Source organism: Carica papaya, chromosome 7 (assembly GCF_054855325.1).
Source record: "Carica papaya isolate Zhongbai chromosome 7, ASM5485532v1, whole genome shotgun sequence".
NCBI classification, from domain to species: Eukaryota; Viridiplantae; Streptophyta; class Magnoliopsida; order Brassicales; family Caricaceae; genus Carica; species Carica papaya.
Genome location: NC_142315.1, coordinates 15,486,997 through 15,546,459, shown reverse-complemented (window position 1 = coordinate 15,546,459; position 59,463 = coordinate 15,486,997). Strand labels below are relative to the sequence as shown.

The window sequence follows — 59,463 nt, the reverse complement described above, 5'->3', positions numbered from 1 at the left end:
CCCTATAATATTTTGCTAGGGAGACCTTTCCTTTGTACGACCAAAATGAAGATAAATGTGCACGATGGTACACTCACAATGAGATTTGATGGAGAAATGACAAAATTTAATGTTCATGATGATATGAAGTATCCTAGTGATATGTTTTGTGTGTATGGTGTTGATACTGTAGATCCTTTAAGTCAAAAATAATTTGATATAAGCCATGATGATAAGCTGAACATTGTGTTTTCTAATGATTTTAATGTGGACAACTTAAAAATTTTAGAAGAGAATCTTGTTGTTAAGAAGAATGCATAAGAATTGTGTTCGAATTAAAGGCACTTAAACGTTAAAGGATTAACGCATCGTGTGTTAAACTTCCTATTTCTAACACAAAACATCTATATTCTATTTTGCAAGCACCAAAACTAGAGCTTAAACTGCCACCTGAACATTTGAAATATGTGTTTTTGGGAGGATAGACGACCCTTTTGGTGATAAGTTTTAATGAGCTAAGCAGGCTATAAGAAGACAAACTGATTTGAGTGCTTAAAAATTAACAATATCTAGCCTAAGACATTAAACAAAGGCGCTTAATGGGAGGTAACCCATCCATGCTTCATTTTTTTCAATTTTTATTATTTGCATTAGTAATTTCAATTTATTTACAACATTTTTCTCAGAGTTAACATGAGTTCTATGGGGATTAGAGTGAAGGGACAGGGAATTCAGGTGCTGGAGTTGAAAAAAGCCAAACTCTGGAACTGCTGAATAAACTTTGCCCAAGGTTTGTGCCAGATCCTTAAGGCATAGCCGTGTGTTACCACCAAAGCATTTCTGTGAGGTAAACATGGCCATGTGCCTGCCAAGTATAGTCGTGTCATTTCTAAAATAAGGAAATTAATAGAATCCCAAGAAAAATATGGTCGTGAGTCATTTCCCACATTGGCCTTGTCCAAGGCTTATATCACCTAGCAACACATTTAGCAGTTCTGGAAATGTGATGTTTCCGAATGCACCCCACCTCCAAGTCAAGTAACTAGGGGAGTTAATATGTCACTTTACATTTATTTTTCATTATTTGCATCACATTGGGGACACTGTGCAGTTAAGTGTGGGGAAGAAGCATTCTACGTTCTGCATTCTGCATCTTAAATAGCTAGTTTTTCTTTTTAGCATATCATCCTAGTTATTTTGACCTTGCCTAATTTTTGCGGCATCACACATGAACCTCCAATAATTTTTTACTTCAACCTTCTCTCTTTTATTTTTAAACAACTCAAATGAGATATTTTAAAAATTAAATTACACTTATAACTATCTTCTAAGAATTATAACTTATTTTTCATCTTTTAGCACTATGAATGGTTATCTTTGATCACATACTGAATATGACTTGTTTGAGAATTGCCTATAAAAAAACTTAATTAATTTTCTCTTATTTTTGGGTGAATAGCAATACTCAGAAAGAACTCCTCTACAACCTGTCCAAAATTGTGTGCTTTAAATGAATAAATCAAATTAACTATTATGTGATGAGTGAGATGGAGTATAAAATGCACTCACTTTCAAAAATAATTGGAGTAAAAGTATGAGATGGAGCGTAAAATACACTCACAATAAAAAAAAAGCACGAATAATAATCTACTCCTCTAGCCAAATGACTACAAGTAGCACTAGTAGCCATTTGAAACTGTGACCAACAGAGTAACCAGGTGCATTCATCATAAATGTTTGCCCTCTCATCAAAAGGTTGGTGACATTTCAAGCAAACAAAGCTGCTCAAGCTTTTCTATTTTTAGCATAAATTACATGAATCCTTATATTTGGACAGGTTTTGTGACTATTCCACTAAGTATTGGTTATTCCCCTTAATGAAATTTTTGTGTGTTAAATTTGAAAATCTCTCTTATGTCGTATTTGGATGTTGTTAAATAGGTTATTCATTAGTGTGGTTCCATGAAACTCAAGCTTAAAAATTACTAGTTGATGGATATTCTTGCAACTTGAGGGTTGAGGTGTAACATTCGGGTTGTGATGAAATGATAGGGAGTAAGTGAGTTGAAGGTGAAGAGATAGGGATGGATGGAGTGTATTGTGTAGTGCTTGAGGGCAAACACAAGTGTGGGGGAGTTTGATAGTGCCTAAAATAGACATCATTATCATCCATTTTTGGGTTGTTAAACTGGATGGTATACTATCTAATCTAAGCTATTTTTTATATTTTGTTAGAGGACAAGATATGAGGATGAAATAAAGAAAAACAACATGAAAATGGGAAGAGTTCATGAGAAGAGTCATTAGCCCAAAAACAAGCCTTGGGCAAGGCTTGGATTCAGCAGTCAATAGTAGGTCCTATCTTAGATAACTTACCCTTAGGCAAGGCTAACGGTCGTGCACAATAGTAGATTTAAATTAAAATGTGGTTTTTAAATATAAAAAAAAGATATTATTCTAGCCAAGATTTGAGGCCACAAATCAACAGAAAAATATTCTTAAAATCTTGGGATAACCTAAAAATCAAGGAAAAAGATCCTAATCAACAAAAAGAAGAAAATCCAAGCTCTTTTTCTATAAAAGGGGTGGTTGCCAAGTAGATCCTTCATCTTTCTTCTTCCTGACACCGCACGCAATAGCTTTTGCTACTTCTGCAATTTTTTCTTCATCTTTCTTCTTTCTTCTACTCTTCAAGAAATCATTTGTGTTAAAAAGTCCACCATGAGTGGCTAATTTATTTTTCTTTTCCTAATTGAGATTTATAAACTCTAGTGATGTATTTGTGAGGTCAAATTGGTTTAATCTATATTTTATTTAAATCTTGATATTTATTTATTTTCTATACCTATACATATTTGTGGTCTCGAACTTGTTTGAACAGGGCTCATTGAATGTTACAATGGCAGTAAGAAACTAGCCAAAACCCTCAAATCCATATTGTTTGAGTGGTTCCGGTACCCATTAGCGATCAGTTCACATAGACGAATCCAGTAACTTGAATCATGTTCTTCTAGTTCTCAAGGTCGTTGGCAAGTTAAATCCTATGGACATTCCCAGGACTGTTTGACATTAAAGAACCACTAATGAACATTTCTTGGTTAGTTTAGAAATAAGAAAGGATTGGTTGTGAGAACATTTCCGATAACTGTAACTAGTGTATTATAGTTTGAATAAAATAAATTCTTGCATCTATGATCAATTACGTTGCTAGAGCTAACTATTTCATCAATTAGAAATTCTTCTTATAATTGTTTTACTTTCTAATTTGTAGCTAAAAGTTTGTTTAATATTATTCTGCTCATTTTTTATTTTATATTTTGCGTATTGGATTCTATAAAAACCCTTTGTTTACTTGTTATTCATTGGTTAAGGAAGAAAATTGAATTCCAATTCCCTGTGGATTCAACCTTTCTTACAACAGTATAATATTATTTTATTGGTTAATTTAGAATTTGTTTTTGGTGGATTCGACACCCATCAAGAAATCCAAATCTTCTATTGGTTTATGATAATTAAAGATATATGTGAGCCAATAATCCATAAAGTTCCACTGCCAATTAGCTACTTTAATTCCCTGTTTAGATTTGTAGCAGCCCTGGAAATTTAAAATGAAAATTATATTATAAATATCAAATGCGGAAGCGAAGTCAAAATTTGAATAACATCCCTTATACTAAAACCAAAAACGTGCTCACAAAATATAAAAGATTAAACTACCTAAAGGAGAAACTTGAAAGTAAAAAAACTACGAATGTGACTAGGGAGTCTTTAGGCGTCCCCTTCGTTGTCCTCCTGCGGAACCGGCTCGGGAACGATGTCCTCTTGATCTGAAATGATTAAATAAGGAATGAGCTACACTAGCCCAGTAAAGACATCACGATATCTCACCGTCACGGAGGTAAAGGTGGGTAGAAAACACAAAAAGACCAATGGAGCATAATTTACAACAAATCCTTTTATTAATAATAAAACCTTTACCATTCACTTACCTCGGTGAAATTCATAAAACAATATCCGAAAGCAATAACATCATCATCATCATGAAAACATATATATGAACTGTATAACATAATACCTATCAAACTTTTCGTAATTCAATCGTTACACAACATATTTTCCTAATTCACCAGCCCACTAGTATCCATGGGGATCCATAGGGGTCCCGCTACCCGTTAATCCTTAACACTTGAAATCCATTCCAGGGTCGTCCCCATACCCCGTCCGGTATGGGCGTCAAACCATAGACCTCATTACCCCGTCCGGTATAAGTTGTATGATTCTTCATTTAAATAACATACCTGATAGATGCAACTTTTTTATTGCTTTGATTAGGGAAAGCTTGAACGAGAAATGAATGATTCTTTACAATATCACTTTATCGTGTTTTTTGATTTTGGCTTTCAAGGTATCTTTTAAGTTATGAAAGAGACATATTGATTCAAGGAAGAAGAATAATTTTTCCTTGCATGGTATGTTGTTCTGACTTTAAAGCTTACTTAAAGGCCTAATATTTAACCTCATAACTCCTAGATAGGAGATTAAAGAGATTTGTTTTAGATATAATATTAAACATGTTCGTTGAGAATTTTGATCAAGTGATCTATAGTTCCATTGGATAAGATTGAGATTTATAAGTTGATTCAAATGAGTGAATCCATGAACTATATCATATTTGGGTTTAAATAACTTTATATAACGACCATTGATCATAATATATACAACTTACTTTTCCATATTTAATCATTCTATAGCATCTTTTATTAACTACCGTTCTTGATGTGAGGTGGGGGATGGATTGTTTTGACTCCCAAAACCTCACTCAATGTGACACTAGAAAGCTTAACCACCTAATTTACCCTCCCTACTCAAATTACACCCAATAAAATGAATGCAAGTATAAGATGATTGGGAAAAATAAAAGAATAAATAAGAACGCCATGACTTACACAATAAGTCACTTTTGATTCCTTGGCACAATAAGACTTCTAAAGCTCCCTAACTTGAAGAATCTTGAAGAATAGTAAAAAAAAAATTAGCAAATGCTAATTTTAAAAAGTAAGCAAAAGTTTAAAATTTTATTCGTCTAAATTTTGAAAGATGTGTTTACAACCTAAGGAGTGAAGCCTTTATATAGACTTTTTCTTCAAATCCAAATTGAAATAGAAAATATAGTGCAACTCTAATTCTTAATAAGACTTAGACTAGGAAACTTAAAATAAATAATTAAAATAATCAAATCTTAATTCAAATAGGATAATTAACTAATTAAAATAACTAAAATTTAACCTCTTCATCTCTCAGTCGATTCTAGTGTCTTCCTCGGTTTATGCCTCTGAGTTGCAGTTTATTTCTTCTTCTTCTTCATTTTTGATGATTTCTTAAGGGGAATTTAAATAGGACTTGCTGGAAAATAGAGGACTTTGAGTTGGAAAGGGGAATAGGAATTCGAGTGGAAGTTGATCACCCTGGTTGCTAGGTGCAGGAGTTTGGACTCCCTTTTCGTATTGAATTCTTTTTTCTCTCTCTTGAATGTTTGTTTTTGCATTAAAGTCTCTTTTTCTAGCTTGGAATCTTTTATGAGAAGGTGGTCTCCATGTTAGTTTTGGAGTGTCAAAAGTGGATGAAAAACTTTCTCCCTTTTGGCGCCTTACTCCTTCAAACACTCTCCTCCTCTTTCTCGGATTCTTTGTTCATCAAATAAATAAATTTTTTATCTAAATAGAATATTATTATTTTATTTGCTAACACATAAAATATAATTAATATTGGAGGAAAATTAAATTTTTTATTTTTGAAATAGAAAATAATATTTATATTTCTTAGTTATTATATTATCAATGTAATAATGTAACATGTGTGGTTATTATAATAATGGAGATTATTGTTGTAGCGCCCGGACCGAGGAGCGAAAAAAAAAAAAAAAGCCACGTCGGCAGCCACGTCAGCAGGCCCGGTCAGCAGTCCCGGCCAACCGGGGCCTGCCACGTGGCAAGACCACGTCGCTCCTGAACGGGCCACGTTGGCGATCCGCGTGGGCGCGATCGGACGGCCCAGATCAATCGCGCGATCGGACGGCCCAGATTTAATCGCACGGACGGCCCAGATTTAATCAAAAACGGACGGCCCAGATTAAAACAAAATGGACGGCTGAGATTAAAGGGCAAGGGGTTATAAATATAACCCCCACACCAGACCACAAACCCTAGCCGCCTGCCGCTCGCCGGAGAAGACGAACCAGAGGCCGACCACCGCCACCCGCCGCCGCACCGGGGAAATTTCCGACCGCCGATCGAGGTAAATTTCATACCCCCGACTCGTTTTTTCATGCTGATTCCTCCTATGGCCAAATCGAAGCCAAAATCCTGGCCAAACGGCCGGAATACGCGGCCGAAGACCAGCGGCGCCGCCGCGCCCCCTCTCGGTTTTTGCCTCCGACGAGGCCCTTCCCGGCCTCCGTTTGATGCAATTTTTATATCACCGTGATCACCATTCTTTTCTCTACAGGTTGACCGGAGCCGAATCACCAAAACACGAACCTCGCCGGAGAGTCGCCGCACCCGAGAGCGCCGCCGCCGGTAAGCTCCGTTTTTCCGTGATTTTTTGGCCCCCCGAGGGCCTTAGGGTTGTTTTCTCACAGGGACCGATGCGAGTGTGGCCGAAAATGGCCGAAAACAGCCAACCCGAGGCGACTCGCCGCCGGCGGCGCCGTCGCCAGAGCACGGCGGAGCCGCCGTGCCGGAGTTGCGATTTGGGCCGAAAGAGGCCCTGGGCCTAATTTGGGTTTTTTTGGAACACGTGCAGGTACCGTTAGTGTGTTTCAGTTCCCCGGGAAAAATTCAGGGAAAATTAGGGACGGCCTGTAGGCGCACTGTGAATCGTATTCGGATCCCGAAAACAAGTAAGGACCCCTCACCCTATTTCCTATCACGGTATTAAAGTTCAAAATGATAAAACGGTATTTCTTGAATTAACACATGTGTGAAATTGCCTATGGTTGCTAATGGAGCCCGAGTCTAGTGTGATTTATGATTTACTGTTATTTGGCATGTTTTACAGCTTTAAATGCATTATGAGGTTTGATGTGTTCATTTTATAGTTTCGAGTGCATATATTACTGTTTTATTTATTTATGGGTTGAAAGACTGAAGAACTGATACTGTATGTTGTTTGCTTGACATGAATTACGATTTGCTTTCTTAAATGTGAATTGATGATGCTTATTGAGGAAAAAAGGAAAATGAAAGATTGTGTAGACTGATAATTGTATGATGGGGTTAGCCTGACTAGATATCCTGGGAGATGGTGGACGGACCGGGTCCGTAGGGAACCCTACCGGGATTGTGGTCTCACATGCCGGACGGGGTATGGAGATTTTATGGTTTTGGCGCCCATACCGGACGGGGTATGGGGACGACCCGTTTCACCCTCATACCGGACGGGGTATTGAGGTTTATGGTTTTGGCGCCCATACCGGACGGGGTATGGGGACGGCCCTGGAAACTGATTATGAATGTTAAAGGTTAACGGGTAGCGGGACCCCTATGGACCCCCATGGATACTAGTAGGCTGGGGAATGAGAAAAGGATATGTTGTATAATGATTGAATTACAAAATGCGTGATAAGTGCTATGTTTTACAGCTTATATTATTCTATGATTGTGATAATGTTATTATTTTCTTATATTGTTTCATGAATTCCACCGAGGTAAGTGGATGGTAAAGGTTTTATCATAAATAAAAATGATTTGTTATAAATCATGCTCCATTGGTCTTTTGTGTTTTTCTACCCACCTTTACCTCCGTGACGGTGAGATATCGTGATGTTCTTACTGGGCTAGTGTAGCTCACTCCTTATTTAACCATTTCAGATCAGGAAAACATGTTTCCCGAACCCGTTCCCCAGGAGGATGACGAAGGGGATGCCTAGAGACTCTGTAGTCATACTCATAGTTTTATTTTCGAGTTTCTCTCTTAGTTAGTTTAATCTTTTATACTTTAAGTACGTTTTTGGTTTTCGTGTAAGGGATGTTAACTGAAATTTTGTCTTCGCTTCCGCATTTGATATATTTAAATACTCATTTCATTTAAAAATTTCCGGGGCTGCTACAATTGTAAAATTCAATTTAGAATTGGATTGATTTATAAAATTATTTTATTAAATAATAATAATAATAATAAAAGGCAACATATTTATATATATGTGATATATATATGTATATACAACTAGGTTATAAATCCTGCCATTAACATATATATATATATATATATTTATATTTATACATATATATGGGATAAATAAATAAATAAATATATTATATATATAATTGGGTGCTGAAGAAAAAGGGGAAGAGTCCAAATTAGTTTGGTCATGACAAAAAGAAGTCCAAAAGGACTTTATAATTTGCGACGTCACCTGTATATCTATGTGATATATATATGGGTATGGGATTGTAAACAAATAAAAAGAGAAGAAAAAACCTCTACCCGTGCACCAAAAGGAAAAAAAGATTGAGGAATTTTTTCTTTCAATTTTGTTAAATTTTTATGAGAAAATTTTAATACAAATATTATTCAATTTATTTACGTATTCCATTATTTAAAGAATTGATTAGCAAAAGTCAATTTTAATATAAATACGCATAAAGTTTTCGTATTTTCTATAGAGGCTCAGAAATAGTTAAATAACTAATATTGAAATTTATTAGTTTGCGAAGCAGTTTTGAATTTCAGGTTACATTTCTTGCATGTCCATTAGGGTTACAGGAATGTCACTTGAAAAACATAAAAGAAAGAAAAATACAAACTAAAAACCTATGCGATCAACTTCTGCTGCATAATTGGAAAAAATGGGAGGCAAAATTTTTCCTAACTTTCTTACTGTTCAGGATCCGGATCTTAGTCGTCTTGATCTGAAATGGTTAATAATAAGGGAGTGAACTACAATAACTCAATAAGAATGTCAATACTTTACTTCCGATATGGAAAAATCAAAAGTTGGTAGAAATCGTAAACAACCAATGGAGCTTAATTTTTAATTTAAATAAATTCATTTAACTCGAAAACATTTATTCCTTACTCACCTTTAAGTTTCTAAATACCATTTATGAAGGAAAGAACCAGGATAGCAATACATATCATATATTCTAAAAGACCAACAATAATCAAACTTTATCTTTTTACTTACTTACCGGTGCTGCTGGGGGTCCATAGGGGGTTCCCACTACACGTGGACCAAGTATTCATTCTATTAATCAACTGGTCATCCCCATACCCAGTCGGGTAATGGGCGCCAAACATACAACCACCTTAATACTCCGTCCAGTATGAGCGTAATCAAAATAATTTTCAACCCTTCTGGTATGGGACTTCTCAGCCCCGTTCGACTGAGGGTAACATCCACGGTAGAGTTTACCCTATGTACTAGGTCTATACACTATTTCCCATGACATCCAATAAGCCCCCTTAATTTAATAACGTTACCTTACACATTGCATGTCCCCATTACCGATTTGCCACCAAATATGTACAACACTCGCATTTTAAAATAACAGGACAATATGATGATTCTTTAATAGGCAATATAAGATAATACTCAATAATTCAAGAAACGTAATTAAAACATTTCTTTTAATCCAATCAATAGATAAGGATGAAAATGGTTAAGCAAACTATTAAATAGACACCTAATTAAATTAATAAATTAAAGAACACGATGTAACAATGAGCAATTGAAGCAGTATAGTAATAAATATACACCACAGATAAACTAGGGATAAATATATACTGACCGGTTACCGACTCCATTGGTGACCTGTTTTTAATTAGTCAAGGGGTTGCCAAAATTTAAAATTTTTCATTTATTATTTATTAAACTTTAACTTAACTGTAACGAGAGAAAGGGTGAGGGATTCTTACCATGGATCAGTGTTTGAAATACCGCCTTTTCCACAGCACTTTTTGGTAGTTCCCGGCTTCCAGATTTCTTGGGTTTTTCTATAAAAACTAAAAAACACATCAAATATAATAGAAATACATAAAATAATGGCCAAAAGGGATTAAAATTCCCCCGGGTGCTGTTTAGGGTTCTGACACGGCAGCACCGCTATGCTCTGGCACCGGCTCCAACGCTTACGGTGGTTCCTCTTCTTGGTCAGGCCGATTTCGGTCGATTCTACACGAAATCCTATGAAATTAGAGGTTAGGTGGCCTTTGTTGGTGGATAAAGGGGAAAAATTCAAACTTATTGGCGGTTTGAGATTTTCGATGCAGCAGCTCCACCATTCCTCCCTCGCGGTCGTGATTTTCCTTCAGTTGCTCTGCACTAGAAACATGTTAGGAAACTAATGGTTGAACAATAGAAGGAAATGGGAAGAGAATTCGGGCTCATCAGAGGAGTTTTCAATTTCGGGTGCGACGGCTCAACCGAGCTCTGCTCTCTATTTTTGGCTTCTCATTTGGTCTTTTGGTGCCGATAAGGGTTTGGGGTGGCTTAAAATCAGAAAACGAAGTGAACAGGAAGAAAAAAACTCACATTCTGACGTCGACAATGGGTTCCGGTATGGCAACAACGGTGGTCGGCTTCTCTTCTGACCACCCTTCTTCTTCTTTTTCGGCAAACTGGTTGCGTCTAGGGTTACAGTTTCAGTGGAAAGGAGTTTAAATACTTCTCTTCCTTCAATCCAGACCATCCGTGTAGGCCCGTATAGCCCAATCTCCACTATCAGATCTGGCTTATTTGGGAAGCGAATAAGAGCCATCTAATCGAATGCACGTGGATTGCGTTGAAGGAAAAATAGATCTGGGTCGTTCGTGCGTGCTAGAGTGAATCCGAACTGTTGGATCTTGTTGGCATGTGGATCACCCACGTGGCCTCCCGCGTAGAACGTATATCCACGTGTCTACCACGCGACGCACGATGATTGGTCATGCTATTGACGTAGCCATCCTACGTGGTTATTTTTTTATTTTTGCACTTTTGCCCCAATTTTTTATTTTTTTTTTCAAATAGGTCCTTCCTTATTTTTAGTTTGGCCCTGACTTTTGATTTTTTTTTAAATACACCTTAAATGTATATTTCTTCAAAAATTCTAAGAAAAATTAAAATTAAAATTTCTAAAATTATTATTAATATAAATTTAATCATCCCGAGACTAAAACCCGAGCTCAGGGTGTTACAACTCTTCCCCCTGTAAGAAAATTTGGTCCTTCAAATTTGTTGCTCTCCCACTAGTCAAACAATTGAGGATATTAGGTCCTGAAGTCTGATTCCAACTCCCAAGTGGTCTCGTCCTGCGAGTGATTTTGTCATAGGACCTTAATGAAGGGAATTTCTTTGTTGTGAAGCACTCTACTCTTCCTGTCCAAAATACCAACCAGTACTTCCTTGTAAGATAAATCTTCCTAAAGTGGAAGTGGTTCGTAAGACAAGACATGTGAGGGGTTTAGTTTATACTTGTGGTGTATTGACACACGAAATACGTTATGGACTATAGATAGTTCTAGAGGTAGTGCTAGTCTATAGACAAATATCCTAACCCTATCCAATATCTCAAATGATCTGATGAACTAGCGGTTCAATTTTCCCCTCTTTCCAAACCTGGTGATACCTTTAAAGGGGGTGACGTTAAGAAACACTCAATCGCCTTTCTTAAATTCTAAATCTCTCATTTGGGTGTCTGCATAACTTTTATGTCTACTCTGAGCCATCTGGATGTTTTTTCTGATTTTAACAATCTTTGTTGTGGTCTCATCTAGAAGATCTAGGCTAATCAATTTCCTGTCACCACCTCTTCCCAACATATCGACAATCTACAAGATTGGCCATACAATACCTCATATGGGACCATGCTAATACTTGCTTGATAACTGTTATCATAGGCAAACTCTACGAGAGTAGGTGGTCATCCCAGTGCCCTTCGAAATCTAGGACACAAGCCCTGAGCATATCCTCTAGTGTGCGAATAGTTCGCTTGGATTGTCCATCTGTCTGAGGGTGGAATGTTGTGTTAAGAGACAACTTCATCCCTATTGCTTGTTGAAAACTTATCCAAAACTGAGAGGTGAACCTGGGGTTCCTGTATGATACCACTGTCACCAGAACTCTATGTAACCTGACTATCTCTTGAATATAGATTCTAACTAGTTTGTCCAAGGGGTTAGTCATTCTGATGGCCAAGAAATGAGAGGACTTAGTGAGTCAATCAACAATTACCTAGATCGCGTCATGTCCTGAGTGTGCCCTAAGCAACCATGTTATAAAGTCCAGGGTGATATGTTCCCATTTTTACTTCGAGATCAGTAATGGCTGAAGTAGCCCACCTGGGCTTTGATGCTCTATCTTGACCTGTTGGCATACAAGGCACTTGAAGACGAAATCAACAATTTTCTTTTTCATCCCACTCCACCAGAATTGGGGTCGCATGTTTTCATACATCTTAATACTTTCCGGATACATGGTGAACTTTGAACTGTGAGCATTTGTCATGATATCTTTTTTCAGTTCGCTATCATTGGGAACATATAACCTATCCTAGAACCTGAGCAACCCATTGGCAGAGACTTGAAATTCTAAGTTTAAACCCTATTCTATATCTTTTCTGAGAGTTACTAGAGTAAGATCAGTTAGCTGAGCCTCCTTTATTCTCTGGATTAATTTGGGTTGGACTCCTAGGTGGGCGAGACATATGGCCCTTTTCAAATCTTTGAGTTGTATCTACTGTGTAGCCTTTATCACCCTGCACTCAAAAATCATTATGTGAGCTACCATACTTGCATTTTTCCTGTTAAGAGCGTTGACTACCATATTATATTTGCCCGAGTGATACAAGATCTTACAATTGTAATCCTTGAGAAGCTCTATCCAAAGCCTCTGAAACATGTTGAGATCTTTCTGGGTGAATATATGCTTTAAACTTTTATGATCTATATAAATTTTAAATATTTTCCCATATAAGTAATGGAGTCAAGTCTTCAAGGCATAGATAATGACAACAAGTTCCAAGTCGTGGGTGGGGTAATTCTTTTCATAAGTTTTCAACTGCTTGTACCCATAAGTTATGACCTTCCCGTACTACATTAGAACGCAGCCCAGTCTTTGGTAGGACGCGTCACTGTATATTGTATATACACTTGTTCCATTCGGCATACCAAGACTAGCGCGGTAGTCAGTCATTTCTTAAGTTCTGTAAAACTCCTTTCATATTCATTATTCTACTCAACCTTGACATTTTTATTCGTAAGTCGGGTCAAGGGGGTAGCTATGCTTGAAAACCCTTCTACAAACCTGCAGTAATAACTTGCCATACCCAAAAAGCTTCAAACTTCCTTAATTGAAGTCAACTACTTTCAACCCATCACTGCATCAATCTTCTCGGGATTCATTGATGCTCCATCCTTTGATATTATGTGCCATAGGAAGAAATTTTGCTAAAGCTAAAACCAACACTTACTCAATTTTGTATATAGTTTCTTTTTTCTGAGGACCTGTAAGACCTGAGTCAGATGCTGAGTGTGTTCATCTATGCTCTTCGAATAGATTAGGATATCATCAATGAATATTATGATGAACTGATCTAATAACAACCTGAAGACTCTATTCATCAAGTCTATAAAGTCGCAGATGTATTAGTTAACTCGAATGGCATGATCAAAAACTCATAGTGCCCATACCGAGTTTCGAAGATCGTTTTAAGGATGTATTCTGTCTTGATCTTTACCTGATGGTATCCCAAACGCAAGTTAATTTTGGAAAAAATCTGAACACCTTGTAATTAGTAAAAAAATCATCAATCCTAGGGAGGGGATACTTGTTCTTGATTGTAACTCTGTTCAATTTCCTGTAGTCAGTACACAACCTCAAAGAACCATCACTTTTCCTTGCGAACGTGACTATGACACCCTAATGAGATTTGGTATGTCGAATAAACTCATTATTGTGCAACTTCTTATTCTATTTCCTTAGTTCTTCCATCTTGACACAACTCATTTGGTATGGGACAACTGAGATAGACTGGGTGCTAGGATAAAGATCTATGATAAATTTAACTTCTCGATCTATTGGCAGTCCCAGTAGTTCATTAGAAAATACATCCGAAAAATCTCAAACAATAGGAATATCTTGAATGGAAATCTCTTTCTTAGGCTTGTTTAACGTAGAAAAGAATAGATGAGTTAAGGCATTTGATAAACAACGCAGTTACCACATGTGAATAATATCTAAAACTTTTATTAATTTGTGAAAGACTCTTCATTAGGAATGTTGAATATAAACTTCTTATGAAAACAATCCACATTGACGTGATACGCTACTAGTAGTTTATTTCCAGAATGACATCAAAATCTTATGTGTCAAGTGCTATCAGATCTACATTTAACTTCCTACCTGCTATTTTTATGATACAAGATTTGTATATAACATCATCTAGTAGTGTCCCATTCTCAAGTGTAGACACAAACAGTACAAAATCAAGGCTTTTAGGTAATACATTTAAATTTCGAGTAAAAACATGTGAAATAAAAGAATGTGAAGCACTAGTATCAATTAAAACATATGCAAGGTGGTTGTGGATAGTGTACGTCTCCTATATTTTGTCTAGGTTAGCTTCAACATCTTATTGAGTGAGTGTATAGACTCTGTCTTAGACTACGGGTCTGACCTGATTCTGATTATGCGAGCATTCTCTCGCGTAGTGCTGGGTACTCCTGTATATGCGACAGATATTGTTGAGGCGATAGCAGGGTCGGTTCCCATAATCTTTGCCACAGTGTTGGTAAATCTTATTGCGTCCTGTCACTAGGGCCTGGGAAGGAGCTTGAGTCACGGACCTTGGTCTTTTGTTTTGTTGATTTAGTGCAGTAGAAGCTAGTCGGCGATGTGGAACTAGGGGCCTAGAGTTGCCCACTACTGGAGGAAAAATGCAGAAGTTCCTTTCTATCAACTCTGCCTTGGCCAAAACTATTGAGTAGGTGTTGAACTCGAACACATACAATTGCGGTCTAATTTCAAGACAAAGACCCCACTCAAATTTTTTTACCTTTCTGCCTTCGTCTGCCATGCTCTCAGAAGAGTATCAACCTAACTCTAGGATTTTTTTAGCATACTCTGATACTGACAGATCCCTTGAACCAGGTGTGTAAACTCTATCTATTTCAAATGTTGGAGGTGTTCTGGAAGGTACTCAGCATTAAAAGCTGTCAGGAACTATTCCCAGGTGACTGGAGTGAGTAGTGTGGCTTACTTCAGTTACCACCAATGCTTTGCCTCACCTACGAGCATGTAAGTGGCAAGAATGACCTTTTATTTGGGAACTACTCCAAGAGTTGTGAAGGTCTTCATTGTCTCTACTAACCTGTATTCAGCTTTTTCAAATGTAAATGCCCTTGTAAAAGTAGATAGATTAAGTCTTTTGTATCTCTTGAAGTAGCCTGGGTCCATCACGGGTAGAGCTGGGTCCTGTTGAGGGGGAACTAGATTATGCTGGGGAGGGACTAGGTGGCCCTGTGGTGGCACCTGGTTATACGGTGGGGGCATGGATTGTACTATAATGGTGCCAGATGATACGGTGGGGGAGCAGGGTTGTATCATAATGACCCTAGATCCTCTCAGTATGGAGGTGACTCATACTGTGGTAGTGGTGGAGGGGGATCAGGCTGCTCCCACCTCTCTTCCCTGGCCTGCTACGTAGAGATGAGTCTCTCCAGCATCTCGAAGAGTTAATCGACATCCTTTCTAAGCGATCCCTCCCGGATAGCTCTATTTAAGGGGGGTCTTCCTCTCCTCATGTACTTGTACCTACATTTCACAACAAGGTTTGAGATTCAGGTTGTATTGAATTATTCTAACCCTATGTGCAAGGAATGGTTTCAAGGAACGCAGCTCTGATACCAACTGTAAAGGCTCAGAAATGGTTAAATAAATAATATTAAGATTTATTAGTTTGTGGAAGATATTTTAAATTTTAGGTTATATTCCTTGCATAATTTAATTTAAATGCCTAATAGGGTTATGAGAATGTCCCTTAAAAACTATAAAAGAAAGAAAATTACAAACTGAAAACTTATGCGATCAACCTCCGTCGTTCCTCCCTAGCGGTCGTGGTTTTCCTTCGGTTTTCCTTCACCGAAAACATGTTAGAAAACCAATGGTCGAAAAATAGAAGGGAACAGAAAGAGGATTCGGGCTCACCTGAGGAGTTTTTGTTTTCGGGTGCGGCAGCTCGGCCAAACTCCGTCCTCTATTTTTGGCTTCTCCTTTGGTCTTTCGGTGCCGATAAGGGTTTAGGGTGACTTAAAAATCGGAACACGAAGCGAACAGGAAGAAAAAACTCACCTTTCGGCGTCGGTGATGAGTTCCGGTACGGGCAGCGACGGTGGCCAGCTTCTCTTCCATTTGCCCTTCTTTTTCTTCTTCGGCAAATTGGTTGCAGCTAGGGTTAGGGTTTTGGTGGAAAAGGAGACTAAATACTCCTCTTCCTTTGATTTGGATTGTTCGTTTGGGCCCGCGTGACCCAATCTCCACTATCAGATCTAGCTTATTTAGGAAGCAAATTAGAGCCATCCGATCGAATGCACGTGGACTGTTCGATCGAGCCTGAAGGGAAAATGGATCTGGATTATTTGTCCATGCAGGAGTGAATCCGGATCGTTGAATCGATTGCCACGCAGATCGCTCGCGTGGTCTCCTGCGTGTCTGCCATGCGGCGCACGACGATTGGCTGTGCTACTGATGTAACCGTCCTACATGCCCATTTTTCTATTTTGCACTTTTGCTCCAATTTTTTAATTTTTTTTTTCAAATAAGTCTTCTTATTTCTAGTTTGACTATGACTTTTGAAAATTATTTTTAAATGCACCCAAAATGTATATTTCTTCAAAAATTTTAAGAAAACTTAAAATTAAAATTTGTAGAATTATTATGAATATAAATTTAATCATCCCGAGCCTAAATTCTGGGATCATAATATTACATTTTTGAAGAATTTTAATTTGAGAACGCGATACCGTGTATGTTTTAAATTTGTTCTTTAATGTGCAATATGATTTTTGAAGCACAAATATATTTGATTTGATTGTTTTATATCTTTCGTTGCGTGTTGCGAACAGATTACAATCCTTCAAATTTACATCTATATCTAAATAAATATAATAGCATCAATAAATATTATACATTCTAATTGTGACATAATATAATTTAAAATGTGTGCCGAGTAATATTAGTTAGAATATTCAAAATCTTTCAAATAGGTTAAAACGATAGCCATGTCGACTTGTATAGAATTACGACTAGTATCAATGAAAAATTATTTTAAGTTAAAAACTAAAATTAAAATAAAATTACTATTTAAAAAAGTTAAAAATTAGAAACGTCATAATGATGGAAAAATAAAATATTATAGTTTAGTTTTATTATGACTTGAGAATATTTGAAATTGTAATTTTTATTCATAATTTAGATAAAATTAAATGAAATTAGTTGAGTGGGGAGTTTATTAAAAAGTAGGTAGTGTACAATAGGAATTTGTATAGAGGATAATAGTAACTCTCTTCTAAATTATCAAAAAGCCATGCACTTTAATAATTTATAGATATAATATGGAGAGAAAATAAAAAATAATTAAATTTTAGCTTTTTGTTTTCTTCCTGCTACTTAAAAAATTATAAATAGTCTATTGATAAATTTTCTAAAATTTATAATTCATTATATCAAATAGTAGGGAGGGAAGCTGGAGGGGCAGTGATATTTAAGTGTAGAATAAAGAGAGGTAATTTACGTGATTTCATTGCTAAGGTGGCAATTAAATTTCTTGTCAATAAAGCGTGGTTTGATAGAAAATTATTTTTAATTTGATTCTAAATAGTAAATAAGAGGAGTTATGTCTATCAAACTTGTTGTTTGTTTTGAATCTTAAATTAATGTCGGTGGCAGCAACCAGTCTGGGTGGTGTAGTTGGTTATCACGCTAGTCTCACACACTAGTGGTCCCGGGTTCGAACCCGGGCTCAGACATGTTTTTGTACATATCCAACGGCTCTAATTTAGTTTGGGCCAATCTCAATGATTTTATTTTTCCCAAAATGAAATAAAAATCAACTACGAAACAAATTCCATCAAAATTGTTATTTATTGATTATCTCTATAATTAGGTTTATTATATTTTTTAAAAACAATTCAGTCCTTCAATTCTCTATTTACATGCTTAAATTTCTGCAAACTTTCGTTACTCTTTTTTTTTTTTTAATTGCATCATAATCATTGATTTGCTTTTAAAAAGTAACAAATATATGCCTTTTCATTTTATTATTACAGAAATTAAAATAAAACTCAATACCAATTGTTGGTTACATCTTTATATTTATAGAATTAATTAATGGGTGCATAAAATGCACTCTCTAGACTGCTTAACTAAGCTATATTTGCTACAAATTCAAAGATTTAGTAGAATTGCATATGAAATTATAACTATACCTTTTAAGATTTATAGTAAATTATTAAATCAGTTCTCAAAATTTGACACTTTTTATAATTTGGTTCTTAATATTATTTTTTATTATAATTTAGTTCTTGACATTTTATGTTTGTTTTAAGTATTTAGTTTCTTTTTATTTTCTAACAAAAAAAAAAAATAAAATAGTTAAATCATATTTGGATGTTTTAAAAAATAAATAAGTTAAAAAATTTAACTAATTAACTAAATTAAAAGAGTAATAAATCAATAATAACATCCTACCTATTTTTTATATTAACTTACTATTTTAATTAAATAATTAAAATAATTTTAAAACTTTTTAAAAACATCTAAAAATGATCTAACCATTATAGTTCTTTTAGCTAGCAAATAAAAAGAATGTGAGTGTTTGAAACCAAAAAAAAATATTAGACACTGAACTCTAATAAAAAAAAAAAAGATCAAATTATAACAAAAGTCAAACGTCGGAGACAAATTTAATAAGTCACCCTAAAAGTTATTAAATTTGATAAAATTTAAAATGCATTTTTTCCAACTCCACAAGAGATTCTATTTCAAATAAATTTTTATGATTTTAAATAGGAAATATAATTTTATAATTAAAATAATAGTGATTTACAAGTTAATTTCATCAAGGAGTCTGCCTGCGTGCATACACGCACACAGTTGCGCGCGCTCACATGGCATACCTAGGATTTCTCCTGCGAATGGGGGATTTTTCCCACGAGAAAAAGGAATCCTCTTCCCCCAAGGATTCCGTGAATCTTACTCCACAACGAACTTGATTCTATTCTAAGAGGACTTCTAGCTCAACCTAACAACAAGTGAGGTCTGATCCCATTCGAAAGCCCAAAAATGCTCAAGGCCATAGAATTGGGGTATATGTGCCAATCTGCGAGCTTGGGAGGTTACATGGCAAGAAAAAAGGCCTTGGGTTGGCCCAACAAGAGTACAAGTTTGGCCACATCGGCCATAGAGGCCCACAATAACCACATTGTGGGCATGTGAGCAGCTTAGTTCACATGTACAGGCTCGGACATGTGGGAGGAGGAGAACCTGCACACGTGGGATTCTCTCATCTGTGAGGGAAGAGTCCTTACACACTTCTCCTTCTCTCAAGATCGGTTCAAAGAGTCCTTTTTAGATTTGATTTAGCAGCAAAAAGAAGATAAGGATAACAAGAAACCCAAGGGAGAGTCCTAGAGGAAGGCAAACCCCCAAGAACGAGTTTTAGTGAAAGAAGGCTTCTACCCATGCAGGAGAAGTTAAACTTGAGAGAGAGACCTCTTCTCTCTCTCCTTTCACATGTCTTTTCTCATTTCTTGATTTTTTTTTCAGCTGGGATTCGTCACATGAAGAGTTCTACATTGATTAGAAGAGAGAATTCAAGAGAAAGACAAAATATTTAAGAGAGAAAAGAATTCAAGACTCAGAAGAATTTGGCCAAGCAAGAATTCTTCCTTGTCGAATTTCCACATGTGTTTTATGCTTCAAACCTGTAAGTTTCATCCTTCTTTAATTCAACTTCCTCAATTTAATTAACTAAATAAAGAGAATATCAAGCTGTGAAGATACGAAGTATTTCAATCCGAAAAGGATTCAAGAATCGGCCAAGAGAGGAGAAGAACTATCCTAGTTATTTTTGTTTCTTTTAATTATTATTTTAATTCAGTTTTAGATTGAGTTAAGTTAAGTATTTAATTAAGATTTTAATTTTTGAGTTTAAGTAGAATTAATCCGATGAATGTATATATAAAGAACTCACCTTTACTTTGTAATCACACAACTTTTTAGATTAATAAAAATTCAGATTATTACTTTTTAGCTTATTGCTAATTGTGAGAGAGTGTTTGATCAAGTGAGATTTCTTCAACCATCTTGTTGAGTCAAGGAATCAAATCGACTTATTGGGTAAGTTGTAGCATTTTTTCCATTTCTTTTTTGTTCCCAGTTACCTTAGTTTGCATTCATAGGTTGAATGTGAGTTAATTAGGGAGAGCTTATTTAGAGATTTAAGTTTTTTGAATGCCAATGTTATATATGCGATTTTTTTATTGCATTGTTGATCCTGAGTTTCACATCATTTAGTAAAATCCAAAAAAAAGCAAAAAATGATATAAACAAAAGTAATAATAAAAATTTTCATAATAAAGAATTCAATAAAGCACAAAGTCAATTAAGAATTGTTTAGAGTGCATAAAAGTAGGTTATATATGGTTTTCCTCAACTTAAAAAGAAACTTCAAGAGAAGAAAGAAAATGGCTTAATGGTTATATATGTTTAGAGAATGAATACCTTTTAGAAAATAAAAGGACTTTGACAATGAAAAAGTTATCCTTTGTTTAATGGTAATAAAAGATGAACCAAAGCTATATACTATTTCTAATCTTGAAGATTTAAATATCTTTATGTAAACCAAAATATAATGTCCTTTAAGGTTCCTAATTATGAGATCATAAAACTTAATTTTAAAATTAAGTTTAGGTTAGTACATATTGTGCTTAATCAAAAAACTTTGACTGCTCTTATCTAATTACTTGTATGGTTCATACAAGAATAACTTAGTGGGTGCTATTTATGGAATGAGTTAACTTACGTAATGAAGTTTTATCATGGAGTTTTACTTGTTTATCAACTATATGATATCTATTGTGACAATGTTATAGACTATTTCTTAGATTTAAGGTGAGTGTTTTATAACATTTCGATACTATTAACTTATGCATTTTATTGTATTATACAGAACAAGTCATTCCACAAAGGTATGTAAATATTAATAAATGATCTATCTGTATCAAGTAAGGAAAATAGATGTTCTATTGATTGAATCTTAATTTAGGAAATCATGTCCATCAGCATTATGATTAATTAAAAAAAATGATAAATTAACTAGCTATATTACATATTGTTAGATGACATGAGTTTAACATACCATATATACCTTGTTTATGTTCTAGGCATTCATGTCACAGGAAAATTTTACTATATGAGAACTATTTTACAAAAAATCATGATGTTAATTATTGTCATATCCTTGCGATTAACGTATTGTTAGTAATGCTGATGGATTTTGAATATATAAAATTATGTTTCAACAATGATGTAATGTCCCGATTTCTCTACAGAGAGGAAACGCTACCACACATATAAAACTCACTATTGCGTAGTAATAGGCTAAAAATCAAATTATATGTCATTTGTACGAAGTTACAATACATGAGACTCAATAAAAATATAATTATATTAATATCATAATTTAGTTCTACCATACAAACTAAACTAACAAAAAGATGAAAGGCTTCTTCAAAATCTTTATAATCCTGTAAGAAGATGGCAGTATCCATAACAAAGACTTACACATAAACATTCACAAGGTTGAGAAAACAAATGCAAATTTTAATCAAGAAAAATGCAAGTAGATGCCAAATTGAAATTAACGTAATAAAAATTCTTATTCAATTTTCGTTCTTCACAAATTCTTTTCTTTGTTTCATATCTAATTTTCATAATTCCATATAGCAATTATTGATATCACCATTCACATAGTCGTATTGATATCCAACTCACATTTACAATTCACATACTGATACAAACATTACCAATGTTCACATATGCATAAATTACTTTTATTGATTTTCACAATTCATTTCCATTCATATATTCATGTATATTTATTTTAAAATTTCATCGCACGATCCTGTTTTTACCAGTAACACTAAAGGCAATAAGGATCTCCTTTACTACGTGGATACTCAAATATAATAATTAATAATCAAATACCAATAAAATCCCCATTTCGTAAATAGTAATGGGTACCAATAGACAATTTTCCAACCACGACGTCTGGTATGGGACTTCCCAGCTATGTCTGACTGAGTTTGTACCCATAGTAGGGTTCACTACAATCTCGGGCCAAAACTGAGAACACACAAACCCTCCCTCCCTCTCTTATACCTACTAAATAAATTTTCTCGTTTTTAGAAGTTCTTTTGTTTATTATTTTGCAAATCAAATTAATTGCTTAAATAAGATACCTATTCAATGTCATAACATATATATGAGATACATACTCACATGGATGGTTTAAGTATATATACATTTATACACAAACTAATATACATGCGTACTCCTACATACACACATTTACACAATTTATTTACCTATATATTTGACACGTAGTTTTATACATATATATACACATGCCTCATATTGTATTTATACGTGTACACATATTTATACACATATACACACATTTAATAAACACGTATATTTACACTTATTATAAACACATATACAATGACTTTGATTTCTTACATGTACATATATACTTAAGCCTTATTCATACATATTTATACCCATAATGATATACATATTGTACATTTACACATACACCCACATTCATGTCTACCTCCATATATGCTCACACACATCATCACCTATATATATATATATATATACTGATACATAGATAGTTACAAATATATATTCACACACATCAATATCTGTATATATATATACTGACCTATAAACATATATCTAAAATTCTCACACCTAACAATATTTACACATAATTTTAGGTATACATATATACTCTATATTTACATACACAAATCCACACCCATGAATAGTCCTGTTTATATCATCAATACCCCCACGCCTTCATCAATATACTACAAATATAAATTTATACCAATACACACACATAATGCACATATATTTCCAAACTCACATATATCTATATATATATATTTATATATACATCTATTTAAATGGTACATGCACTCATGCAGATCTACGACCTAAAACAAAGAATATATATATATATATATATGTAAAACATGCCAGAAACCCATAATAATCTATGCAAATTTTTGAGGAAATTGTTAGAAAACTTTAATAAAATATGGTTGGATCTCACTAAACAAACACTAACCCAAATCTTCCTAGGATCCTAGACAGAAAAAGGGATTGGGAAAATTTGTACAGCTTCAAGCTTCACATAACCAGCTCCCCTTCTAGTTTTCTACTCCCGATTTCCTAAAATTCGCATACGAGATTTAATTTAAAAAGAGAAATATTTAACATAAAGCGGAAAAATTTACCAAGATCGGCATTAGATTTCAGATTCTTGACCTGGAGAGACACAATTTTGGCCTCTCACTCTAGCGACTCATGCGCCACTTGCCCCCCATCGTTTTCGTGTGGCTGGCTTCACACATCCGTCTGCTTAGGGATTGCTTTTGCAAGACCCCGAACCTTTGCACTTCAAAATATGGTTAAACTTCATTTTTAAATTAGAGATTTATTTTTGATATTTTAATTATTAGTTTTTTCCAATTTTAAACTTTCTTATATTCTATTTTAAATTTATAATTTTTTGAATTAAAGTTTTTTTAATAATTTTTCTAACATTTTTAGAAAATAGAAGAAAAAGAAGAAAGGAAAGAAAAATGAAAAATAGAGAAAAAATCCCTAAAATCCCGCGGAAGTGATTGCAGCACTACGCTTGGGCAAACTTGAAGCACACACGCCGCGCACTTTATACGAATAGTGTGCACACAATACGCATCATGGCTGCACATAGCACGCAACATGGCCGCTAGTGCACAGTGCATGGCCGCCTGTGTGCGTGCACAGCGCACGGCATGGTTGCCTGCGTGTGGGGCATGGCTGCCCATGTTCGTTCACAACGCATGGCATGGCTACTAGCGTGCGTGCATAGCGCACGGTATGGCCACTTGTGCGTGGGGCATGGCTGCACACGTGCGTGCACAATGCGCGACATGGCCGCTTGTGCGTGGGGCATGGCTGCACACGTGCGTGCACAACGCGCGGCATGGCCGCTTGTGCGTGGGGCATGGCTGCACACGTGCGTGCACAGCTGGTGGCATGGCCACTTGTGCGTGGGGCATGGCTGCACACGTGCGTGCACAGCGCGCAACATGGCCGCTTGTGCGTGGGGCATGACCGCACACGTGCGTGCACAGCGCGTGGCATGGCCGCTTACACGTGGGGCGTGGCTGGCTGCGTGCATGCACAATGTGTGACATGACTGTCGATGCGCGCATAGTGCACAACATGGCTGCACATAGCGTGCAACTACACGCTGTTAGCCGCATGTAGACAGGACAACGGTTGGCACATCCTGTCTGGCATGCTTGGCCATGTTGAGTGGGCCCTACGCTGGCAATCCACTCCAACCACACATTCACGTGTCTTTTCGGATGCTTGCCACTTGTCGCGCATCCCTAAGTCTCCAATAATCTATTTAAACCCCCTTTTCTCCTCACTTGTACATACACTCATTTTTTTCTCTCTTGTCCATCATTTTTAATTCTCACAATTCCAGAATTTTTAAGGAAGAAAGGAGTAGGAATTTCAAGAGCTTGTTTGAGGGTTTCTAGAAGTCTTTTTCTCCCTTCTTTTAAGACTTATTTGACTTCAGTTTTAGTAAAGGATTCTCTTAGTATTTTCTCTTACTCTTCTAAGTATATTTTTTAGAAGGAATAATTTAAATATTGATTGATATTTTGTTGCATGAATTTATATAATAATTTGTATATTTAGTTATGGAATTATTGAACATGATGATTTTGGTTGCATAAACCTTTGCGTTGATTGGTTACTATACTTTTGAACATAAAATATGAAATGTTAAGCATGATGTATGAAAACTATGATGATTGGAAATGCGTATGGGTCGACCCTTCACGTTACTATATGGCATGGTGAAGAGGGTTATTCTAGGAGCCCTGGTTTTAAGGAATATTCCGATGGTCAAGTTCAGGTATATAGGTCTTATGTCAAATATGTTAATAGACCCCCACTGAGTTTCGGATATGTTATCAAGAATATAGGCCTTGGGCCGGATATGTCATGGAACTCCACCAGGTTCGAAACGTATGATTGATATGAATACTGAATAAATAAGTGAAAAGAATGAAAATTTATTTGACTGTTATCTCTGAGGGACTTCTGTCTCTCCTTACTCTATGGTATGAAAAGATTGGTGAACCACTCCCTATGAATGATGGTGTTCCCTTTGACAAGAGTGGATTCACGATTTGCATGGAATTCACCCCTAATTTGTGCCCTCCCATATGATGTGGAAGTCGAGGAGTTGTTCCTTGGTTTACCCTTGGAAGCTTGTTTGGATCCGTTTGCAGATCCTTAGTAAATCTCAAGCATATAATTTGAGTGCAATAGTTAAAACCAAACTCTGATGTAGTTATTTTGTAAGAACACTATTTTATATTTTGATATCTAGGTTTGCCAATCTATGGCTTGATATAAATATTCAACCTAGATTATTATGTAACAGATTTCTATCTTTCCCTTAAATAAACATTTTATTAGCACTCGTAACTACTTAGTAGTTGGATCCCTTTTACTCTTTAAGTATTTGGGATATTATAACTTCACCCACTTTCCCTATTGCCTCCCCATGAACTTCTTTTTTTTTTTCTTCTTCCTTTCATATGCGACCAAAATCTCTCCACTCATTCTTCTCTCTCTCCTGATCTCTCTTCTCCGCTTGTCATTGCCCCAAATCTCCCCATCTCTTCTCTCCCTCGCAGCAATGACGTTTTCCCTTTTCCAAAAAAAACTTGATTAAGGTTTCTTTAAATACTTCTTACACTAACTGTTTAATCTTTTTTCTTAAATCTCGACTGTTGGATTGATCAAGGGCATTTTGGTTATTTCACGTGCAAAAATTAATCATTACCGTTTGATCTTTCTTAAATCATGATAATCAGATTTAGGGTTTCACTAAGGTTTTTTAGGTCTTTTTACCTTTTCATTAATCCTTGCCGTTCATTTAAACATTATGAGATCTAGACTGTCTTGCGCGCAAATAGATCTTGATCGTTTCATGGACATCCTATCCTTGGTTATATCACAACCATCCAATTTGATTACTTGCCTTTGTACGCATGGAAACCATGCGTACTATTCACTTTTGTGTGGTTGCCCATATGGAAGGATTTGGTTGGGTGGTAGACACATCATCATGCTGATATGACCTACTTCTCAGAATTATATTTCACCCTTATTCACCCAAAGTTCTTTCAATTGGGTCCCTAATTGATTACAGTTTCGTCCTAATTAGTATTTTCACTTTGTTTTGGTCCATAATGATAAATAAGGGGATTTTCTTGTATTTTAAAATTTCCTTGGCTTTCTTTAAATTCCAATAATACCCCTAACTCACATTTAATTCCAAAATGTATTTTTGTTCAAATTTTCACCTAATTTTTTCATAAAATCATTAAATTAAGTCTCATAAAAATTATTAAATTCTTTCCACATTTTTTCCTTCCCTAAATTCTGCCAAAACATCCCAAAAAGTTAAACATTGCATTTCGTGGGATGTTACGATTGCCCTTGATAATGGACCTAAAGGATTACACATAAAATTTAGTATTTACTAATAATTTGAAAGTAAAATGATTTTTTGCATGGATTAACTCAATAGAGATTATATTAAGTAAAGATTGTCTAAATCAATTATACAGTGACCACCTGAAATATTAAAGATGGTTTTATTTGGATGAAAGAAAATATTACATAATTACCTTGTGAATTGAAAATTCTTATTAAGAGAAGGCAAACGTTTTAATGAGGGGCAAATGGGTGATATTCCCTTACAAATAAAAAATTAAGACTTTGTGAATTGAAAGATTTTTTTCATAATAATCTAAATAAAGGTCGAACCCATATGTTATACCTCATAATTACCTCTCTCTCTCTCTCTCTCTCTATATATATATATATATATATATATATATATATTTTTTTTTAAAATATCGCAGCCTCCCTCCCCAAGGGAATAACCTCTAATAAAAAGTGCATCATGTATAGCACAATGATTTTTTTCTTAAAAAGATTAGCCACAGTCACCATGAGCCCTCTTACAACCACAGATCCACCAGCTTTTCAGGCGAGCTCCACCGCAAACAAAGTGATGTGAGCATGATCAAGCCAAGAGACATCCCAAAAATCCAAGCAGCATCCCGTCCCAATTAGGCAAGCAGTTTTAATTTCTTTTCACTTCCAAAACTAAATTGTCTCAAGGAGAAAAATACCTATACCCCTAATCACTTTCCTAATTGGGATAATTCTAAAGAATGAGCCAAGTTTGTTCAAGCAATAAGGCTTAAGGCCCAAGTGATGCTTCATGGGCTTAAAGAGCCATATGTTAAGGAGTAAGGCTGAGCCTTGGCCTAAGAAAAAGAAGACTCAGATCCATTTGGCCGTGGGGAGTGACAGACTACACAAATTGCACATGTGAACCACCTTGTTCACATGTGCGAGAGGGAGTACTCATACCTGTGGGGTCTTTTCTAGCATGAGAAGGAAAGCTAGTGTGTAAGAGAGACTTAGCCGAATGCCTAAAAGTGTGTTGCTCTGTGCATGGAATGCCACACACACAGGCAGTGCGGGTATGTGGGATTCCAGCCTGCGTGGGTCAGATGTGGAGGTGAGGAAGTGTAACCCACGAGGACTCTTCTCCTTTTTGCCTACTTTTTACATGTTTTTTATGCTGATTTTTCCAAGAATGACTCTTCTACAAATTGAAGTCCACATGAACAATTAAAGCACATGGAAATTATGGTAAAAGGAAGGAGAATTATCTAGTTAATATTTTATTAATTTTTAATTATTTTTTAATGTTGGATTTTATCCTTATTAACATTTTAATTTTATTTTAAGATTGGGATTTAGATAAGCTAAGAGTTTGGGCAGAATTTTAGTGTTCGTATTTAATTAGAATTTATTTAGTGAAAGCCTTTATAAAGACCTCACCTTATGTTGTAATTCACATAATTCAGTTGAGTGATAACAAAATTTTAGGTTTTGCTGTTTAATTAGCTTTTGCTACTATAATTCACATAATTTAGTTGATTATGGGTTGAAGGTGAGGAGTTGAGAGTTGGAGATTTGTATTGTGTGGTTCTTCTGGGCAAGTACAAGATAAGTGTGGGGGGAGTTTGATAGTGTACATAAACACCACTTTTATTGCTTAGATTGAGTGCATATTTAAGTCGTTTATTGCCTAACTTAAAGGATCTTGATAATTTTTTATGCAAGTGGGAAAATAAGACTCAACATCCGAAAAATAGTGCAGCAGAGCTAATTTAGCACAGAGAGTTGTCATACGTGCTCAAGCCTTGGGCAAGGCTTGCACTTGGCAGTTTTGGCAGCAGATATTAGTTCGTACACAGGTAAGCCTTGGGCAAGGTTTACACGTTAACGATAGCAACGTATATTAATCTTTCATGATTCTTTCAAACTCAAAGAAAAGGGTAGAAACATGAAACCAAGTAAAAAGGATACTTCTAAAAATAGAAAGAGGCCGAAATCGAGGGAAGAAAAATCCTAACTACACACGATTCACTCTTTAAATGGAGGCAGAAAAGGAGCGCCATAAGGAGCCAGAACGGAGAAGAATATGATGACATATTTCCTTTATGTTTTTCTGTAATTTTTCTGTGTTGATTGTAAATGATTGCTAGTATACTAAACTCACAATGAGCGGCTAGATATTCCTATTTTCTAGTCAAGAATTTAATTAAATTTCAATTTTAGGGTTGTGAGATCTAATTGTTTTACTTTTATTATTCCTTATTTTCAATATTTATATATTTTTCTATGCATAAGAATGATGTTTTTTGTTGTTCATTCAACAGGTCCGTTGTGTGTCTAGAATAATAGTATATCTTTATTTGAGATTCTTGAATCAATATTGTTCAACATATCATGATAACTAGTGGTAAATTAGTGTTCAAACTAAGAAGATATATAATCTAATTTAAATAAACTGTGCGGTTGAGTTTATTAGTTAGGAGCAGGTGTTTCGCATCCATAATGCTATTAGTGAATTAAATTCTAAAATTGTCTCAAGGTTATTTTACTAGAAAGGTTTAATCAACAAATATCTCTTGGTTAATATAAGATTAAGGAAAAATCAGTTATTAGGAGCATCTCCAATAACTAGAGTCGGTCTATTAAAAAATGGTAAGTATTATTTTTGCATCAATGATCAATCATGCATATTGAAACTGATATTATTTATTTGGCCAAAAACTTATTCATAATTGATTCTTATTTTTTTATTTTGCTGAATTATTTTATGCTAATCTCATTTAATTGATTTTTAATTTGCTGGTTTGTTTTAATCCATTGGTTGTTCAGTTTCAACACAAAGCAAAAACCCCCTCCTTTCACTTCATTTATTTGTTAGTCGTAAAAGAATATTATGACTCAATTCCCTGTGGATTCGACCCTACTCACCATAACTACAATATTATTTTCTTGTTTGAATAGGAATTTATTTTTGGTAGATTCGACATCTATCAACGCTTCTTTCAAAGATGCACACTTAAGGAAATAGATTGTTATAGAAAATATCTTGATTGATGTAAGAGTCAATTTGATGATAATCCAAGAGTGTGTGCTTCTTTATACTTTCTCGACAAAATGTTCAAGGCTACCATTTGGTTACAAATTGCAATGACACAAGTTAATTGCCTATAATGAAATAGTTCATAAAGCTTTCTTGCTATGATTGTCTATTGGTAGCAAATACAAAGCATTAATTTTTTTATGATTTTCTAAAAACTTAAAAAATAAGAGAATGGCTATTGATATATGCTTCTTCAAGCTACCAAATTAAAGAAAGAAATAAGAGAAAATAGTTTGGAATTTCGATTTGTTGTCTCTTCTCTTTTTATACTTCGAGAATGAGACTTTTTCAAAGAAGGCTTACCCATGGTTTTTCTTTTTTAGATGAACTCAAAATCTTATCTCTCACTTGTCATAGGAGAGGAAACATTTAAGACTTATATGCCCAAGTCATCGTTTTGTTTCTTATCCTGTGTTATGATTAATTACATATATGGACTTATATAGAAATTATTTTACCAAATAATTACTTAATTATTAATCTATTTATTTTATTTCTAAAATAATGCGTAACAATAGGAATGTAATCAAACTTTTTATCAATAAAATTGAGGTATTTCAATAATGTATGGTTTCATTTTAATTTTTGTAAATTTGATTTTTAATTTTTGCATTTTGAGTTTCAAAAAACAAGGGAAAAAGGAAAAAACAAGATGGGATTTTTTCCACGGATTGAAGAAATTCCTTTAATCCATAAACATGTCAACCTGTAAGCTTGTAAGCCCATGGACGTGCAAAGGGATCATGTGGCAGCCCGCAGGCATGCCGACTGCGGACATGTGAGAAGGCTTCGGCAAGCACAAGGATGGCATAATAAATTGATCCATTTATCCATTTGACACCATTTGGTCACGAGAGAGGGAAAATTTATTCCAACCTCATGGGCAAATTACTGGTGCCTATGGGAGCAAGCCTTGTTTGCCCAACCTGTGGACTGGGCAACCCCACACATGCCTAACTTTGGGCTTTGATTTGAGAACCAACTTCTCCACCAAAAATGCAATCTAGACTAGGCATTTTATTAGCAAGCCACTGCTCCAACTGTTGACATTCCAGTCGTGACATCCCATGTACTAAGTATAGCATAAGGAAGCCAGATACAGAAATAGATTACGAGTGTATTAAGATAAATTATATGTGGGGAAGTAAATATCACAATCCTTTACAAAATAAAGTTTGAGTTCCAAAGCTTATAATATTGAGGCCAAAGTTTGGTAAAATAATAAATACAAACGTCTTGAAATATGGATTCATTAGAGTGCAGAATAAAATATGCACTTGTAATAGTTCATAGATCCATGAGATCCTTGAATCCTTCAATGGGTAAATTAACGATTGGTTCCTCACTACTGTTCTCATCTGGGGGGCATAGAAAATGGTGAGTTTCATAAACTTAATAAGGAAAATAGTATTTAAACAATATTTCTAAGATTTTAAAAGTGCTTAAACTTTAAAGAGATACACCATAAACCACTTACCATCGACGCTCTTTGTAAGTTCATTTTAATATTAAAGAAAACATCTTTATTTTATTTGTAAAAATGTCAACATCAAGACAATCATATCATACATAGAATGGAGAAAATAAAACAAATATAAATCATGTCATGCATTCTTTTCACCTTTTATCTATTCTTCGTGTGAAGCCATTCTGACTAATATTTACTGAGAGCAATATGGATTTCTGACTACTACAGTGGAAAGACAAGTTCATTTCATTTTTAGCGTGTTTATGGCTTGCTAAACTACATGACACTTATGGCTTGACAAACTATGACACATTCTACGACCACGGCCGTGCCAACCATAGTAGTCCTATATATAAACTATAGTCATGGCTGTACATTGCCACAATGACCCCTACAATCATATTGCGTAACCACTCTTATTAGAGAGCACACCATCATCCACAAAGAGCGGTCATCTTAAGTCTTTTCAGACCAGATGGGGGAGAAACATAACCCCGCAGAGATAAAAGTCTAATGGATCATGTTAATTTAAAATGCCATGCATAAATATTTCAATGATCATTTTCTCATAATATCCATGTTTTTTATATAATATTCATGTTTTTCACATAATCTCCATGCTTCTTGAGTGAAATCACGACATCTCATGCATTACTTCGCATATCATCATATTCATATCATTTAATTAAATTTCAAATGTAAATAAGTTTATTTAATCATGCAAGTACTACTTTTCATTGCTCATAAGATATTTAAATAAAATTTTAACAATTACTAAATGTACACACGCCATTTCTCATTTAATCAAACAATATTTCATTTTATTATTCTAGAAATACTCCTTAGAATTTACGAAAAATATCAAAATCTTCCTTATAAAAAACTTATAGATTTCCTATGTTCTTTTTTTTTCCTTCCTTTCTCTCTAGCTATCTCTCTCTCTCTAGAAAGCTTTTAAATGAAGTAAAATGAAGATGGTGTGTTAAGAAATAGTGGGGAGGGGCCCATATTTATAGATTAAATGGGTTGTCGGATTTTTGCCAAATGGCACAAATTTGTGAGGAGAGAGGGAGGAAAAAGTTGATCGACACAACACAATGACTAAGAATGTGACTGATGGACGACCAATGAGATAATGGTAACCTGATGATCAGCACGAAGGTCGTGGGCACGCCAGCCAAGGGGCAGCACACGCCTCCCGAATGGTAGTGATGTGCTGGTTGAACAGTGGCTCACACTCCCCAAGGGGGCAACACACACCGCTCAAGAGGCGACACTCATTGCCTGAGGGCGGTGTGCGCCACACAAGGCCTGCCATGCTGGCTTGTTGTACGCACTGGCGGTGCCTACTGCACGTACTATCCGAGGAACTTGCTCGTGGAGTTGTCTTTCTGCATAGACTGCGCGCCTTGCGACTCGCACAAATGGGGCGTGTGCGCAGGCGCATGTCCAGCTGGCCAGGTGCGTGCGTATGTGCAACACGTGGGGCATGCACGAGTGGGGAAAATTTTTTCGCATAATTTCTCCGTTGTTTTTCTCCATTTTTTTCTGAAATTTCAAAGTTAGTGATAAAATTACCATAATAAATAAATAATAATAAATTTTTAAGTAAAACTCAAAATTATGCAAAAATTTAAAATATCAATTTAAATAGTTAACGGCCTTAGGGCCCAAATGAATAGAAGTTTTACACAACACATTAAAGCACAAAGGTTCTGGGGTGTTACATTCCCTCCATCTTTAAAAAAATTGGTCCTCCAAATTTGTTACAAACAAGCATTAAAATTTCTTGTTGTGCAAAGACCTTCTTTGTCCAATTGAGAATCGCGGTTGGAAACTCATCGTACGTCATGTCTGGTTGAACTTGAGTTTCTTAGTGCGGAATAATATGAAAGGGGTCATGGATGTTTCTTTTAAGCATGGAAATATGAAAAACATTGTGTAAACTTGCAAAATCCAGTGCAAAGCAAGGCGTAACACAATGAGTTCAATATGTTCTAAAATCATAAAAGGTCCCACAAACTGAGCACTCAGTTTTCCTTTCTTTTCGAACTGCATTTTACCTTTATAGGGGAAGATTTTAAGGAAGACACAATCACCAATAACAAACTCCAGTGGTTTCCTACAGTCAGTATTGCTCTTCTGACGACTCTGGGCCGTGGTAAGATTCTTGCGAACAATGGTAACCTTGTCAATGGTTTCTTAGATGCAGTCTAGTCCCAAGTGACGCCTGTTTTTGACCTCGTTCTAGTAAGTTAGTGAACGACAAGGCCTACCATACAGAGGTTCATCTGGAGCCATGCCAATGCTGGAATGATAACTATTATTGTAAGCAAACTCACAAAGAGGAAGATGCTGATTCCAATTGTCACTAAAGTCAAGAACACAAGTGCTTAATATATCTTCAATTATTTGGATGTTATGCTCAGATTTTCCATCAATTTGGGAATGATAGGTAGTGTTGAAGGAGCTGAGCCAAGGGTTTATTGGAAGCTATCCCAGAAATGGGAAGTAAACCAAGGATCTTTGTCAGAAACAATGGAAGAAGGAACACCGTGGAGTCGAACAATCTCCTTGACGTATAGGTGGACTAACTTGCTGGTGGAATCTATTGTCTTGATGATAAAGAAATAGGCAGTCTTGGTCAATCTATCTACTATGATCTATATTGCATTGCAACCAGAGCTGGTTTTGGATAAACTAGTGACGAACTCCATAGTCACATGCTCCCACTTCCACTCTGGGATAGGGGAGGCCTTGCAATAATCTGCTAGGTCTCTGGTGTTCGGCCTTGACTCTCTAACAAGTAAAACATCGAGAGACAAAATCAATAATGCCTTCTTCATTCTAGGCCACTAATACTGGTGCCTCAAGTCATGGTACATTTTAGTGCTTCCCGAATGAAGGAATAACTTAGATGCATGGGCTGACTTCAGAATATCTTTCCTGACTGTAGCAGGTACCCAAATCGGAATAGACCATCATCAAAGATACTGAAATTGGGGAACTCGTCATAAGTAAACTTACCAAGGTTCCGTAAAATCTCAAGATTGATGGACTGAGCTTCCCAAATCTATATGAAAAGGTTAAGTAGGGCCTGAATTTGGGTGAGATAAATGCCATTGTCATAATGATTCAAATGGAGTGATTGCATCGCATCAACTAATTTTTAATTGAAAGTCATATACTAAGCCAACGTAGTGGATTCCTTTTAACTCAGAGCATCGACGATCATGTTACCCTTACTGGAGTGGTAAAGGATCGTGCAATCATAGTCTTTCAAGAGGTCAATCCAACATCTCTGCCTTATGTTAAGTTCTCTCTAAGAAAACAAGTATTTAAGCTCTTGTGATCCGTGTAGATTTCAAAGGTCTAGCCATACCAATAGTGACGCTATATCTTCAGAGCAAAGATAATCGTAGCCAACTCCAGGTTGTGAGTGGGGTAGTTACATTAATAAAATTTCTCTTGTCTGGAGCCATAAACAACTACCTAACCATGCTTCATGAGTACACATCCCAGACTTATGTGAGATACATCATAAAAAAGTTGGAATCATTTAGTACTATCATATATAATTAATATGGGGGCAGTAGTGAGGCGACGTCTCAATTAATAAAACCATTTTCGCACTGATCATCCCAATCAAAGACTATACCCTTCCAGGTGAGTCGAGTCAAGGGGGCTGCGATCTTAGAGAAACCACCAATGAATCGTTGGTAATAATCGACCAATCCCAAAAAACTGCGAACTTCAGCAACATTGGTTGGTTTGCTCTAACTAATAACAGCCTCGACCTTGGAGGGGTTGACAAAAACTCCTTCACTAAAATCACATGACCGAAGAAAGATATGTGGTCCAACTAAAAAGAACACTTATTGAACTTGGCGTACAGGTGATGCCGATGGAGGGTTTCCAGTACATGGAACAAATGGTCTGCATGCTCTTCATGGTTCTTAAAATACACTAGAATGTCATCAATGAAAATGATGACGTACTGATCCAGTGCATGATAGAAGACTCTATTAATTAGGTCTATAAATGCAGTAGGGGCATTGGTCAATCCACAGGGTATGACTTTAAATTCGAATTGACCTTACCGACATCAGAATATTGTCTTATAAATATCTTCTTCCTTCACTCTCAACTAATAATAACCAGATTTGAGGTCGATCTTGAAAAAGACTGAAGCACCTTGCAATTGATCAAAAAGGTTATTAATGCAGGGTAAGGGGTACTTACTCTTAACCATCCTTGATTGAATTCTCGATAGTCTATGGATAGTCTGAGGGAACCATCCTTCTTCTTCACGAATAGTACAGGGCCACCCCATGGAGAATGACTAAGGTAAATGAACTTTTGTCCTAGGAGGTCGGAGAGCTGGTGCTCTATTTCAGCAAGTTCAGTACGACTTATTTAGTAAGTAGGCTTCAAAATGGGCCGGGTTCCTGGGAGTAGGTCGATGGAAAATTCTATCTTCCTTGGGGGAGGTAGTCTTGGAAACTCTTCCAAAAATACGTCTAAAAAATTACAAACCAGATGGATTATAAAAACTACTAGATTAGTGTCCATGTTCTAGTTCACCACAAGGTTAGGAAAAGCAAACAAAGTGTATATAAAACTTTCATAAGAATAAATTTTCTTTTACAGCACAAGTTTTCAGTTTACTTTATTTTAGGTGAGTGAATTGTTACAACTTTGCTTCACAATTAATAATTGCCCTATATTTTTTCAACCAATCCATACGTAAAATAATGTCAAATTCTGAAAAATCTAGAAGTATAAGATCTACTAGTAGTTCTGTTTCTTAGAATTTTATCTTATAGTTCTTATACACACAATGATCTTTTAAAAGTCCTTTAGATGGTGTTTCTACTGCTAATGTTTCATTCAATGGTTCAAGCTTAAGATCTAAATTACAAACAAAAGAATAAGATATAAAAAAATGGGTAACACCTTTGTCAATCAAGGCTCGGGTAGTGGTATTATGAATAGAAAATATACCTTGAATGATGGCAGGAGTGGTAAGGGCATGGGGCTCATCAAGGTGGTAGACGCGTCCATGGACAACTAGTCAGGCCATATCCTTGGGTTTCTGAAGACAATCTCTCACAAAATGTTAAGTGCTCCCACACTTGTAGCAAGAGTTGTTTAGACGTTGGTAGGGCTAATCACTGTGGTAAAATCCACAATGCTGGCATAGTGGGTAGGTCTAGTAGGATTTCTAGTGGGTGGGGATAGGGTAGGAACAGGGGCAACACGAGGTCTCTTGTCAGGATGATTGTTGCCAAGGTCAGACAACCTTCTCCTATGTTTTTATAGTTGATGCTGCTATTATTGGGTACAGATTCGAGTAATGTGTTGGTGCAGGGCGAGATGAGGTCTTCAGCCACCTGAACATGTTTAAGCACGTGGGCATACGAGTTGGGCCTGAGCATTGCTACTCGATCATACATATCTACAAATAGATCGTTCAGAAACTTCTGGGCCTTATAACTTTTCGGGGTAACCATCAGAGGGGCAAACTTACATAACTGGGCAAATCGGGGGGCATACTGGTTAACAGTCATGTTCCCTTGGTAGAGGTCCTGAAATTCCTCTTCTTTATTCTCTCAGATATATATAAGGAAGCAATTCTTGAAGAAGGTATCCATGAAAACTTCCTAGGTGGTGGGGGAGGGTAGGATACATTTCCTAAGCTGTCACTAGTGTTCGGCTTCACTGGTTAGCATGAAGGTGGTAAGGGGAACCTTCTGTTCCTCTGTCAGGTCCAAGATGGAAAAATTTTCTCTATTTGCAAAATCCAAACTTTTGCGACCAAGGGGTCAGGTCCTCTTCAAAATGAGGTGGGTTCAGTCTCCTAAACTTGGCAATGTTATGGGAGATGGAGTGATCAGTAAGGTGATAGTCTTGGGCTATGGGATGTTGGCACTGATTGGCTTGGTTCTATCCTATAGTTGCGGTTAGGCCTTGAATTGCTCAGAAGAGCCCGGTAAATTTAACCCTGGTCAGTGGGTCCTGGGCCTTGAGTCTCTTGGTTCTTTCTACTGATGGTCTCCCTAGAGTCATTGGTCCTATAAAAAAAAAGGGAGTCAATGAGTTGATGGACTATTTTTAAAAAAGGAAATCTCCTAAGTTCTCTAGAGTGGTTTCCTGTACTATAACCTTAATGTAAGGGATTATTCTGCATAACTACTCTGATACTATTTGTGACATTCCATATACTAAGTATAGCATAAGGGAGCCAAATACAAAAACATATTACAAGTGTATTAAGATAAATTATATACAGCAGAAGAAATATTACAATCCCTTACAAAATAAAGTATGAGGTCCAAATCTTATTATGCTGAGGCAAAAGTTTGGCAAAATAATAATTATAAGCCTTTTAAAAAATTGACTTATTAGAGTGTGAAACAAAACATGTATTTGTAATGGTTCATGGATCAACGGGATCCTCAAAGGCTTCAATGGGTAAATCAACGATTGGTTCCTCACTATCGTTCTCATATGGGGGGCATGGAAAGGGGCGAGTTTTATAAACTTAATAAGAAAAATAGTATTTAAACAATATTTCTAAGATTTTAAAAGTACTTAAACTTTAAAAAAATATACCATAAACAACTTACTATTGGCGATCGTTGTAAGTTCATTTTAATATTAAAGAAAATTAATTTTATTTGAAAAGGCATCGACATCAAGACAATCATATCATGCATAGAATCGAGAAAATAAAACAAATATAAATCATATCATGCATTCTTTTTATCTTTTATCTACTCTTTGCACGAAACCATTTTGACTTATATCTACTGAGGGTAATGTGGATTTTTGACTACCACTATGGAAAGACAAGTTATTTCATTTTTTAGCATATTTACGGCTTGCTAAATTGCAACATATTTACGGCTTGCCAAACATGACACATTCTGCAACCACGGCTATGCCAACCACAGTGGTCCTACGTGTAAACTATAATCACTAGCGTACGTCGCCACAGTGACACCTACAATCATATTACATAACCACTCTCATCAGGGGGTACACCGTCATTCATAGGGAGCAATCCTCTTACGTCTTTTTAGACCAGATGGGGGAGAAACATAACCCCTAAGAGATAAAAGGCTAATAGATCATGTTAATTTAAAATGCCATGCATAAATATTTTGATGATCATTTTCTCATAATATCCATGTTTTTCATATAATATTCATGCTTTTCACATAATATCCATGCTTCTTGAGTGAAATCACAACATCTCATGCATTACTTTGCATATCATCATATTCATATCATTTAATTAAATGTCAAATGTAAATAATTTTATTTAATCATGCAAGTACTATTTTTCATTGCTCATAAGATATTTAAATAAAAGTTTAACAAGTACTAAACATATACATTCCATTTCTCATTTAATCAAATAATATTTCATTTTATTATTTTAGAAATACTCCTTAGAATGTACAAGAAAATACCAAAATCTTCCTTAATAAAAACTTGTAGATTTCCTACGTTCCTTATCTTCTTTCCTTCCTTTCCCTCTCTCTAGCTCTCTCTCTTCTAGAAAGCTTTTAAATGAAATAAAATGCAGATGGCGTGTGAAGAAATAATGGGGAGGGGCCCCTATTTATAGATTAAATGGGTCATCAAATTTCTACCAAGTGGCGCGAGAGGAGAGAGGGAGGGAAAAGTTGGCTGATGCAATGAGACAACTGACAAATGTAACTGATGGATGACTGATGAGATGAAGGTGACATAATGATCGACATGAAGACTGAGGGACGCCAATTAAGGAGTGGCACATGCCCCCCAAATAGTAGCGCACTCCTCTGGGGCGGTGCGCACTACCCAAGGCCTACGCTTGCATTGGCAGTGGCTACTGTATGTGTTAATTGAGGCGCTTGCTTGCGTAGGCACACGCACATACACGCGAATCCGAGTGCTATCTATGTGAAATATAACAGGCACGTAGATTACATGCCTCACATCTCGTGCAGATGGAACGTGCGTGTTGGCAGACATTTAGCTGGCTGCGTGAGTGCATGGGAGCGGCACGCAGTGTGACACCCCACTCACCACTGTGCTTAACTTGTATTTGGAAAATCCTATTTATTCAAGCCTTTCGGCCACATTAAACTTATTTAATTTATTCTGCAATTTATTATCGTAATTCGTAAATTATATTGATTGTATTGTATTTTAATCCTATTTATCTCATTTTATTTTAATTTAATTGTTTAATCCTTAAATTTTGAATAAAATGATTTTTGAAAAAAAATGAAAAAAAAGGAGAAAAATCCAACGAGAAAATCTTGTAAGAAAGGGTTGCCCATGAGGGCGCCTGTGCACTATGCATGCGCACGCGTGTAGCAGGCGCAAGATGTGAGAACAGTGCGCGCATCGCATCCGCGCACGGAGCTGGCGCAGAACGTGCCTATAATGCGCACGTCCCATCCACCGCACGGTGTGGGGTCACTCCATGCGCGTCTTGTTGTGCCCAGACAGCCATCTGTGAGTCACTTCGCGCACAGCAGGCCTGTGAGGATAGGCCCCTGTGCGCGCACAGGCTAGCCCTCCAGTGTGCTGGGTGGGTGAGGCCATTGCTGCCTCGGGCAGTGTGCCACAGTCCACCTCGTGCGATGTGCCGTTGCTCCTGGCACCACCACTGATAGAGAAGGTCTTCCTCCTTAGTTTTCTTGGTGAACATTTTTTTCTCTCTCTTCATCGAATTTTGCCACTTAGTGCAAATCCAATGGCTCTCATTTTTATAAATAGGGACCCTTCATTCCCATTTTCTCCACACTTCCATTCTTCCACCTTTCAAGAATTAGAGAAAGAGAGAAAGTGATCTAGAGAGAGAAGGAGAGGGAGAAAAGAAGGATGGTGCATAAGAAATTATCAAGGTTTCAGTGAAAAATTTAGTATTTCTTTAAACGTCTTAAGTGATATTTTTAGACAAAAAAAGAGAAGATTAAATTGATAATTCTATGATTTTTTTTGTTCTATGTCTTGTGTTTGTAGGCTTAATAAGTTGAATTATTCTTGATTTAGAGCATGCCATGTGAGTGATAGACACTTGATGATTTGCATATAATTATAATAATATGAAACTAGTAAGATTATTTAGAAAATAAAAAGAACAAAACAAAAAATAAAAAGAAGTGGAATGAATCATGAATGGTCCAAAGTATATATCTGTATTGACATGCAAAATGTGTCAGTGTCTCGTTAGACTTTTTATCTCTGAAGGGTATTTGTTCCCCTAATCCCATCTGGGGTATCTATTCTCCCCCCTACCTTATATGGTTTGGAAAAACATAAGAGGACCGCTCCCTGTGGATGACAGCATACCCTCTAACGAGAGTGGTGATGGGAATATCTGTTAGGTCACATTTGGCTAAATACTATCGTGACCATAGAATATCTGATAGGACCACTATGGTGAGTACGACCGTGGTCATAGATCATACCGTGGTTTGGCAAGCCAAAAATGTGCTTGAACAAATTGTCATTATCTGTATCTAATCTGATCATTCCACATGGGTAGTCAAAAATCTTTATCTGCCTTCAAAGATGGAAGTTGTAATAATTTCGCGAAGCATGACATGAAAATCTAAGCATTTCATGATTAATTTGATTTTGTCTATTATCTAGTATACTGTGTGTTTATCTTAATTATATTAACGTAATTTTTTATCTAATAAATAAATTATTTTTATAAGATAAGATAGGTCTCCAAAGTAACCAAATGGTAAGTGTTTATGTTAAAATAATTCACCTTTAAAACTTTACGATATTATTTAAATATTGTTTTCCTTACCAAATATATAGAACTCACTCTTTTCATGCCCCCCCAGATGAGGAAGAGAATGAGGAATCGCCAACTGTCCTACCCATTGAAGTTTTTAAGGACCCCATGGATCTGCAAAACTTGAGTGCATGATCGTTCTCGCACTCTGATGAGTCTAATAGTATAATGATAGAAGTGGCTCTCTTTTGTACTTTGACAATGTATGTTGTAGCTACTCATGGCCTCAATTATATATGTGTAATTTAAACTCATCTATTTCTAAGAATTTGTATTAATTTGCTCCGTTGCATAAAATTTTATCATGCACTCGTAATCTATTTATGTATCTGACATCTATATGGCTTAATTAGCATTTGGGATGTCACAGATGACATCAAAACAGATTACACGGATCAAGTCTTCTTTTCCCAAAATTAGACCACTAACTCGTGTCTTCTTTTCTTTTGTAGGAATGATGCGAGGAAAACAATCCATAGAGCATACCGAGCGATCCGAAGCCCTGAATTATCCAACCACGGCTAAATTTGTCGACCGCTTTTGAGCCATCAAGGATTGACTGCAGCTATAGGACAAAATCAAGCCAACCCTTGTCCACCTCCTGCCTCAAAGTACCAAACAGCCAAGAGGTCTATTTCTCATAACATAGCAGAGTTTAAGAAGCTTAACCTGCCACATTTTGAAGGTGGCTCTGACCCCTTAATAGTCAAGCCTGGATCCTACTGATAAAGAAGCTTTTCTCTATCCTATACCTGACTGAGGAATAGAAGGTTCCCCAGCAGCCTTTATGTTAAACGGTGAAGTAGAACACTGGTGGCTACTTAAGAAGAAAGTCCTACCTACCCTCACCACTTAGAAAGTATTCATGGATGCATTCTTTGACAACTTTTTCCCTGCTTATATCCGAGATAAATAGGGGGAGGAATTTCAGGATCTCTGCTAGGGAAATCTGAAGGTTGCCCAGTATGTAACCCGTTTTGTCTAACTATGTAGATTTGCCCCTTTAATGGTCAGCCCTGAAAGTCGTAAAGGTAGAAAATTTTTAAAAGGCCTTTGTGCCGATATCTATGATTGGGTTGTGATGCTGAGACCCAGCCCGTATGTAGATGTGCTAGAACATGTCCAGTTGGCTAAAGACCTCATCTCGACCAGGCACCAATACATTGCTCGAGTCTATACCCAACAGCCTAGAAGGAGATTACCCGATCTAGTAGGTAGCTATCCCAATAAACGAATCAGAGTTACCCTTCCCAGTGCCTTGCCTCCACCTATGGGTTAGTCGGTCCGACTTACCTAACTCTGTCAACATTGTGGTCATTCGCATGGTGACCTACCCTGTCGGTGTATCAATCACGCCTACTATCAATGCGGAAGCACCAAACATCTTATAAAGGACTGCCCCTAGCGACTGAAGGATGTGGCTAGGCCTGTAGCACAGGGTCATGTGTACCACCTAGATGAACTCGGCGGTCTCCCTACTCCTGTTCTTATCCAGGGTATACTTTCTATTCATGATACTTCTGCCAAGGATTTGATCGATAGAGGTGCTACTCGCTCTTTTATTTCTTGTGCATTTTCTTGTAAGCTTGATATTAGCTCAGAACCTTTAGCAAAAAATTAATGGTAGAAACTCCCTTTAGCAGATTATTAGAAGCTCACTGTGTATATAAAGATTATAAGATGAAGGCTTCAGGGATAAAAGTATTTGTGAATCTAGTATTGTAATATTTTTCAAGATTTGATGTGATATTAGGAATAGATTGGTAAGAAAAATATAGTGTAATGATTGATTGTGAAAGTAGAATTGTAACCTTGCGATCCCAGAAAAAGAAATAAAATCTATTATTATTATTTTTCATAACAATTGAATAAACATAAATATGAGTGATGATCCTGCTGTGTTTTCCATACCGATTATTTGTAACTTTTTAGATGTCTTTCTCATCAAACTTCTTAGTCTGTCACCCCTGTGAGAGGTAGAATTTCTAATTGAACTACTGCCTGGAACCTAACCAATCTCAAAGCTCGCCTATCGTATGGTCGTATTGAGCTAGCAAAGCTAAAAAATTAACTTTTTGAACTGATTTCTCAAAAGTTTATCTGCCCTAGTCATTCTCCTTGGGGCACTCCAGTATTGTTTGTGAAAAAGAAGGATGGTTCCCTTAGACTCTATGTGAATTACTGGGAAATAACCAAGTAATGATTAAAGACAAGTATCCCTTACCTTGGATCGACAACCTTTTTGACCAATTGCAAGGAGCCAAGGTCTTCTCCAAGAATGATCTTAGAACAGGATATCACTAGCTGAGAATCAAAGAAGAAGATATTTCGAAGACCGGTTTCTGGTATAGGTATGGTTTGTATGAGTTCAAGATAATGTCATTCGGGTTAACCAATGCCCCTGCACCCTTCATGGATCTCACAAACAAAGTTTTTTGGCATGCACTAGATCAGTACGTCATCGTATTTATTGATGATATCTTAGTGTACTCTAAGAGCTTGGAGGAACATGCAGTACACTTGTCTAAAATGTTAGAGACCTTCACCGGAACCAACTGTTTGCTAAACTTAGTAAATACTCATTCTGGTTAGATGGAGTCGCCTTCCTCGGTCATGTAATTTCAAGTGAAGGGGTTTTTGTGGATCTATCAAAGGTTGAAATAGTAATCAACTAGAATTCACCTACTAATGTGGCTCAGATACGTAGTTTCCTTGGCTTGACAGGTTACTACTGGCGATTTTGCGACGATTTTTTTAAGATTGCTACTCCACTGACCTAACTCACCCGAAAGGGCTTGCCATTTTTCTGGAATTATAAATGCAATGAAAGATTCATGGAATTAAAGCGTCATCTTACCTCTGCTCATGTGTTGATCCTCTTTGACAAAATGAAAAAATTTCAAGTCTAATGTGACGCATCTCATATTGGCTTGGGGTGCATTTTGATGCAGCATGGTAGAGCAGTCGTTTATCGATTCTGACAGTTGAAACCTCATTAGCGAAACTACCTGAACCACAACATGGAATTGACAGCCATTATCTTTGCCCTGAAGATATGGTGTCATTACCTATTTAATCAAACTTTTGAGATTTACATTGATCACAAGAGTTTGAAGTATATCTTCTTACAGAGGGAGCTAAATATGAGACAAAGATGTTGGATGCATCTCCTAAAGGACTATGACTACAAGATCATCTATTATCCCAGTAGAGAAAATGTAGTCGCTGACGCACTAAATCGAAAGGAGTTTGCAGTGTTGGCCAAAACCATAGCCTGAAATTGGAAATTAATGGATACTATACAGTTGCTCTGCCTTAGCTATTAAGGCAAAGGTACCTATCTCGCTCATATCAGAGCCCTACTGAATCTCTTCATGAAAATTTAAAAAACTCAGTTCACGGACCAGGAACTCACCAAGAATTTGGGTAAGTTCTCTTCTAACGAAGTTCCTGATTTTAGGATTTCAGATGATGGGCTGTTTAGATTTTGGAATCGAATTTGGGTTTCCGTCGCTATAAGGGCGGATGTACTCAAAACCACCCATGCTTCCAAGCTATCCATCCATCCTGGGAGTACTAAGATGTATCGAAATTTAAAGCATCAATACTAAGGATATAATCAACTACGTCTCCCGATGCCTTACATGCTAGAGGATTAAGGTAGAACATTAGAGACCTGGCGATTTGTTATAAGGTCTTCTTATTCCTGAATGAAAGTGGGAGCATGTAACCATGGATTTTGTTACCAGATTTCCTAGGACTTGTTCTGGACGAAATTCTATTTAGGTCGTCATTGATCGACTAACCAAGATCGTCCACTTGCCCATTCGAACCACTGAGTCCACCAAAAAATTAGCCCGTCTTTTTATTAATGAGATTGTTTGACTTCATGGTGTTCCCTCATCCATTGTATTCAATCGAGATACTTAGTTTACCTCTCACTTTTAGGACAACTTTTAGGAAGCTCTAGGGTCTGGATTGTACTTCAGCACTGCTTATCATCCCCAAACGGATGGTCAGTCAGAACGTACGATCCAGATGTTGGAAGACATGTTGTGTGCTTGCATCTTTGACTTTAGCGATAATTAGTATGAGTATCTTTACCTATGTGAATTTGCTTATAATAACAGTTATCATTCCAGTATCAACATGACTCAGTATGAAGCCTTGTATGGTAAGCCCTGCTGTTCTCCCACTTGTTAGAGCAAAGTCAGAAACCAGCGTCATTTGGGGTCGGACTTCATCCAAGAGACTATTGAGAAGGTAATGATCATTTGTAAGAACTTGACTCCATCTAGAGTCGGCGGAAGAGTCACACCGATAATCTTAGGCAACACCTAGAATTCACCGTTGGAGACCAAGTTTTCCTCAAAGTTTTTTTTTACAAGGAAAAGATGCGATTTAGGAAAAGAGAGAAGTTGAGCCCATGTTATGTAGGACATTTTCATATTTTTGAATGCACTGGACCCTTGGCGTATCACCTTACTCTACCTCGAGAGTTTACGAGTTTACATGATGTTTTCCATGTCTCGATGCTCAAAGAGTACCAAGCTAACCCTTCTCAGATCATTCCTCACGATGAAACAGAGATACAAATTGATTTGACGTATCAAAAAATCTCCGTAGAGATTCTTGAATGGACCGACAAGATCTTGCACAACAAGACGATTCCCATGTTGAAGGTGCAGTGGCAGCATCATATCCTAGAAGAAGAGATGTGGGAGTTAGAAAGTAAGATGAGGAAAAAGTTTTCGGACCTATTCAAGACAAATTTAAGGACCAAAGTTTTCTAATGTGGGGGGGATGTAACACCCCGCTCACTACTGTGCTAAATTTGTATTTGGAAAATCCTATTTATTCAAGCATTTAGGGTATATTGAACTTATTTAATTTACTCTGTAATTTATTATTGTAATTCGTAAATTATATTGACTTTATTCTATTTTAATCCTATTTATCTCATTTTATTTTAATTTAATTATTTAATCCTTAAATTTTTAATAAAACGATGTTTTGAAAAAAAATGAAAAACTCTTGAGAAAAATTCTGTGAAAAAGAGCTGTTCGCGCGGGTGCTCGTACGCGTGCATAGTAGGTGCAGGATGTGCGCACGTCCCCATCAGCACACGCGGCGCGATTTCAATCTTGCATGCATCTTGTCTCGTGCAAGCGGGCCATTCGTGCATCACATTGGGCACGTACAGGCGACGCACAATGTGCACGCACCGTTTGAGCAGCACGCCTGTGCGGATTGGCCCTTGCGCACTTGGGGCCTGCACGCGATAGGGTCGCCCATGCACCGGCAGGCTAGCCCTACAGCACGCCAGGTAGGTGAGGCCATTGTCTCCTCGGGCAGTATAACATCCCACCCATCACTGTGCTAAAGTGATTTGGAAACCCTATTTATCCGGGCCTTTGGCCACGTCAAACTTAATTAATTTATGCTGCTTAATATTTATCGTAATTTTTAATTTTAGTTGATTTATATTCATTTAATTTTCTTTTAATTACTTTACTTTTATTTTATTTTAAATAATTTTATTCCAACTCATTTAAATTAAATATAAAAATTGAGAAAAAAATAAAAAATCTACGAATCGGGAAGAAAATCCTGCAGGAAAAATCCCGCAATAAGTCTGGTTGCCCGCATGGGTGTTGGGCACTTTGCGTGCACAGTGGCCGGGGCACGTTCGTACAACACACACGTCTTGTCTTGTCGTGCACAAGCAGGCCGTCCGAGCGTCACCTCACGCACGGACAGGCGCCGCACACTGTATGCATGCCATCCACACAGCAGGCTTGCGCGGATAGGCTTGGTGCACCAAAGGCCTGTGCGCAGTTAGCCTGCAATGCGACAGAAGGCCTATATGCATGCAGGCTAGCTTGCAGCGCGTCTGCTGGGGCACTACCACCTCGGGCAATGCACCGTTGTTGCCTTGCGCAGTGCATTGCTGCTGCTTGTAGAGGAGGCTGTCCTCCCTTATTTTTTGTGCTGAGCATCTTTTTATCCTCTCTCTTCACTGGATTTCGCCACTTGGTGCGAATTCGATGGTTCTAAAACTCTATAAATTGCTCTCCCCCTTCCCTTTCTCTCCACACTTCCATTATTCCCTTTTTCAAAAGTTTAGAGAGAGAGAGAAATATTAGTCTACTTAGAGAAGAAGGGAAAGTAAGTAGAACAGTGAAGGAGAAAATATCAAGATTTTGGTAAGGAATCTAGTGAATGATGGTGTATCCTCTAACAAGAGTGGTGTCACACTATCTATGGAGGTCACTCGTAGCTAAGTAATATCGTGACTGTAGATATCTGTTAGGGGCACTATGGCTGGTACGACCGTGGTCATAGATCATATCATGGTTTGGCTAGTCGAAAATGGGCCTAAGAAAATTACCGTATCTGTATCTGATCTGGTCATTCCACTTAGGTAGTTGAAAATCTATATTTGTCCTCAGAGATTGAAGTTGCAATGACTTCGCGAAGCATGACATGAAAACCTGAGCGTTTCATGATTTATTTTATTTTCTCTATTATTTAGCATGATGTATGTTTAATTTTTTGTATTAATGTATCATTTTCTTAAAAAATAAATAATTTTCCATAATGTGAGATACGTAAACAAGGAAGTTAAATGGTAAGATAAAATAATTAACTTTTAAAATCTTATGATGTTAGTTTAATACTGTTTTCTTTACTGAGCATATAAAATTCACTTTTTCCATGCGACCCAGATGAGGAAGAAAGTGAGGAACCGCAGGTTGATCTACCCTTGTAAGTCTATGAGGATCTCGTGGATCTACAAGTTAGAGTGCATGACTGTTCCCACACTCTAATGAGTCTAATAGCATAGTAAAAGAAGCGGCCCTTATGTTTTATTTTGTATTTTGTAGCCACTTCTGGCCTCAATATATGTATGTATTGGAACTTATATATATATTTGTAAGGGATTTGTAATGATTCTATTTTCTTGCATAAATTTTATCATGTACTCGTTATTCAAAATCTGTATCTGACACCCATTTGCCTTAATTAGCACTTAGGATATCACAGATGGTATTAGAGCAGATTTCGCGAATCAATCCCTTGCACTGAGGCCTTAGGTACATAAACCTTTTCCTAGGAAAGGAATAAGTAATTTTTTCAAAGATTAAACCTCTAACTCGTGTCTTCCTTCCTTTTGTAGGAATAATGCAAAGAAGACAAACCGTAAAGCATACTGAGCGACCTGAAGCCCCGGATCATTTGACCAAGGTTGAATTTGTAAAACTTTTCTGAGTCATCTAAGGATTGATCACAGCTATAGGACAGAACTAGGCCAACCCTTGTCCACCTCCTGCGCCTAAATTTCAAAACATAGAATGGTCTATCTCCTATAATATAGTGGAGTTTAGGAAACTTAACTCCCCACATTTTGAAGGTGGCCCTGATCCTTTAGTAGTTGAAGCTTGGATCCTACAAATAGAGAAGCTCTTCTCTGTCCTAGACCTAACCGAAGAACAAAAGGTCCATCTTGCAGCTTTTATTTTAAACGGTGAAACTGAACACTAGTGGCGACTTAAGAAATAAATTCTGCCTACCCTTACTACCTAGGAAGTTTTCATGGAAGCTTTCTTTGATAACTTCTTCCTTGCCTATATTTATAAAAACAAAGAGGAGGAATTCTAGGACTTCCACCAAAGAAGCTTGTATGTAGCCCAATATGCAGCCCGTTTTGTTCACCTATTTAGGTTTACCCCTTTGATGGTCACCTTCAAAAGCTGAAAAGGTAGGAAGTTTCTCAATGGCTTTCGTGCCGACATTTATGACTGAGTCGCGATGCTGAGACTCAGCTCATATGTGGAGGTGAACATGCCCAGTTGGTCGAAGATCTTATCTCGACCAAACACCAACGCATTGTTCGAGTCCATACCCAACAACAACCCAAATAGCTTAAAAGTAGAATGTCTGACCAAATAAGTAACCCTCCAAACAAATGAACCAGAGTTGCCCTTCCTCTTGCCTTGCCCCCACCTACAGCTCCTGTAACACCCTGCCCGTCATTATACTAAAATGATTTAGAAACTCTATTTATTTGAGCCTTTATTCGCTTTGACCTTAATTAATTTATGTTGTTTAACATTTATCGTGATTCGTGATTTTGATTAATTTTTATTTATCTAATTTTTATTTAAATTTTATTTTAAATAATATTATTTTATTTTATTTTAAATGATTTTAATTTAGCTAAATTAAATTGAAAATAAAAATTTAGAGAAAAAATTAGAAAACAGTGAAACGAAAAAAAAAGAATTCCCGCGAGAAAACTCCCGCGAGAAGGCTGGTCGCCCACGCAAGTGCTAAGCACTGTGCGAGTGCGCATAGCGCGCATGTCCCATCCGTACACATGGCGCAAGGTTAGGACCTATGCGCGCGTCCTGTCACGCATAAGCAGGCCATCCGCACGTCACCTCGCTTGCGGATAGGCCCTGTACACCTGGGGCCTGGGAGTAGTAGACCTATGCGCGCGGTGCTCAGTGTGCCTATGCCCTGCACGTGTAGTAGGAGGCTTGCACGCCTGCAGGCTAACCTACATCGTGTCGCTCAAAGCACTGCCATCTCGAGTAGGCAGCGACGATGAACTACTCTAGATGGCAGTGAGCAACGCACCACCGCCGCCGGTGGAGTAGGAAATCCTCCCTCATTTTTCGTGCCGAACATCTTTTTCTCGTCTCTCTTCACTGCATTTTGCTACTTGACGCGAATCCAATGGTTCTAAAATTTTATAAATTTCCCTCCCCCTTCCCTTCCTCTCTAAACTTCAATTCTTTCATTTTTCAAAGGTTTAGAGAGAGAGAGAGAGAGAAAGATAGTAGTCTAGTGAGAGAAGAAGAAAAAGAAAGGAGAACAGTAAGAGAGAAAATATCAAGGCTTCGGTAAGGAACCTAGTATCTTTTTTGATATCTTAAGGAGTATTTTTAGATCAACTAATTTAATATAATTGTTAATTTACCTATTTTGTATACTTCGGTATTCAAATGAGTCGAATTATTCTTGTTTTTAAGCATGCTATCTGAATTGTAGACACTTGATGAATTTACATGTAATAAATATAATATCTAATCGGTAACAGTAAAAAGTATAAAAGATAAAAAAAGAAAAGAAAGTGGAATAAAGCCTGTATGGTCCGAAGTGTATCTGTATTGACATGCATATTGCATCAAGTGTGTCATTAGGCTTTTTATCTCTAAGGTATATCTGTTCTCCTTACCCTTTGGAGTATCTATTTTCTCCTCCCCTATATGGTTTGGAAAGACGTAAGAGGACCGCTCCCAGTAGATGATGTTATAACCTCTAACGAGAGTGGTGTCGCATTATTTGTTGGGGTCACCCACAACTAAGTAATGTCATGATTGTAGATATCTGTTAGGACCATTATGCCTAATACGACCATGGTCATAAATCGTACATGGTTTGGCCTGAGTAAATTTTTGTATCTATATATGATCTGGTCATTCCACTTGGGTAGTTGAAAATCTGTATCTGCTCTTAGATATGGAAGTTGTAACGACTTCACGAAGCATGACACAAAAATATGAGCATTTCATGATTTATTTAGTTTTTTCTATTATCTGGCATGATTTATGTTTGATGTTCTGTGTTAACGTATCATTTCGTAACAAATAAATGATTTTCCATAATGTGAGATAGATAAACGAGGAAGTTAAAAAGTAAGATAAAATAATTAACTTTCAAAATCTTACGATGTTAATTTAATACTGGTTTCCTTACTGAGCATATTGAACTCACTCTTTCTATGTCCCCCCCCAAATAAAGAAGAAAGTGAGGAACTGTAGGCTGACCTACCCTTGGAAGTCTACGAGGATCCTGTGGATCCACAACTCTAAGTGTATGACTGTTCTTGCACTTTGATGAGTCTAGTAGCAAAGTGAAAGAAATGGCCCTTATGTTTTGTATTCTGTAGCCACTTTTAGCCTCAGTATATGTAAGTATTGGAACTCATATATATTTATGAGGGATTTGTTATGATTTTGTTTTGCTGCATAAATTTTATCATGCACTCGTTATTCTGAATTTGTATCTAACACCCATTTGCCTTAATTACCACTTGGGATGTCACAGCTTAATCTACTCGAGCTAACCAACCCTGTTAGCATTGTGGTCACTCACATGGTGACTTGCCCTGTCGGCGTATTAATAATGCTTGCTATCGGTGCAGAAACACCCAACACCTTATTAAGGACTATCCTCAACGACTAAAGGATGTAGGTCGGCCCATAGCACAAGGTTGAGTGTACCACTTAGATGAATTTGATGCCCTTCCTACTCTTATCCTCATTCAGGGTATGCTTTTTATTCATAATACTTATACCAAGACTTTGATCGATACTGGGGCAACTCACTATTTTATTTCCTATGCATTTGCTTGTAATCTAGAAATTAGACCAGAAGCTTTAGGAAAAATGCTAGTGGTGGAAACTCCCTCTAAAAGATTACTAGAAGCTCATTATGTATTTGAGGACTGTAGGATAAAAACTTCAGGGATGGAGGCATGTGTAAACCTGATACTATTATATTTTGTAGGATTTGATGTAATATTAGAAATAGACTAGTTGGAAAAGTATAGAGCTATAATAGACTACAAATTAAAATTTTAACCTTACAATCCCTGAAAAAGAAATAAAAGTTATTATTACCGTTTTCCTAATAATTGAATGAACAAGAATATGGGTGTTGATCCTACTGTGTGTTCCAAATCAATTGTTTGTAATTTTTTGGATGTCTTTTCCATCAAACTTCCTACTCTACCTCCCCCACGTGAGGTAGAGTTTCTAATTGAATTGTTGCCTAGAACCTAGCCGATCTCGAAGTCCATGTATCACATGAGTCGCGCTGAGCTAACAGAGCTAGAACATAAGCTTTTTGACCTTATCACCTGAAAATTCATTCGTCCTAGCCATTCCCCTTAGGGCGCTCCGGTGGTGTTCATAAAGAAAAAGAATGGTACCCTCTAACTCTGCGTAGACTACAAAAAACTCAACCGAGTGACCGTTAAAAACAAGTACCCCTTATCCCGGATCGACGATCTCTTCGATCAATTGTAAGGAGCCATGATCTTTTCTAAAATCGATCTTAGGATCGGGTATCACTAGTTAAGAGTTAAAGAAAAAGATATTCTAAAAATTACCTTTTGGTGCAGGTACGATGTGTACAAGTTTAGGGTGATGTTGTTCGGATTAATCAATGCCCCAGTAGTCTTCATGGACCTAATGAATCGAGTTTTCTAACATGCACTAGATTAATATGTCATCATTTTTATTGATGGCATTCTAATGTATTCCAAAAAGCATGAGGAACACACTTTACATTTAATTGAAGTGTTGGAGACTCTCCGTCAAAACCAATTGTATGCAAAACTAAGCAAATACTCCTTTTAGTTGGATCGAGTTTCTTTTCTCGGTCATGTGATCTCAAGTGAAGGAGTTTCAGTAGACCCATCCAATCGGTAATCAGCTGGAGTTCACACACCAATGTGGCTGAGGTATGAAGTTTCCTAGTGTCATACTCCCAGCAGTAGACACAAACAATATAGAATCAAGTTTATCAGGTAATACATTAAATTTTGATGCAAAAATAGGTGAAACAAATGAATGAGATGCACCAGTGTCAATCAAAACATGAGCAAGATAGTTACAGATAATGTACATACCCTGTACCACGTCCGGGTTGGCTTCAGCATCTTGCTGGGTGAGGTTGTAAGCCCTGTCCTAGATAGGAGGTCTGCCCTGATTCTGGTTCCTTGGGCACTCTCTCGTATAATGTTGGGCACTACCACATGTGTGACAAGTGTTGTTGAGGCGGTAGCAAGGCCGGTCCCCATGATCCTTGCCGCAATACTGACAAATCTTACCACGTCCTGCCACTAGAGCCTGAGGGGGAGCCTGGATCACAGGTCTTGGCCTCTTGTTCTGTTGGACAGGCACAGTAGGTGCTGGTCTGCGGGGGTGGAGCTGAGGGTCTAAGGTTCCCTGCTGCTTGAGAGAGGGTGTGGAAGCTCCTCTCCACCAGCTGTGCCTTGGACAGAACAGTCGAATAAGTCCTGAGCTCCAGCACAAACAAATGTTGTCTGATCTCAGAGGAGTATCGGCCCAACTTCAGGAACTTACGAACATATTCTGACACAGTCATGTTCCCCTGTACCAATTGGACAAAGTTCATCTCCTTCAAATGTTGGAGATGCTCTAGGAGGTACTCTGCATAAAAGGCTGCTAGGAGCTCTTCCCAAGTAACTGGAACAGGTAGGGTGGTTTATTTGAGTTCCCACTTGTGATCTGCTTCTCCCACTAGCATGTAGGTAGCAAGGGTGACCTTCTACTCATAAGTCACCCCTAGGGTCTTGAAGGCCTTCTCTGTCTCTCCCAATCAGTACTCAGCATCTTCAAAAGAGGATTCTCCTGTAAAAATAGATAGGTTTAGTCTCTTGTACCTCTCTATGTAGCCTGGGTTAATCGTGGGAGGAATTGGGTCCTGTGGAAGAGGGACTAGGCCAAGCTGAGGATAGACTAGGGGGGCCTGTGGTGGTACTTACTGATACGGTGGGGGCATCGGATTGTATTATGGTGGTGCCGGGCAGTACTGTGGATAGGGCACTGAATCATACTGCGGTGGTGTCGGGTGGTACTGTAGAGGAGTAGGGTCGTACTGGGGTGTCTCGGGATCCTCTCACTGCAGTGGTGGCTCAACTTGTGGCAGCGGGGGAGGGTACAGGTAGCTCCCTCCTCTCCTTTTGGTCCTGCTGGGCAGTAATGAGTCTCTCCAGCATTCCGGATTGCTTGGTTTAGTGGGGGTCTTCCTCTACTCATCTCTCTGTACCTGCATTTCACAAGAAAGAGTTGAGTGATAATTCATTGGTTTGGTGTTTCTCTAAGTATTATTGTGTAAGGGACGAGTCCGAGGAACACGGCTCTGATACTAACTGTAACGGCCTCGAAAATCCAAAATGAAATATATAATAATTTAAGTGTGGAAGCAAAATAAAAGGTTAAGGTTTGCATCCCTTGCACAATAACTTAAAAGTACTAAACAAACATTAGGGAATAAATTCTCTAAAAAAACACGAGAAATGAGAAAAGTATAGAAAGATATAAAGTATCTAGCATCTACTAGCAATCTTCTCGCAGATCGAACCCGGGAACCAGGTCCTCTTGATCTGAAATGGCTAAATAAAGGATGAGGTACACTAGCCCAGTAAGGACATCACACTATATCACCGGCACAGAAGAAAAGTTTGGTAGAAAATCAAAATCACAAATGGAGCATTAAATTTAGCAAATTCGTTTATCAATCATAAAATCATTTACCCTTCACTTACCATTGTAGAATTTATGAAAATAAACTATAGAAACAATAATATCATGCAGATCATAACTTCATGCACGATCAGCAACATATAACACATCATAAATTCACATTCATTAATAGTAAACTAAATCATAACCGTTTCTCGTTTTACCAGCCTACTAATATCCATGGGGATCCATAGGGGTATCCCTGCTACATGTGAGCCCTTTCTCTTAACAATCTTAATTACAGAGCCGTCCCAATACCCCGTCCGGTATGAGCGCCAAGACATTAAACCTCAATACCCCGTTCGGTATGAGGGTGAAGCGGGTCGTTCCTATACCCTATCCGGTATGAGCATCACATGACCAAGTCTCCATACCCCGTCCGGTATGAGACAACGTACACGGTAGGATTCCCTATGAATCTGGTCCATCCACCATCTCCCAAGATATATAGTGAGGCTGTCGTCTTATCTGTTTATTTGATCATACCCCTTTCCTGTTTTTCCTTAGTCCCTATTACCAAATCGAACATAATCACATAAACAAATGAACATGCATCTAGTAATGCATCATATCTTAAATCCCCAAATCAAGCAGTGGTCAAGTAAGGCAGTAATACATGCATTTAAGCAATAAAATATATAAACCAGATACCATCATGCTTTTAGACTGTAAAATAAATAAACAGAAATCAACAGAGAATAATGTCCGATTCGGACTCCATTAGTGATCCGTAGTTAATTATGCACTTCTATTTAATTTGTACAAAAGACTGTATTATTATTTGTGCAAACTTCAAATCTATGATAGAAAATAGGGTGAGAGTCCTTGATTTGACGATGAAAAGCTAAATGGTTTACTGCAGCTACGGGCGGTCCCTTGGTTCCCTGAATTTCTCTTTGGGAACTGAAACGCGCATACAGTACCTACAAATGTCCCAAATAAACCCAAAAATCAGTCACAGGGCCTACTCGTCCAATTTTAGAAATCCGGCACGGCGGCTCCGCCGTGCTCCAGCAACGGCGCCGCTGCGCACGGTAGCGGTCCACCTCGGATCGATCATTTTCAACCGAATTCGGTCAATTTTACATCGATTATTGCGAGCACACACGCTAAAGGGCCTCGGTGGGCTGAAAAAAAATACGAAAACTGAAACTCAGCGGTGGCGAGGCTCTCCAGTGCGGCGGCTCCTCCGGCTCACATTGCAGTTGGGTGTTTCGCTTCGGTCAACCTGTAGAGAGGAAAACAGTGATCACAACAGTAGAAAAATTACACAAAATGGGAATCGGGAAGGGCCTCATCAGAGGCGGTTTGTGAAATTCCCAACGGCAGTGGCGCCAGGATTCGACGGTGTTTTTCGACCAATTAGTCGATTCTTTCACTCCAATTTGGCCATGAGTGGGTTTAAAATTGAATTTCGTATAAAAGGAGAAATTTTTGCTTTTTTTTGCAGTCGGAAAGGGTTCCAGTGCGGCGACGGTCGGCTCCCCAACAGCTGGGTTGTCTTCTCCAGCGAGGGGTTCTGGCGGCTAGGGTTTGGGTTTGGGTGCGGATGGGGTTATTTATACCCATCCGCTTTTAATATGGGTCGTCCATCACTTTTGATCTGGGCCATCCGATCACGATAAAATAAGGAGTGAATCTGGACCGTTCATCGAGATTCAGTCTGGGCTGTCTGTGCGCGATTCAATCTGGGCCGTCCATGCGTGCGGGAACAGACCTCAGCCGTTCGATCGCACTCAAGCAGATCGCCTACGTGGCTCCCCCCGCGTGGCCTCCCATGTTAGTCCCTCTGCCACTTGGCGCATCCTGGTTGGTCAGGGCTGCTAACCCGTCTGACGTGGAACAATATTTTTAAATTACGTTTTGGCAATTGGTTTCTGATTTTTCTTTCAAAAATACCCCCAGAACCCAAATTTTCACTCCTTTTTTCCAAAATTATTTTCAATTTAATCCTTAACAAATATTTACCCCTTTTTTCATTAAATTAAAATTAAATAAAATAAATAAATAAATAATTATATTTATAAAAAAATAAAAATGAAAATAAAAAATAAAAATAAAAACTAAAATTTTTGTTGGGTGTTACATTGATTATTTGGTTGCCCCATAAAAAATTAGAGTGATTTCTCCATCTAGGATTGTAAGTATTAGAATAAGGATTCCCTTGTTGTACTATAGAATTATGAACTTGATCTTCTTATGTTGTCGCCATACTCATGTTGTTTATCTTCTTAGTTAAGGCCTCAGTTTGTGCAGATAGAGCTATATAGTTGTCAACACTATACAAGCATGCATTCTTTCTTAATGAAGATCTCTTCTTCTCCCATTGGTAACTATTGTTCAACATGTCCTCAATCAACTTGTAGGCTGCTTTAGGTGTCTTATTATTCAATGTTCCTCAAGCTTCTGCATCAGTCATGCTATTGATGTTGATGGTGAGACCATTGTAGAATGTCTGCACTTGAAGCCACATAGGTCGACCATGGTGAGGAACTCTGCTTAGTAGATTCCTATACCAATCCCAAGACTCATATAATGAATCTCCATCTATTTGTGCAAAGGTGGTGATGTCATTCCTCAACCTAGTTGTCTTTGAAGAAGGAAAGTACTAGTTTTGAGCCATGTCGTTCCAAGTAGTGATGGAACCAGCTAGTAACGAATTCAACTAAGCCTTAGCTGTATCCTGTAATGAGAAAGGGAAAAGGCTCAACCTAATTGCATCATTGCTCACTCCATCATGCTTAAAAGTGTTGCAAATCTCTAGAAAATTAGCAATGTGCTCATTAGGATCTGCAGTTGGAAACCCAGAAAATTATACACTCTGCTGAATAATCTGGATGATGGCTAGCTTAATCTCAAAGTTGTTAGCTGCTAGAGCCGATCTTGTGACACTTAGTCTGATTCCAATAAGAGATGAAATAGTATAATCCATCATTGTGCACTCTCTTCACTCTTCTTGTGCTCTCAATCTATGACAAGTCTTCTCAATTTTTGAATAAAAAATCAATAGCTCTTTGCTACATCTGGTCATGCACTACAGAATTAATTGCAAATATATAGCAAAATGAAATAAACAAAGTAAAAATACCAAACTAATAATAATCAACCTATACGAATGTTGCTAGTATTAGTCTCTAGCAACGGTGTTAAGATCTTCTGTTGTGAGTTTTGAGTTAACCTCACCTAGAAAGTGCACTAGTTCAAACATATACTACAGTGGTGAATTCGAATATCGTCCTACGAAGACTAATATAAAAAATACTAGAATCTCAACTTATTTATATTATTTAGCTAAAGATTAAGAGAATAAATATAAACTAATGCTTAACTAAGAAAGAAATGAATTAAAACTAATTTATAATCGAGATATAATAATTGTTAAGATATCATAATCCATCCTAAGTTCAATTGTAAATTTCCTAAATTCAATCTATAACAAGAATTTCACCAAATTTCATTCAATCATATAGTAATCTCTTTTTCAAGATCAATTACCCTACCTAATTCATAATAACACACACATCTCTTTGAATTAATATAAATCAGTGCATTAACAATCAATCATTAAATACATAGATCATGTCAAGTATCTCTACTCATATTCAATATATTGTGCTAACTTGATATTCTAATGAATAATCAATATCTCAATTCGATCATTTATCACAAATCAATAAATAGGTGATCAATCTTTTTATGCATAAAGCCACAAGATAACACATAAGGATTTGAGAAAAAGACTTTCATAGATTGAATAAGGAAATAACAAAGTATCCCTTAGGGTTTTATCAAAGATCCCAAAAGAAGAGTTTGTTTACTCATCCTAAAGAAAGTTGCAAGAAACAATTCTAAAAAAAACATAAAATAAATCATAAAATGATCAAAAATAAACCCTTGAGAAGAAGTTCTTACTGTCTGCCACCATTTTTCTTCTTTTCTCCTCCTATGTTCTCCTCATCTTTTTTAGATAATACCCCCTTTATATACTTTAAAACCTAATATTTTGACATAGTCAAAATTTAATCTAGCACGTCCCACAGCCATGTTGAATTGACACACAAGTGTGTCTTCCTTGGAATCACATAAGTTTTGAGCTTGTAGACATGACACAACCGTGTCTCTTTCACTAAACGGAACAGAAATGGTAGCTTTTTTAAAAAATTTTCGTGTCTTAACCCAGTATAAAGCCCACAGTCATGTCTTTAATCACATGGTCGTGTCTCATTCCTCCTCAAAAATAAAAATGCTAGCTTCTTAACACATGGTCGTGTGTTATGGCCATGTCTCCCATATCTTTATTTTTCAACCTTTTTTCTCCCGAATCTTGCTCCATTCCACTCTAATTTACTTTCAAGTCTCATAATCATTCCTGAAAACTGCCAAGAACAATTCAAAAGTTTATGCAACAAAAATCAATCAAAATCAAGTCAAATGAAATAGAAAAATATCTATAAAATTCAATTATATCAGCTTCTTGGAAACTTTCCTAAAAATGAGAGATGAAAAGAGGGTCCTTGTCTGAAACCATGAAAGTTGGGACACTATGGAGTCGGACAATCTCCTTAACATACAAATGAACCAACTTACTGGTTGAGTCAATAGTCTTAACTTCAAGGAAATAGGAAAATTTTGGTCAGTTTATCCATGATGACCCAACTAGCATTACGATATGAACTTGTCCTCAAAAAATTCGTGATGAAGTCCATAGTCACATGCTCCCGTTTCCATTCTAGGAGAGACCTTGTAAAACACCACTAGGTCTCTGAGTCAGTAGTCTTGACTACAAGGAGTATTTACTTAACTTGGTTTAGAATCAATGTCATTGAAGAGTCAAATCTAGATTTGATTTAGGTGAACGACATGATCTTAAGGGCTCTTGGAATACACTAGGATGTAATCAATAAAAACGATGACACACTGATCTAGTGTAAG

At 36.9% G+C, this 59,463-nt stretch overlaps 1 protein-coding gene, 1 long non-coding RNA gene and 1 other non-coding gene across 3 annotated transcripts; 2 read left to right on the top strand and 1 right to left on the bottom strand.

Annotated features, from left to right (window-relative positions):
- Positions 1-17,908: 17,908 nt before the first annotated feature.
- Positions 17,909-17,982, top strand: TRNAV-CAC (transfer RNA valine (anticodon CAC)). The gene has a single exon. It is a non-coding gene; the product is annotated as a tRNA-Val (tRNA).
- Positions 17,983-21,659: 3,677 nt separating this feature from the next.
- Positions 21,660-24,130, bottom strand: LOC148252998 (uncharacterized). The gene is made up of 2 exons (XR_015813403.1): positions 23,576-24,130; positions 21,660-23,479 (listed from the first exon to the last, which is right to left on the bottom strand). It is a non-coding gene; the product is annotated as an uncharacterized LOC148252998 (long non-coding RNA).
- A 21,452-nt stretch (positions 24,131-45,582) lies between these two features.
- On the top strand, positions 45,583-57,034 carry LOC148252997 (uncharacterized). The gene is made up of 2 exons (XM_088208504.1): positions 45,583-45,919; positions 56,898-57,034. The coding sequence occupies exons 1-2, from the start codon at positions 45,583-45,585 to the stop codon at positions 57,032-57,034; spliced, it is 474 nt and encodes a 157-aa protein (XP_088064630.1).
- Positions 57,035-59,463: the final 2,429 nt, after the last annotated feature.

Excerpts from the sequence above, each read along its gene's own strand:
- LOC148252997 (XM_088208504.1), top strand. The coding sequence starts at position 45,583 with ATGCGATTTAGGAAAAGAGAGAAGTTGAGCCCATGTTATGTAGGACAT. Across the intron at positions 45,920-56,897 it reads AGAGATGTGGGAGTTAGAAA|GCTGCTTTAGGTGTCTTATT; the intron begins GTAAGATGAGGA and ends ATCAACTTGTAG.